A 71469-nucleotide genomic window follows, 5' to 3' on the forward strand; every position below is an offset into this window, starting at 1 on the left:
ACGTCAGCAATTTCTCGGTCACAAAACTCGGTCCTGACAGTATAACACCCGGCATAATTGTTCAGTTCTCTAACAAGATTTATATAGAAATTACACATATCAACTTGACATGGTTACACTATAGCTGCTGTAGTCCATAAAAGCATGCTTTCAACATCAACAAAAGACAAATATAGCTAGTTATAAAAACGAGTTGATATGGCTGTTCAGTTCACTGAGGATCACGTGTTGGCCTGCTTTTGAAACCAGCTTTGCACAGAAACACTTTCTTCTCTAAGCTCTTCCACTCTCTGTGCCCCTTCTTTATAGGTTTACTGTTTACTTACACTGTAAACAATGAACAAGACCCAATAAAAGCTTCATTTATAAAGTTACATTAACCTCACCTTACCACTGTCAATCAACCTGTTAGACTGCAGAGTTAAGTGGCTGCAAGGTTCAACCATTGACTGTATGAATTCAAAATAGCTAATTCAACTTTATGGAACCAGTGATGAAATCTTTGTGAATAGGCGACATTACAGAATCAGAATCAGAATCAGAAATACTTTATTGATCCCCGGGGGGAAATTGCACAGTACCGGTGCTCCCATTCAAGAGTAGAAAGCAGCATAATGTAGAACTAAAAGTATGTACAAAATATAAAAATAAGAAATAGAAAACAGTATTTAAGTGAACAATGGGGTAAAAAATATATACAATAACAATGTATATGTATGTATTGCACTGAAGTGTATGACTATATATGACTATTACATGTTTTGTTGGTTTAATTCATTTTCATCAACGCTCCGGTACACAAACAGCACTAGTATTTTGACTTTTACTTCATCGTCACACTTCAATACGTTAAAGACACTTCACAAACAAGCATAGTGATGCCTTCACTGTCCATTTATTAATGTCACTGCTTGCTCTCCTTTGAAATATAGCAGTAACTTTTATGGCCGCTAGATGTCGACAGTGATACAGAAATGAAGACGAGTGCAAAGTGTTGAGTGACGTGCAAAACGACTTTTTCTTAGAAAGGTACTCTATTCATGCTTTTTCTTATTTGATGTAAAATACTGGTGCTTCTTATTGATCAATATTAATATGTCTGGTCCTCATCAACTGCCACCATTCTCAATATTCCATTCCTGGTCTACCCACAGGCTGTCTCTGAACTTAAGGTTGGGACCACAAATGGGCCTTTTTGTGGTGCAGCATGGTGAGATATTGATACATTTTACTCAGCTCTATTCTCCAGTTTTAAAGCATGGTGGATTAATGCAGGGTGAAGCACCTCACTCTCCCTTAACCCTCAGCCCCTCTCCACCTATACTTCGGCCCCTCCACCACCCGTCTCCTTAATAAGGGAGTGTAGCTGAAACACATGCAAATGAGCAGTCAGCCAGCTGGTATCACAGCAGTCATGTGATCTATCAAGGTAGGGGGTTAAGGGGTGAAGGAGACATGGCGAAAGGATGGATGGGGGGAGCTGGCGGAGGGAGGGGGAGAGTGCAGGGATAGAAGAGGAGGGAGGATGAAGGAGGTATCTGGGGGAATGAGGGGGAGACAGACAGGTTCAAAGACATGCTGTGGAGACACACAGGCGTCCCTCTGCTAGCTCTTTGCTAAATATTAAAATAAACCCATCAGCCCTTTCTCTGTCTGTCCATCAGCTTTCTCCACACGGTTTCTGTCTCTGACTCCTTTATTCTTTATACCCTACATTTCTGTAACTCTATCCTTCAAGGAAATGTCACTCATGTGACACATGACACTTTACTGAGAACCACATCAGCACACCTCTCTCTTTCTGTAAACCTATGTACTTCACCCACCACTGGGTGACAAGCCCCTGCAGCAGTCTAGGCACACTTCTGCAGGGGCAGCAGTGTGCATGAATGTATGAGTGTTTGTGTGTGTGTGTGTGTGTGTGTGTGTGTGTGTGTGTGTGTGTGTGTGTGTGTGTGTGTGCCTCACTGTAGCACCCATTCCAGCAGATTCTTCTGCTGGCATAAGATGTGGTTAACCCTGCCAACAGCAACCACCCTCATCCATTGCTCCTTCCTTCCTTCTCCTTTCCCCCAGGCTGGTTGATGAGGGAGAGAGGGGGAACCCTGTAGCTCAACTCATTTTTTATGTGCATGTGTATTTGTTAGTTTGTGAGCAAATACGTCCACCCTGCAATGCCAAATATGAGCATGTGGCCTTCTGACTGCAAGTCGACCACAGAGACTGAGAGTTTGAGGTTGCTATGTTTAAAAATGCATTTATTGAAAGTGACTTACAACTTTTTCTACATGCAAAATTCATTTACATTATAAAAGTGCACAATCACATACACATGGCATTAAGTGGTCATCACGCATTTATAAATATTACATTTTGTGGAGGTGTAATTTATTATTTATTTTGTATATATTTATAAATTTTCTAATTGTTTGGCCTATAAACAGGCCTGGCGTGTCTTTTGTATTTCAGCGTTCGTCCATTTTGGCTCAATGTGCTGCGCTGTGCCATTGCAACACCCGTCACCTGTTACCTGTCAAGAAAGATTCACACAGAGAAAAGACAGTCAGAAATTGCGTGTGTGTGTGTGTGTGTGTTTGTGTTTTCATAGTGGGGAGGCAGTACCTCGTGGACCAAACATCTTCAGGTAGCAGTGTGAACAGTATGGCTTCTCATCATACTGAAACACAATCAGCAGGACATATTTACTGTACCATCCACATTCATTCAGTCACTTTTTTACTATTTTTCTCACAGATTTCTTCATCCATGGTCCTCACATACCTCTGCATGTTGTCCAGCTGTGAGCTGTCTGTTGCACCTTTGACACTTCAGACACAGAGGGTGGTAGTCCCTCCCTAAGGACCTCTTCTTCTCACCTGTACCAAAGAAAAACAAGGACTGTGTCAATGAGAGGCAAGGTGGGGTATTTTTGCAGCTACACACATCCACTCTACATTCTCTGAAATGTGGGACAATCACTTCAGTTACATAACAATATTTGTAATTTAATTTACAAGAAACTGTGTGATTCGAGTGTCTGGTTCCGAATATAGACTGTTACTCTCATCAGTACAAATAGACCAGAGAGTGTGGTGCTGAAGGAAAAGAGGTAAGTAGGCCAGGTCACATCAGAGAATTTGAACTTAGCTGGCACATGAATAGGAAAGTAAAACTAGCAGTAAAAAAAACAAAATAGACTTGAAACGGTTGGTTTAAGTGCTGCTGTGCATCTAATCGTGAGGTCTGAGTGTGGGTGAGGACTCAACTAAAAGAGACAGAAGGTGAGGAGGAAACCCAGAGAGCAGCGTGCAAGCTTGTTTGGCTAGACCCACATCCTGTTGTTATCATGGATACATGTGTGTGCATTTGTGTGTGTGTGTGTGTGTGTGTGTGTGTGTGTGTGTGTGCTTGAAAGAGAAGGAGAAAGCCAGAAAGAGTGCTCCTTTTTGTCCTCCAAACAGAGAATAGAGCTAGACGTATCAGCAAACAGACGTCCAAAACCTTTGTAGCGCACATCAAAATGAATATCAAAGCTGCTCTTTCAAAGCAGATATTTTGACTTGTCATGGCAGAAAAAGCAAAGGTGTAACTAATGTTAATGATGTGTCTGCGAGTCACTATGCCTTAATACTGGTACATCTAAATGGAATGCAGCCATCGTTAACGTTATTAGTTGTGCTGTTGAGCTGTGTTTGGCAGGTTATAATGTCCACTGTAAGAAAGGGCTATCATCAAATATTATTAATTCATTTGCACCTGCTCATTACTTTTCTTTTATCCCATAGGCAAAGTTCTGTGGTAATGGCAAAACTTTATCTTATTAATACTCTTTTCTTATAAGTGCTTTTTCATATTCAGGTGAAACAAATAAATGGCACTGAGGGAGAGAGAGAGAGCAAGAGATAGAGAGAGAGAGAGAGAGAGAGAGAGGAAAAAATCTGAAAGAAATAGAGAAGAGGACAGAGAGAAAATGCCAGACAGACAGAGGACGACAGACATATCGAGTAAAACAATCAAAGAGGTCAGACTCACCAAAGTAAACAGGCTTCCCACAGATTGGACAGTAGCCTACCATGATGGTATATAATTATTTATCGTAATGAGAAAATAGATCCTAGGTGAGCGAATGGGTGCATATATGTGTGTGAACTGAAAATTGACAGGAAAACCGTTGAAGTCAAACCAGGATGTGGTGAGTGAGACGTCACAGGAAGAGAGAATGATTGTGATTTTGAGAAGAAAATACTATCATCAGTGGGGAGAAAAAGAGGCAGGCAGCATCTCTAATCACATCTTCTATACATGATAACGAATATAAAGCCATGTATATAGACATCATTTTATAGTCAGTTGCATATGCAAAAACCCAGCCATGACCCTGTCGAGAGAGAAAGAAAGAGGGAGAGAGAAAGAAAGAAAGAAAGAAAGAAAGAGGGGTGAGGAGAAAAGGGACAAAAACAGCTGTTAGTAGCTCAAATTCCCAGCTCTCCTTTCCTGCTGTTTTCACCTCTTTTCTAGATTAAAAACAAGGAGTCGAGCCTCTGAATTGAAAAGGGAAACCTGACACTTGTGCCTTTCTTTCCTTCTTTCTGTCGATGCTCTCTCTCTCTTTCTCTCTCTCTTTCCCTGTCACATACTCACACACATTCATGCCCCCGCTCACAGACACACACCATACACCCATTCATACTCACACACACACACACACCAAAAAGGCTGTACTTCTCCTCAATGACATCACATAAAGAGGCTGCAGCCAAAGAGCAGAGGGAGAGGCGAGGGTGAGGTCGGGTTGGTTGAGGGAGAGACGGGGGAGGTGTGTGTGTGTGTGTGTGTGTGTGTGTGTGTGTGTGTTTGTGTGTGTGTGTGTGTGTGAGGCAGTTACCCCCTCGGGATAGGTGATGGAAGTAGACCTGGGGAGGGACAGGGGTGAGGAGAGATGAGCGAGACAAGGATGGAGACAGTAGCCAGCCTCAGCTCAGCAGGGACAAAGAAGATGAACTCTGATGAACTTCGCAGAGCAGAACGAGGCCACTGGAGTCAGCATGGAAGACAGGCAAACGTCTGTGTGGTGGTTCGATCCCTATCACTGTCAATGAAACACTGGGAATGACTGAGAGAGATCTACAACTACAACAGGCAGGAAAATACAGCAGTGGAAGAGGTATTCAGACTTTACTTTTACTTAAAGTAGCAGTACCTCAAGGTAAAACTCCAGCATACAAAATTTGACTAATTAAGCAGTAAAATGATTGCATTTAATTAAGTATTAGCAGAAAAATGTCCACACAGTATGAAGAATAAAAGTGCTCATTATAAAAAGTGACCCATGTCAGTGTTACATTGTATTATTGTATTATTATGGATGCATGACTGTGGGCCTTTATGCAGCATTTTCTGTTGCAGCTGGTTAGTTGTTTCCAAAACTCTTGTGGAGTACTAAGTTGTATAAAGCCTGACAAGGAGGGAAAATGCCTGGATAGAAATAAAGACAATGTTTCTGGTTCTGATGCATCAATTTCTGTCCTTTTTTTTTTTTTTTAATTGTCCACCGTGACTCTGACAACGTTATAGTGAGAGTGCAATGCAAAATCATTGGAGTATTCTTCTAAACTTTGCTTTATTTGCAGATTATATCATTTTATATTGTTGTAGTATTGTTGAATACTGTGGAAAAAGAATTGTAACTTCTTAAGAGTTGGTTTAATTTTACAAACTATCTCAGCATATAAACCCAAACTCATCATCTTTTACACAATTACGAAACAAACTTTTGAGAAGTTGAAATTGAAAGAGGGACTGAAATCATGTTCGGGAGTGATTATAGATATAAGATATAGATTATGCTGGAAACTAGATGTAAATTATGTCAAAGCAGAGATGTCAAATATACTGTATGAAATTAAATCAGGCCTCTTGCTCACTTATACTTCAATACATTATTTACTGTGTAAACGTATGGGGAAAGACACAAAACAAACATAAATACGATCTTCTGCTTAAAAAGAGAGGTATAAGAGTTGTAAATAAAAGTATGTATTAAGAAACCACTGTTTATTAAATGTAAGGCTCTCAATTGAGCCTACCTGATATAGTATAAAAAGGGTCAGGACTTATATACAAAGTATTAAGTATTGTATTTCTGGAACAGCTGTTGTGAGGAAGTGAAAATGACTAGATGTTTAATGTTTTAAATAATTTAATGGACAAATATGAACATGTATGATCAGAATGACATGTTGCCATTACTGTGGTAGGAACAGTGTAACATTGTGTGTGATGTTAAATAGGTAGTGTTCTGTTAAAATGGTTTTAATGACTTTATACACTGCTGGGCAGTTTAATCTATAGCAAGGCATCCCATTTGTAAAAACTGATCATATTTGTAAAACCTTGATCTTCAAATGAAATTGCAACTACAGCTGTCAGATAAATGTAGCATTAGTAGCATAGAAGTATATAAAGTAGCCTGTAATGGAAATACCCAAGCAAAGTACAAGTACATTAAAATTGTACTTGAGTAAATGTACCACTGAGAAAATACATATATATGTACATGTATCTTACAACATTTGTGATGTTCTAAAGTACATTTTCCCAGCCCTCACACATCACAAATACGTCTGAGTATGATTTCTGTAGCTGATGAACTTCACAAGGCTTTGAAATATATGAAGTATTTCATCATTTGCATATTTGCCAGCATCCCTCTCCTGTGTGTCATGCTTTGCAGAGGGATGGAATACCAAGTAGCTATTTCATCTGACCAGCCTTCCCTACAGGATAACCTATCATGTCTCTCCATCAGCATTCATTGTGTGTGGACAGCGCTGGGAGAGTTACATCCTGAATCTGAGGCCTATATGCACACGCAGCTTACAATGTTTTTTTATGCAAATGATGATGTCATGATTTTAATAGAGAACAGATAAAAAGAAAAGGCAGATGATTGGAGTCATTAGAGCGAGAAAGTATAGCTAGAAGGAGAAGCAGAGAGGATTTACACAGGTTGAATTAGAGGAAAACGTAAAGGAATTGAGAGAAAAAGGGAGAAATTAAAAAGAAAGAGGGAGCAGAGCATGGAGAAACAGAGGCGATGTAATTGTGAAATGGAGAGAGAAAGGAAACAAGAGGAGAGAAGAGAGGGGGCGTTAAAACCACATTTCCCAGAGGATCTTTTGGTAAGGCTGCGTTGAGAAAACTGCCAAAACTCTTTACACACACATTCCCGCACTGGCACGCACATATACACGGTTCACTTCTGCCAAGTCATATGAGATACACCAACACACGCTGGATGGAGGGATGTGGGAATATTTGTGTGCATGTGTTTGTGTGAACAGGATTTATAGTAACATTCAGTGAGTGGTGGAAACAGACAGAGCTCGGAGGAGAGAGAGAGAGAGAGAGAGAGGGAGAGAAACACTGGCTCCTCTCCTCCGTCTCCTCTGGTGGGTTGGATCTTGCCGAGGCCAAACCCTCCGACGCCGGCTTTTGAGAATTGGGGGGGGGGGGGGGGGGGGACACAGGAAGAGGCTCAGGAAAGAAAAACGGCTGGAAGGATTCCTTCTTCCCACACATAAATGCACTCTTGATCACATGTGCGTACACATGAAAGTACACACACACACACACACACACGGAGCAGAAAGGAGCCTTTGGAAGGCTTCCTGTTTCCCCACACATTCTCACACACACACCCACTCGTCATCACGTTTCAGTTCTTGGCATCCTCCTTTCTCCTCCAAGCCCAGAATATGACATGGCTTTTGGGGTTGCATCTCAGCTGCATACACACAATTAGCCTCGCAGTACAAGACATATGGCGAACAAAATCAAGCAGCATTTCAAACATTTGACAGACAAAGATAACCAAAGGACCACATGGCGATTTACTTTGTGGTACCTGTTTGAAGGTACAGAGAGGAAACTTTTTTTTCAATATCCTGATGTTTTCATTTGTGGATTTGAAAAGATCAGTTTTCGGAATTAGTTTTCCTTGCTTCTTTTTGAACCGTCAGATTGTCAAAGAAAGGGAAACAGCTTAGGCTTTTCTAACCAAGCCAAAAGGAAATCTCTCACCCTTTACTGTCTCAAAGCCATTCTGGTGCTCATTTGGCACAGTCAGTTGGATATTTTGGTGTGCTGTGCACCATGGTGTGGCGAGCCATTTCTGGGGTGTGTTTTCCACAAACATCCCCCTCTGTGATGGCCTTTCTGGAGTCAGACGATCTAAAAGCTATAATCCTCTACTTAGGGTATCAGCGGATGGAAAAGTCAGGAAAATAAGTCCTTGTTTTTCACTATTAATCTGGCAAAGCCTATAAGTCCCCTCATGCCTCTATGTAGTGATATGATTATGGCATGGTGACTATTACTGCATGATTAGTAGCTGTGAGTAGCTGGGTCAGTCAGATTGCATTATGGGATGTTCTGTTGTTTTGTATGGTCTGTGCAGAAACCAATGGAGGATTGTTTTTTCGTTCATGTGTGTCAGCGTGAGTGTGTGTGCGCCAGTAGGATGAATTACACAGGTATTGATGCCACCCTGGCTTGCAGTTCTCTACAGGTTTGATATGCAATGCCAATTCTCCAAATGGCTAACACGACACGTGAAATACCGTACACACACATGCAACATATACTGACTAACTGACTAGTGGTAAGTCGGTCGATCAATTGTTCAGTCCAGACTGAAATACGTCAACAACTATTTTGTACAGACATTCATGGTACCCAACTTTCGTGATTCCTTGATTATTCCTCTAGTGCTTCTAGTGAAATGTCCCGACATCTACCAGATGGATTGGCACAAATTTTGGTACAGACATTCATGTCCCCCTCAGGATGGATTATAATAGCTTAACTTTGGAGATTTCCTGAATTTTCCTCCAGCTTCATCACCAGGTCAAGTTTCGAATGTGTGCAGTACTTTGGTTTATGACCACATACCTGCAAAACCAATCTCATCAGCCTCAGCTGTACTCTCACAACCCACAGAACTTGATATTACATTCTAATAAAGACGTTAGAAGGCCCTGAATATATCAGACTGAATCTGGTGAAAATGTGTATAAAACTATGTACGAGACATTTAAAATATTTCATTTGATGAATGAGCCCTAAAAGATGTGTTTTTCTTGGGTTTACATATTTCACTAAATGTCATATAGCTTCAAGGCAGATTTGGAACAGGCTGATACAGAATGTGAAGTACATGAAACAGTCAGTCTGTGTGGAATAAGATGACTTTAATAACTTTAATGATGTTAAGAGGAAACAAAAAAGGAGTAGTGTGTATTACGCAAATGATAAGCTCATTATACACAGTTTCAGACTTCCAGAGTCGACCTTGGTCACTCAGCAGGGCTCTGAGGGTATAGTGCTCAGTTCTCGAGCCTGGTCCCACCAATTGTTTAGATCTGCTTGGGGGAAACAGAAAGACAGGCAGAAGGAAAGAACCTAATGTGTTGCTTCTTGCCTGTGCATTCTTGGCATAGCTCTTTGCCCTTTTCATTTTTTGACTGTGATTTTTTTTTTCTCCCTTGCTTTAATAGTGAAGCCAAGGGTCCACAGCCAGCCAAGTCCCACCGCTCCAGTCTGGCTAAGCCACAGAAAGCTTGGCTTCCTCCACTCTCTGCTCCCTCTCTCATTCTCCATGTATGACTACAGTATGCGTCCCTCTTGCTGTCTCTCCTATTTGTCTCCTTCCTTTCTGTTTTCTTTTTTTGTGTCTGTCTGCATTGGTCAATCTGCCTCTTTGTCTCAATTTCTCTTCTCTTGTTCTCTTCTAACAAACACATACACACCACCCTCTTTATTTCCCTGCCTGTCAGTCTGTCACAGCCAGCGGACTGGTTTAGCAGGCGGGGTTCAGCTGGGCTCCACAAACACATGGCTCTCAATCTGCCTTCTTGTGTGTGCTGGAATGGTATTTCTTTTTCTACGCTGTTCATGCTTTCTATTTAGTCTTCTTTTAATTTTACGGACATGTTTTAAAGAAAGTAAAATATTTTTACACTTATACATATGGACGAGGCAGCATGCTGTATGTGGCCATATGTGTTTCTTTTTTGTAGTGAACTTTGCATCTAGACTAACACATTTCAACCACTTGGATCATCTGAAATGTCTTTATTGTCACATTTGACCTTGCAGCGACATGTCATGTAAAATTCAGATGCTTCTCAGAAGACACTCTGTCTTTTTCTACACAATACGAATCAATGTGAGTTGAATGTATCCGTAAGAGACAGCGTTGGCAATTTGCTCCTCTCTGTCTCTCAAGTGAAATTGAATTATAGATCAAGAACCCCTTGTGAGCACTATAAACTGAAATCTCCAACTCAAACAAAGCCTGTTCCCTCTTCTACTACGCCCATTTCTATCTGATCAGCACCATTCATTCCGCCACTTAGACGAGAATCTAATTAGACCAGAATATCAATATTAAAACACATATCTGCCCCCCCTCCCTCCTCTCTCTCTCTTTGTTTCTCTGCTCTTCCCTACAGCTGGTGAGAGTATGGTTTGTGGCTGCCCCTCCCCCAAGCATTTGAACAAGCCAATAAGAGAGCACGTCAGCAAAATAACCCCCCCTCCACACACCATCCCTCCTTTTCCCTTACCACCCCATCCATTCCCAACCCCATCCCCCAGAGCCCTCTCTACACCCCATCCCCCTTTCCTACCACCCCTAACCCACTTACTCATCCTGCCTCCACCCTCCCACACACCCACGAGACTTCCCCACCCTCTCTACTTTCTCACCCGTGCTCACCCTCCCTAGTAACTGCTCCCTAGTCTTCTTCCCCTTCCTCTCACTCTACTTCCCACTCACCCTTTTTCCTGGACACCCTTTCTTCAAACTCCCTCCCCTTCATTACACCCACTCGCCATTTTCCTTATCCCCATCTCTGCCGCTCCCCTTCCTTCCCCAACCTTTCTCTCTCCTCCCTCCCTCCATCTCTCCTCTCTCTTCTGTGGCCTTATCTTATGAATATCGGTAGCACACTGGGTGAAAAATTGATCCTCCCCGCCTGTCTGTGGACGCTGCCACAGCGCATTAGCCTGTGTGTGTGTGTGTGTGTGTGTGTGTGTGTGTGTGTGTGTGTGTGTGTGGAGGCTTGCTGCTTGCGGGAGAGAGGGAGGGAGGAGAGGAGGAGTGAGGGAAGGAGGGTGGGAGGGATATTTGCATATCATCAAAGTATGGAAAGGGAGTGTAATGAGGAGAGAATGTGTGTGTGTTGGGAGTATGTGTGTATTAGGAGTGGTGTTGATGGGTTGGGGTTGAGTGTGTGTGAAATGAGAGAACAAGACCAAGGGAATAGGGTAAGGGAGGTGAGATGGACTGGGATGGGTTTAGGTGTGTTTGTGTGTGTGTGTGAAAGAGAGAGAGAGAGGACAGGCAGACAGACAGACAGAGATCATATGCATGTGTGTGTGTGTGAAAGAGAGAGAGAGAGAGAGAGAGAGAGAGAGAGAGAGAGAGGACAGGCAGACAGACAGAGATCATATGCATATATCTATCACACCCCTCACATATCCACAACGAGGATGCATAGAATATCAACACTACACGTTATTTACACTAGTTTATGTCAGAAATGTTTCATATATGGGTCATAACCTTTGACAAAACAGCCCTTAAATGTTTTCACAGAAAAGTGTTACGCTCTCTTTTCCTTCACCAAATGCTGGGAAAGAAATTGCCATATCCCAACACATTTCTCTCTTGTAAGAACCTAAGGAGCTCAGTCGGTTTGTGCAGGGATGAACAAACCGGTTCTATCCGTGATAAATTTTGCTCAGGTCACACAAGCCGAACCGCCTCCTTTAGCCTTGGTCGTAAAAATTTAATTAGGCTAATTTATTTCAGACGTGGGCTAAATAAACCTTTTTTTTTGTTTGTCACTCATTATTTTCTTCCCGTCTCCCTGTCTTGTTTTCTAACCACTGTAAAATGGTATGCAACTTTTGCAAACACAGCAAATACTTATTTTTAAAGCGAACTTTCGGCTCCAGAGGAAACAGCTGCAATGGGTAGGCTTGGTATTTGTAAATAAATAATTTAAAGCCCCCTTTAGCCTGCCTCTCTGCTATCCACGGCTTCTGATTTAACAGGAGACATAATCGATTGCCGATCCCCAATGCGTTCATATTACCAGAAAACTGGTTATAAAGTCAAGCGAATGAAAACAAATTATTTTGAACACTTTTAAATAATGTTTATAGTTTTGTTCTCGGTGAGTGTGTGGGAAAGGCGTATGCTCAAAACAACTACACACGCTATCTGTTTTCCGGTATCGATTGGGCAGGCCTGGTGAAATCCGACTTAAGCGTTGACGGTCTGTCACATTTCACGCTGACACCAAGCGAACACAGGGCTCATACACACACATTCACATACACTCACACGCAGAGCTCACCATATTATCGACAGATCCGAGTCAGGAGTACAGTCGAGGAGAGCACATTGAAGGTAAGTTGTTGTAAAAAAAACTACTCTGGGAAGGGGAATTAGACCGGGTTTCAGTGGTAGACTCAGAGGCGGGGTCATTCCTTAAGATCGTGTTAATTTTAGCCGTGGTTCTTTCTTTGTAATTTTAGGTTGACCACTTTTTATCTTTCTCTGTGCGCTTTGCTGTGTGCCCCTTTCCTGTTGGGAAAGCATTACCCGGTCACCCTAACTCAATGAAATCACCACGAATAAGTTTTTCTAAAGCCTTTTCGTTTTGTTTCTATTAACCAAGCAATTTAAAGGGATTCGAGGCGTGGGTGGCTAGCTACGGATTTTTTTCTGTGTTGGTCGGTGGAGGAGGAGGGGTTGGTACGGCTTGCCAAGCTAGCGAACGATGTTACGCAGACTGGCTAAACAAGTTTAAATGGTTGTTAAAGTGGACAAAGTTGCCTTAAACTCGGTTCGGGGATAAATACGAGTATGAGAGTGCGACCGGATATGCTAACACCGTTGTTGTACGATTAGAATAAGCGTAATAACGCGTTTATCACAGTATGCTATGCGCACTAACGTTAGCATGCCCCCCCACCAACCAACGTTAGCCTCCTGTGAGCTAACGAGCCGTGGTCGTACTCGCTGCTCGGTTGATATGAACTAAACGTCGCTGGTGAACCATGATATTTAACGTTACTGTCCCGTGGAAGTAGTCTTTTTAACCTATATTACCGATCCGTGGCCACAGTTCCGTTTAGTTAAAAACACGACATATCGTTGTTATCTCGAACAGACAACGTAGTTTAGTTGTGGAACAGGTTTTGGGGAATCACACAGTGTTCGGTAGCTAACGTTACTTTGACAAACTTGAGGGAAGTAGCTACCTCAAAGCTACAACTCAAACACATGCTTGTCAACATGAGCAGTGGTGGTTTACATTAGGTGTTTGTGAAAACCGTTTAACCGGGTGAATGTTTTGATTTGCAGTCTAACAAAGAGTGTCCCACAGCTCAGTTTTTCAGTTAGCCACTCTCCAACTTTATTATTTAAACAGGGACTCAAGGCTTCTTCTGTGAGAGGAAACGAGAGGAAAACGCAGAAAAAAAAGAAACGGAGGAAATCCCCCGAAAGGAAATGCCAGTCGCAGCCGCTGGACAGCCAACGACTCAGGAGCCTAGAGTTTGCCCCCGGCTGCCCTCCACCCCGGAGCCTGTCCCTAAAGGGGCTGATTTATTCGACGAGGCGGGGGCGGCGGAGTCGGCGGAGCGAACAGAGTACGGGGGCGCGGAGGGGGGCAGAGGACTCGGGGGCTATAGTTACAGCCAGAGCGGCGCTAGGGGCTTTGTACAGCCCGGATCCATCAACGGCTCTCCGCCGCAGTCCCCAGCCGCGTCCTCCTCGTTTCTCTTCCATCCCCTTCACACCCACCAAATGGCCATGGAGCCGCCAAGGACTCGATCGCGTTCCCGGTCTGGATATTACCAGCAGTACGGTGGTGGGAATGGCAACGGAATTACCGGCAGCGGAGTCATGGGATCTAACCATCATCATCACCTCCTCCACCACCACCACCATCAGCAGCAGCAGCAACAGCAGCAGCAGCAGCAACAGCAACTACATTCACAGCAGCAGCACGGTGCCGGTTGCGCACCACTTGGAGCTCACAGCAACCACTCGGAGAACCAGCCGCGAGCCCCAGGAAGTAACGTCTCTCCCGGCATTCAGAGGCTTTCTTCGGTTCCCGGAGCGCACCGCATCCCGGCGGCAGGTAAATGCCCCCACTTGTCATTGTCATTTACTGTGTATGTGATGGTGTAGCCGCGACCAAGAGAGGTAGAGGAATCACACCTTTTTACTAGACTTTTGTCTTTATAAGCACGAAGTTGAAGTGATAGAAGTCGAGGTGTTTTAATACCTCGGGGAGGTTTGTAGAGGCAAATTGAGAGGAGGAGGGGGCTGTCCTGGGGTTGGCATGACAAAAGTGTCTGTGCATGTGTGAACACATTTGTTGTATTCTAATTAGACGGTGTTTTGTGTTGTGCTTGCTACAGAGCTGCTGTGTGGATGTGGTGCACAGTTGGCGCATACAGAAGGTAAATGAACAGCAGTCTGTGGTGTGGACTGGGGTAGCCTCAAGCTTATTGAACTGCTGTGCGTAGTTAGTTACCCAGACTGTGTTTCTGAAGGCACTGTGGCACGTTTACTTTTATTCAACTGCACAAATATTGATGTAGCTAGTACGTGAGGTAACAAGCCTTACAGTGTGCACAGGCGAGTCTTTGTCTAAATTAGGCGTGATCTCACAGGTACACGAAGTAAAAATGATGGCTGGATAAGCCAGGGGTTTGGCTTCGTGGACTGCAAATGTGAAGATGTGAACAAGAAGCAAGAAAGAAAACAAGCACCCCTCATGTACTTCTTGTATACCTCAGTGGATAGATGGCACTAACCAGTAAACATGCAGGCTTGTTTTCACATTCACATAATAAAATCATTGTACAGTAAAGTAGTACTTTGGACAGGAAAATCAGCTAAACGACAAAATAGGTGTTGTGTTTATATGAAAGGGGATAGCCATGGCCTCTATAATAACAGACATACAGTCTCTAGTAACTATCTGGTTAAGCCATGCTTTGATATTTGTGCTTCACTGCAAAGCAAAACTTGGCGAGAGTGTATGTGGACTGGTGCTGGGTGTAGAATACATGTGAGGGCACTCTCTCACAGCGAATGCAGTGCAGTGAATCACACAACATAGAAACAGCACAGCTAGAGTTTCACATTCAGCGAGGCTATGGGAAAGCTTTTCTTTCAACACACCTAACAACAAACTTCTCAGGTTAAGAAAATGCGTGGTTGGTAGTTATCTCCTGTGGTGCTTTGGGTACTATTTTATAAGTGGTAGTTTCTCAATGAATCAAATTGAAAAGCTATATATATATATATACCCATATATATATATATATTTTTTTTTACATTTCGTTGTGTATAAATCATGACACCTTTTTTAAAGTATAAAAAATAGAGTATCACAATGTAAAGGCTAAATCAAAGGGGGGGTTTAAGAGGTATTTCTTTATAGTTGCTTATCCAAAGCCTTCCAGTGAATGGTTTGCTTTGCTTTGCCCTGAGCAGACTGAGTACTCATACTGATTCCACATGTTGGGATACCTTAACATTGGACTGACAGAATCAGTCCCAGGGTTGAATTGGAAATTAGTCTGTTTTGTATAATAAAAGTACAAAAGCATCAACTAAGTCACATACAGCACCAAAAGGCTGCGTCTTTCCTGACACCTTTTTTCTGTGTGTGAACATGAGAGACTGAGCAACTGTGTATGGGGACTGGAATTACCTGTCTGGGAGAGTGAGAGTAAGAAAAGAAAAAACAGCTGAACACACATAAACAAACAATGGCCCCTTCTGGACTCCCAGCCTGTAGGTTGTCTAGAAATGTATGTATGTGTGTGTCGTATGTCTAGCTTTGTATAGCCTTGCTAAGTTGGAGGGAAATCAAGCTCTGTGTTTGTATGTTTATGTTAGAAATGGAGACCAGGAAGAACTGAGGCGAAGGATAAAAGAATGAAAATAGAGATCTGTGTGACAAGTCACATTGCATCCCCACAGAAAGGGAACTAGTCATCGTCAGAGTTTATCGTCTACTGTGACCTACGACCCATACTCTGTCATAGTAGCTTGGCTATGACATATGTGATAGCAGAAATCAATGGATAGAATGACCGTATTGTATTTCCATCCAAATGGATTTCGATCTAGAGGGGGAGGCACTGGCTAGAAAGTCTATAGACACTCACTCATTATCTGGATTAATTTCAATTAGACCTGAAACACACAGCACACAAAAGAACAGTAATTCGGAAAGAATAACAGTTGTGTGTATGTGTCTACACATTTTGTATTTGTACTGAAATGATAAAGTCTGGCTGTAGCAAAAATGTCCAAAGTAAAGCAGTTGGGAAAGAAAACATACAGCATTTTGTTTTATTTTTGAGTGCTATTTATATTGTTAACTTACCCAGAGGAAGCCTTGGCCTAATTTATACTTGAATATTCTCTTTCACAAGTGAAGCAGCTGGTTAGCTGGACCTTTCCCAACACTGCACACCTTTTATTAGACCCTCTTTCCATTCCCAGAATGGGTCCTGCTTGTTGGGAGAGAAGGAGAGATACTTAGTCCATTCTTTCCGTTCTAGTCACCTGCGTTGGGCATGAAAGCTAATGATATCCTGCACTCTTCAGTCCCCCGTCTCTCTCTTCTCCTTGTAGTCCATATCTTTTGGCCCCCTTTTCCCCTTTGTGCCTTGTTCTTTCATGCTTGTTTTATACAATTTGTAGTGCTTACATTTTTTTCCTTTCCTTTTTTTGACTGTTCTATCTCATGTACATGATTTTGCTTACCATGTCAGGTAATTAACATGTGTTACGAGGTAAAAAGACTCCTGAGAGCCCATGTCCGCAAAATTGAGACTCAGGGTGCAAAAGAGAAGCACAGAAAATGTAGAAGTACTTAAGTAATAGTGCCCACCAAATGCTTAAAACTGCTGCCAAATTGGTCCAAGTGGATAAAAACATCCTCTGTAGCAGTTGATATCCTATCCTGATTCTGACCCACCTCTGTCACAGCCTTCCTCTCTTAGTCAGATTCATTTCTCCCTCCCCTTTGGATCAGTCAACCCTTTCTGTACCCCTCCGGTCCGTTTTCTCTGTCCTCCTCCCCCACATTTGTCTAATGGAGGGATCGTTTTAATGGACTGCCCAAAGCAGCAGAGGGGCAGACACTCCTGCCACTTTACCTTTACCCCTCCGCTCCACTCCTATCCTTTCCATCCTTCTGTCTGCAACAGAAGTGGAAACATGCACTCTGTTTTTTTTACTTTCCTTTGTCTTGTCGCCCGGGCAACCCCCTCCGGTTTGAAGAGAAACTCTTTCACTTGGATTGACCAAGTAGCAGGGAAACCCTGCTACTTGGTCAATCCAAATAAACAACAAAGTAGTCACTTTAGTCAGCAAGAGAAGATCCTGGGGGTAGAGGACAGTGACTTCAAATTAGCTTTAAATCCAAAGGATGCGAGGAGGGAGGCCAGGGAGAGTGCAAAAACGTAACTGGAAAGGAGAGGAGGGAGAAGAGTCAGTTTTTTTTAACAAGACGTCGTGGTTTGGCTTAGGCAGTTTTATAGGAGTTGATGTAGGGAGGAAGTGCAGTGCATGAGATTTAGTAAGGTCAGGTGCAGAGAGAGGATGAGGAAGGAAAGATGATTGGACTGAACAGGCGAAATGGCAAATGGGGGATGTGAACAAGTTTCATGGAATAGGGCTGACTGTGGAGGAGACACAGGGCATCTTGTGTATCAATGTAAGCAAAGCACAGAGGAAGCATGCTTCACAGACAGCAGTTGAGTGTGCAACCTGGGGGGAGGCGTGGATACTGTGACTGGAAAGGGAAATATGAAAATGATTGGCTGGGAGCAAGTTGAGGCACAGTAGAGGGCAGGAGAGATGGTTGAAGCTGAGAGCAGAGGCAGTAAGTTTGTGAGTGTAGGTAAAGGTATGTGTGAGAAAGGCATGAATGTTGAGTGAGAAGGGAGGGTGGGAGAGGCTGTTTGCTCCTGCTGTTTGCATGTTAGCCTCCTATCCCTGTTGATATAACTAGGAATGTCCAGTGGATGTGGCCTGGTTGTGTCATGGGTGCAAATCCGTGGTTCCAAAGTCCACCGGACTTGGTTCAGAACGAGTGTGTCTTTTTTTTTTTGTATCTCTCTCTCACCGACTGGACTGGAAACTTCATTTTACCTTTTCTATTATTATGTTAAAACCTAAGCTGTAGTGTTTCAAGTTTAAATCCAACTTAAAGATGAGTCGGTTCTCACCAGCCTCGGATATCAACAATGCTACCATTTCTTGGTCTCTCGCACTTGTATTTTAACATCCAGTTGCTTTTGTAGCAATTCTATGTCTCAACAGTTTGTTAGCATCTTCAGCTTTTGCTTGGCATTTCAACATAACCTCTGTGTCCTTCCCTATTTCCATCTCTTGTTGTCATCTTTCTGCCTCTGTTGTAACTGTTATGCAAATTGAGTTGGCACTGCTAATATACATGGCCTGAGTACCCCACTGCAAGTCTGTGGAGATGTTGAGGTATTATACGTTTATTTTGGTCCTTTTTGTAGTTGTAAGAAAACATCCTTTTTGTTTGTTGTATTTTGGCAAAACAAGGACTGTTTAGGACAAACTAACAATACAGACAGCAGCAGAGAGGTAGAGCATGCTTTGAGAAGTTTCAATAAGATATTTCCATGACTGGTAAGTTTCTTTGTTCGTTTTGATACCTTTCCGTAGTGCAACCATGCCAAATTTTAACAGCCACCTTTTTAGCCTACATGGGTTAGGTATTTCATACTCAAAGGTTATGTTTTGGGTGTAGTTATGTTCTTGTTTTTATTGGACAGTCACAGAATTACTGGCAGAGCCACCCCCCTTTTTTTGTGTGTGTCTCTCTAGTGGGGTTGTTGTGAAAGTGATTCTTAGTTGTTACTCAAAGGCCACAGAAAATAAATAAAGTCCCTGTTTATGTAATGTTAGTACAGTACAGCGTCTTCGTGTACTCTTCACAGCAGCGTTGGTCCAGACGGTGAAAAGTTGGCTAGTTAGCAGCTACGAGTCAGACTAAAGTCAATCTTATCGAGCCAAAACTGAAGGATACCTAAGGAAAGAAAGATGCCAAATTCAGAATACATTTTCTATAGATGTACAGACATTGGTCCTAGACCTATAAATTGTGTGTTGGTTGCCTGAAAGACACAGAACAAGTACATTTCATACAAGCTATTTCCATTTAGCTCCTGAGAATGTAGTTTCAATGAGTTGATAGCTCAGTTTGTGGTGATATTGTCTAGATTGATGATGGAAGAAGAGAATCAAGACTGTCATCCGTCTCTGCCTTTCTGTCCATTACTTTCTCTTCCCTGACGCTCCTTCTCTCAGCTGCTTTCTGTCCCTCATTGGGGGATAAGGAGGAGAGGGAGACTGTGAGGACAGATGGAGGAGTGAGAACGAGTAAGGAGTGTGAAGGAGTGGTTAGCTCTGTGTATGTTCACGTCCCTCTACTGACTGTGTGTGTGTGTGTGTGTGTGTGTGTGTGTGTGTGTGTGTGTGTGTGTGTGTGTGTGTGTGTGTGCGCACACGCCTTGTTTAGTTGCTGCCTGGGTGGGCTGTGAGCAGGAACAGGACTGTCAGAAACATATGCATGCACACAGAATGACGTCACTGTAGAAACGTTCTTTTACTGCACTAAGAAGTTGACAGAAGTGAAGGCAAGGTAGCAAAGGTAGATGGCAGATAAACTAATTTGTTTAGTAGTGAAATATCAACCAGTAAGAATACTCTACTTTGCTAACGCACACTGTAGAGCTGTTACTGGCAGGGAAACTGAATGGGAATCACAATGCAGTCAGACAGCTATTGTTGTTGAGCTGCTAGTATCGAGCCTGGATAGCTATAAGCCACTTCTTTTTTTGAAGGATTTTTTAAAAATGTGTAAGTGTTGTGTATGCCTACAATTTGAGCCAGCATGTTAGGATTAGCAACTTGTTCTTGCTGCACTGCCTCTGTTTTATGACCAAAAAATAACGACACGATCACACCTAGGGTCTTTAAATTGACTTGATCACGATTGGTTTCCAAACTAGTTGCGATGCCACAAACGCATCCTGGTACATACACCTCTTAAATTCAAATTTAAGGTGAGAGAGAAACTTTCCCCTTCAGCAGATGAATATGAAAATAGTCTTCTAGTGTCAAACTCTGCACGTACATCATTCTGCACAGTGAAGGTCAAACATCCAAGTGGAGTAACAATAAAGTAAGTAAAACACATTTTGAGTAGAGGGTACATTTAATATTTTGGAGTAGTGACTCTTACTTTGAAAGAATGGTTATGAAGCAAACCAATGTCATTTGCAGGGTCTCTGATCCTAATGACATTAACGTGATGAGCAGTATTGGCCCTTAAAAGGCTGTTATTAACCACATAATAAACCCCATGATAAAAGCTCAGGTAAATGTGTGTAGTGTGCAGAAGGTTTAAAATCAAAACATCAAACCATGCTTCAGCAAACATGATGAAGGATAAGATGAACAGGAGAATGAAGAGACGCACAGAAAGGGTTTCTGGGGATCTGCAGCTCACGCAGGCGCGTGAATTAAATACCATGCTCGCCTTCAAATTTCGACTGCACACCATGTGTATTTGCAGTGCTGTGTGAATCAAGCCAGCTGTGATTGGTCAAGGAAGGACATGGAATAGACTTATTTTATTTTATAAACTTGTATACTAGGGTTGAAAACCGGTTTTTATTTCGGTTTCTTTACGTTTCCAGTGCATACGCATTTTGACCAAAGCAATACTGCCGCCCATACATACAAATAACTTAATGATCAAGTATGTTGAGTGCGAACACCTGCGCAGGTTCTGTGGGATGCAGAAGCACTTTTCAGACATGAGAAGAAGTGCAGGATGGAGGAGCAACCTCAAGGACTGCAGCGGCAACAGAACAGAAAGGAAGATGATAAGAAAGATAATGAGGAAGGAGAGAACAATAAATAGATGGAGGAGGACAATGAAGTGGGCGAGAGGTAGACTTTTTCCCATTTCTATACATACACACGCACGCATACACACACACACACACACTTGCCATCAGGCCTGTATGAAATCAGTGTTAGGCAGGTAATGGCTGGGCAGGCGTTACATGCCCGCCTATTTTAAGCCTGTATGCCAGCTTGTTACTCGACTCTGCTTTGCGCGAGGGTGTGAAGTGTGCTGTGACATGTGTTCAGGAGGCGGGGTGATGTGAGAGTTGCGTATGTGTGTTTGTGTTACACATATGCTTAGATTAAATTGTCTCTTACTTTCTGTGTATGTTATGTAAATTGGCACAAGTTCTGCAGCGGTCAACAAGGTTTCTGTCCCATTTTCCCATTTCCGATTTGTTAAGTAAGCATGTCACTTATCTATCGTCTTGTCTGTCCAGCCACTCTTTCTAGTCACCCACTTTCTCCTGTGTTCTACTGTTTCGACACGAGAAAGGAAGAGGTAGTTTAACCGAGAAAGACTGCAGGAGAGAGGGTGGTGGAGATCATGGGCAGAGACGGTGCGATAGGACAAGCAAGGAAATGTGGATGCTGTGAGATAAAGCAGCAGGAATATATGGAAGAGAGACAGGCCGGCAGATAGGGAAATAGATCGGTGGCAGGGAGGGATGGTGATGAAGTGATGTGATGGAGAGTGTGAGGAGGAGGAGGATGTGTGAGGAGGGTGTCTGAGCTGAGTGCGGGGGGGGGGGGGGGGGGGGGGGGGGGGAGGGAGGGTGAGGTGGAGGAAATGGATAGAAATAGCTGATGCACTCTGAGGCTTACAGAAAATCAATAGCAGTCAAGAGGGGAAGCCACAACCCCCACACTGCTCCCTCTCTCTCTCCGACTGCTCCCTCACCTTCTACTGCTCTCTCCCCCTCCAGTCGTCTTCCTTATGTTTTTTTTCCACCTCTCTTTATCTTTTCCCATCTCCCTTTCCTCCTCAGTGCTCTCACTCTTTCATGTGCGTTTCCACCCTTGTCCTCTGCCTGTACCGCCACTTTGCCTTCTTCTTGCCCCCCCCCCCCCCCCCCCCCCCCCCCACCCCCACGTTCTCTTCCCCGGCCATTTCACTCCTTCACGCTCCCTCTTCATCCTCACCTCCTATGCTGTTGTGCTGGCCTTGTCTTCACCCTCTTTCCAAGACATCCTCTTATTTTTCTACAGGCCTGCATGTTTTAGATGGAACAACAGGGATCATGGACTTGTACGTCCCATAATTTTTTAACTCCAAAACAAACATCTGAAATCAATGACAATTTTCTGCAGCCATTCGGAAGGTGCGGTTGAAAGTTGTACTTAAGTAAAACCATTCCTATTTTCACACCCAAAGTCGAGATTGTGGATTGTGGTGTCCTATTTTTGAGCTGCTTGTAAAGTAGTACTCTTGTGTTTTTAGTACTTTTTAAGTCAAAATATTTCATATCTTCTCAATACGGCGGATAAAAAGACAGAAATTAATTTAATAATGATGATGCTGTCTGTTGACCTTCATTATATAGCCTAAGCACTGATTATAGTATGGTGCCATGTATTCAAACAAAAGCAACAGAATCTTCTTGTGTTATCTTTATCTTCCTGCCAGTAATACTAACAATTTTTGTTATTGTAATTGTCAAAAGAAACGTAATATTACTAGCACAGTCTTATCTGTTACCTATGGCTGCTTCCTGCCCACAATCACGACCCTCTCCATGACGGACACCATCTCTTCCCGACTTTGGGTTACGTAGGTAGCTCAGAAAACTACACAGACCATCTAAGCTTGTGTTGAAATCTGTCCATAAAGTATGCATTTGTAAGGTTTATGGTGGTTTATGGTAGTGCATGTCCATTTTGGATGTGCTTTTTCTTTACCTAAAAGTGCATGTTCTATTTTGTTAAATCCCATTGTTTCAAATAGATAATTAGTGTTTTATTGAATTTAATCCCTGAGTTCTCTCCTCCTCTCATCCTCTTTCTTTGATTCTTTTCACTATTTTCCACCAACATTTGCAACATGGACATCAGCTCTGCCTACAGTGTGCCTGTTATGTGTGTGCATAAGTCTCCAGTATCTTCCTTGATGAGAGAGAGTGTGTGTTTGTGTGTGTGAATGCGTGGTCTGTGCTGAGCTACTGATCGCAGTGTGTTTATGTAGACAGTCCTTCTCTGGTTCTTGTCTTCAAGTCTCACTGCTGTGACGCACGGTTTGTCTGTTCTGCTTCTTGAGCTGTGCTGCTGTCTCAAGGTCCAGCTTTGACTCTTTTTTTTCTTTCTGTTAACTCTAGAATTAGACTAAGATTACACAAACACTAGCAATAATAATGCATATAAATCAACCCTAATTGACCCTGCTTTAGCTGTGGAGTGGTGACTCATACTGTATATATCACAAACGAGAGGGCCTCATGCTGTGCAGAATCACTGTCTGCACAAATGAAGTCTTACATGAGAAAATCTTTCATATCAACGTATTTTAAAGTTTATAATATTCATTAAATCAGCCCATATTAGCATTTTCTAAAATTTCCTAGATGTACAAGAAGAAATTAGTGTCCACACACATTAAAATTCATACTGCAATCCTGCTATTCAACTTTCCTTGAGGCCCTAACTGTAGGAACTAAATTGTGTGTAGTCTGTTAGTCCAACAGTGGACATGATGTCATCGAAACATTTCAAACCGGTTCTGTAGCTACTGTGTTGTACTCTATAGAGTGACTCCAACTGAATGACTCGTCTCTGACTCAATTTACCGGACTCTGACAATGTGCAAGTGAGACCATATTCAGGGAGGGAGCTGGATTTTTGCCTATTGTGATCAGTGAATGTGTGTCATACAGAAGAGCGCCGTGCAGCCGGCGAGACCCATGAATGCTTCACCACTACTCCGTCCCAAATCCTAAAATAGCCTTTTAGCCGGTTTTCACTACACAAATGCAAGCTTTACTTACCTCAACCTTTTCAATCCATTTATTTTGCCTGCTCTAGGGATTGGAGTATGAGAGGAAATGCTTTTTTAAGGATTGAGGAATTCAGTTGTGAAAACCCCACTCTGTCTGCCTCTTCTTTCTCTTTCTCTCTCCCCCTTCTCTTCTTTGTTGTCAATCACAGCTTTTCTTCAAAGAGAGGGAGGCTGTGAGCAGGAAAAATCCCACAAACAGCAGATAGGTGAAAAAAGCTCTTTAAAAAAAAAAAGAAGGCTTTTTTGCATCTATAACCTTCTGCTTTAGCTTTCTTCATTTCTATCGTAAAGGTAGCCTTGTCTGGAGTGCCCTTGGGAGTGCTTATCCTTGGTGTGTATACCACTGTCACCATCTGTGGTGAGGACGTCCCCAGCTAAAGACCTGCCCATGAAAAAAGGGAAAAACAAAAGCCAGAATAAATAGAGAAGACAATAAAAAGATGAAAGGATTGTGGAAAAACAAAAGAGTAAAAGTCTTAGCTGTGATGCAAGCGGCGGTATCATCAGAAAGCTTCTCTAATCCAGGATTACTGTGTTTATTTTGTGTGTGTGTGTGTGTGTGTGTGTGTGTGTGTGTGTGTGTGTGTGTGTGTGTGTGTGTGTGTGTGTGTGTGTGTGTGTGTGTGTGTGTGTGTGTGTGTGTGTGTGTATCTACTGCCTCTGATCTGAGACAAGAGTATACCACATGGGTTCCAGTCACTTTTGTACTGTACACACGGTCAGCACCCCTTCTCACAAACATGTTGTCATTGTTTTTTTTGCTGTATTAAATCCAAGTTGCGTGAGAACAATAACAACAACAGGATTAATTGTTCTGTATGTAGATAAACGGGAGGCTCCCCACAATGCCTGGATATAATGGTGCTATCAATTTCAACAAAAGGTATTAGCAACACATTTTCTATATTGTATTGTAAAACAATACAGTAGTAATTAATACAGTAGCATATGCGAGCTAAGCGCGTTCAAGCTCACGCAGAGCAGGACAAGACTTTGTTGAATGTAAGGATCTGTGCGAGTGCCGACGCTCATCTGTAAATATGAGGTCAAGGTCTGTGTGTTTAGGCCAGAAACTTATTGGTTGGTGGTCCAAGTGGAATTACTTAAAAACACACATACATTTCATTACATTGTTGATTATTCATAGGCAATGTAGCATCAGTGGTGGTGAATTATGTATTTTCAGCAATTTCCGATTTCAGTATTGTTTGGGGAATATTATTGAACTTACAGTTCTGAATGCCTCAATGTATTTTGGAAATTTTGAAAATGAGTTTTTGCTCTGTTTGACTGATTTACAGGAACTAAACATTTTATATTCATATTTAGATGTATTTGAGAATGACATTCCAAACAATCTTATAATTAATTTATGAAAATCACAATCTGTAAAACATGTAGGATCTCTGAGCAAGTATACAATCTTGTATGAATGTGAAGTGTTTAAGCCCCAGGCTTGCAGACTAAGGCATAATGTTGTCTCACTGTGTGACCTTGTGTTATATTCTGCTCTTACCTTCTCTGTGTAGGAGCCTCTGGCGGGTCCTACCACTGCCACCCAGATCATGCATATGGAGAGGAGAGTGATAAGGTAAGCCAGACACATTTTTACGTACTAATGTGTTACACCATATAAGACACTGCTGGTCAATACTGCTTTCCAGTTAGTTATAAAGACGTGTGATCTGATCCAAAAATTCTGTTTTCAGACAATAAAGCAATAAAATGGACACAAAAGAGACTTGTCACAAAAGAAACATTTATTATTTTAATGAAATCTGTTCACATTCATATATTTTAAAATAAACCCAACAAATTAAAAGGGAATTTGGGCTGAAATAACTAATTTGAGTAATTTTCAGTGATGGAACTTACGCTATTATGGTTGAAATCTGTTCACATTCATATATTTTAAAATAAACCCAACAAATTAAAAGGGAATTTGGGCTGAAATAACTAATTTGAGTAATTTTCAGTGATGGAACTTACGCTATTATGGTTGAAGCTTTGGCTCCAAGAAACACTTAATCTGGTTCACTACGTCAAGCTCTCGGGCTGTTAATCATGTTTGTTGTGTGTATATACACTTTTAACAGTAGTACCTCCGCGAGAAACTCACAGCACAGGTTGCAAATTACAACTCTGCTTTACGTTTCACAAATGCTGAAGTATGTTTATACGGTATACATTATGAAAGTGTAGAGAGTCTGTGGCAAGTATGCCCCCCAAGGATGGAGAAATGTTAAGTGTGCTTGTTTTGTGGTTTAAGCACCTTCCTTATGGGCAGTTGTGCTCACAATGCTCCACGTGTTTTTGTTTTTCTCTCATTTCATTTGATTGAAAGGACTTTGTAGGAGCTGACCTTTTTAAGTAATCAGCTGATGGCCAGTTGTGGAAATGTCTTGTTTTATCAGCTGATTACTAGATGATACATCCATGCACCCCTCATATCTGCAATGTCTACACAAAGCATATAATTTCCCTTTCTATTGTTAGTGCTTATTATTTATTAGAAACTATAAACTTAAATTCATTTTTAAAAAAATGACATATTTTATATTTTCAACATATTACTGATAATTTCAGCCACACTGCCTTGTCAGTAATGGCAATATTGTATAAATATACTCAAATGTAGTTCATATAAGCATAATTTAAAACCCACCAGAGTATACAAGTGAACTTCAGGAAATGATAGTCATCGTCACAAGCGAAGGCCGATGTAAAAAGCAAGCGGATGAAGCAAAAAAACAGTGAAGAAGGAGAAGAGGGGAGGCAGGATGCTGAGGAAGGTGTTGCAGAAAGCTTGGAGGGAGAGTAGGAAGGGAGGGGTGGCCAAAAACAGGGAGGGGGTATTGCTAATGATTTCACCTCCAGCTGTGGGACTTGGTTGGAGTGAGAGCAGGGAAAGGAGGGGAAGGAGTGAAGGAGGGAGGGGGAGGAAGGGAGGAACAGTGGCAGAGGAAACAAAATGGGCTTTGAAATCTTGTTGATGGAAAGAAAATAAGTGGGGGAGGGAGAAGTGTTTGAGTGTTAGTGGAAGCATGTCTGCAAATATTAATGAATCTGTAAAAGCAAATGACCATATTTGCTCAGTGTGCACATTCATGTACAATTTCTAGGGCGTGAATGCTAGAAAAGAGAAACCGTGGCTCAGTTGTGTTTCTTAGGTGTGCCTGTTTGTATGCACTCTGTGGAACTGTCTTTATTTTGGTTCTCCACAATGACAGCGCAGCCACAACAGCTGCCGGCCACTGTGTGTGTGTCTGTGTGTGGACGGACATAGTGAAATAAAACGTGGTAGGGTGTGTCTGTACTCGTGCTCTAGGATATCTGCCCAGCCTGGTTGTGTGCACACACTGAATGCGGACACGAGTGAAAGGAATGAAGGGTGTGTATGTGTGTGTGGTCCCTACGCTGTGAGCACTGCAGAATGTGCTGTAATATCAGCCACAGAGCAGTTCACAATGTTTCTGGGCCGTGCTGGGAGTCACTGTGTGTCTGTTTGTCAGTCTGTGTGCGTGTTTTTGAGCCTCTGAAAATCAACATGTTTTTTATTTTTATTTTTACTCTATACTTTTTCTGTCTTTAGTGGAAAGCATACAAGCACTCCATTAGAACATAAGGCCATGTTAAGGCATATTGCTTGAGGACACACACTCCTTTGTCTGACACCACTCCCACTAACGCGGGTAGACAGGCCCATCAAACTTTCATACTAATGGGCAATAGTCTGCATGTGTTAAGACAGAGAGTGTGTGTGTGTGTGTTTGTGTGTGTGTCCTGTCTAAGAACTTCTTGTCATGTCCCCTCAGATTTCAGGCCAGGGTCTCGGACAGGACAGTCAGAGGAAAAGGGGGGGGGGGGGCTGTAGAGGGGTCGAGCTTATCTGATGGAAGGAGGGGGTGTGGGGATATGTCAGGCTTGGGATGGAGGAGGCTGGCTCAGATATGAAAATGGGCACAGGAGATGTCCCTAGGGTGTTGGTGCTGGAGCTAGGCTGGTAGAGAGGTTGTGGGGTGTCGGGTCGGAAGAGAGGGGGTTGTTGTTGAGAGGAACAGAGAGGTTTGGGGGTGGGGATGGGGGTGGGGGTGAATCGCTGGTGCCCTCCATCCTGTGCAGAAATGGGCATAAATAGTGTGCCTTCCATATAACATGTGATAAAATAACCCATAGAGAAAGTTTTGTTTTTTTAACAAAGTGACACCTTGTGTATCATAGCGTTACTTTATGACTTTTGGTAAATGAAACAAAAAAGTCATATGTAAAATCTTTTTAAATGTATCTCTGTGCAAAGGTCTTCAAAGGTATTATTATTATTATTATTATTATTACAGACTTGAATCAGACAAAGTACTTGTCTTTGACGTAACTTCACCTCTTGGTATAAATATTAACCCAAACATATTGCTTTTTTTAATTTTTATTCTAAGCTATGGAGAACTCATCCTACACTTTGTCTAATCTTCACGTCAAGGCTTTCTTTGTCACTATGAAAGAGAGGTTTTTTGTGTTTGCTAGCTAGGGTCAGTTTATTCAAATTCATTAGAATAGTATGTCTCCTTTTTATTTTCAAGTACCCTTGTTTGACAAGAGTAAGTTGTCATATTTTGAAGAAAGTTCACTTTCTAAAAGTAATTAAAAGTGAGTCAGTAACAACTGTAAATTTCAGAGTTGTTCAACCTTTATGATATAATTGAGTAAAGACTGCGACATTAAGTGGAAACAACTGTGTTTAAGCTCATACAGTATTAATATTATGTTATTTGAAAATGTTTTGGTCATTCCAGCCCCTTTGCCACTGACCAATTTGAAAGCTGGCTGTCAGACATTTTACCTTTTACTTCCAGGATGAGGGAACAAAAATTAATTTAGTTATGGAAAGAGCAGGGATGGGTTTAGACATAATAGAGCTTTGAAGGGGTTGGGACAGACGTGCTAATGCACCGGTCGTCTTGGACACAAATGCTCAGGCATGGTAATTTACATAGCTAATAAAAATACAGGCAGACACAGACTGACACACTCAAAATCGGGGTGTGTAATCCTCGCTACGACCTAAATTTGTTCTGTCATTTAGGGTCTGGTGCGCCCTGAGGCTCCACCAAGCTTCACCTCTCTTTCATCTCTGCCTGTCTCATGCATTCATTCTATCTCTACTTCTTTTTCTTCCATTGCCCTTCCTTCTTTCCAGCCCTTGCCTATCATGTAGTCCACTCTGGTCAAGCCTAATTGAAGTCATTGTTATTGTTTGTCTTTTCCATAAGCTGGTCAAGCTCAGGTCCCATCCAGTGATAGTGAGCGATAGAGCCATGAGTGTACAGTGTGTTTGGCCCTACAGTCAAAATACATTTTGTTCAGGTTTGTTAGAGCAGCACAGTCTGCTTAAAAAGCTTCAGAAGGTATTGTTCTTTATAGGCTGTAGAACTCAAACAGTGGCAGCTGCCCATGTGTGAATGTGAATTTGCGCATGTCTGCAGGCGTTTCCACAACTGTGTGTGTTTCTGCAGCCTGCTCTCCAGCTGTTTCCTGTTAGCTATCACGCTGCTCTCAAGGTTGCTGAGCTGTGTGTGTGTGTGTGTGTGTGTGTGTATATGTGTGTGTGTGTGTGTGTGTGTGTGTATATGTATATATATATATATATATATATATATATATATGTGTGTGTGTGTGTCACAGCCGCTGAGTCATTTTTATCACATTTTAACAACGTGTCTCTCCCACAAAGAGGGGAGGAGGAAGCAGGGATCGAGTAAGTAGAGGGGGGGACAAAAATTGTTGAGATGTAACTATGGGGAAAAGTGTGTGTGGTGTCTGTTTTTAAGGAACCTGGTTTGTTCTTCAGAGCACGGCTAAGGTGCGCGTAAGGGAGAATGACTAAGAACTGAGACATAAGCGTGTGTGTTCTTGCCTACCAAGTGCCAAGTGTGAGAGTCACTGCTTGACTGTAAGTGAAGTGACTCACAGATGAGTTGATAGGATTGAAACACTCCTTAGTCAGTCTGAACCTGGATGACTACATGTTCAGCTATGCCTCTGTTTTTGTGTATCACTGACTCCACAAGAAATTATTTGTCAAGCTATCCAGTTGAGGGTGTGTACGCATGACTCGCACATGGGCCTGTGAGTGCTTGTCTTGCGTTTGCATTTCTTCACTCCAAAGAGGAAGTGACTTTGAACCCTCAGGGCCCCAGAGCGCTGGTGGTGTAATATGCTCTCTTTCTCACTCACACTCACACTCACACTCACACTCACTCTCTCTCTCTCTCTCTCTCTCTCTCTCTCTGTCTCTGTCTCTCTCTCTCTGTCTCTGTCTCTGTCTCTCTCTGTCTCTGTCTCTCTCTCTCTCTGGATCATACAGGAAATGCCATGAGTCACAATGGAACTTAGTGTCTATGCAGTGGTATGGATTGTAGGCCAGAGGGACTGTAAAGCATAGTGAAATTGATTTGATATGAGTGCTATGGGTCACTAACCACAATACCCATCCTCTCTCCCACTCTGCTTTTCTTTCCTCTTTTTCCTCCTCTGTTTTCCACCCCTCCCTCTGCAGAGTGAGGAAAGCCCCAGTCCAAAGCGCCAGAGGCTGTCCAGTCAGTCTGTCTTGGAACAGCTAACCTCATCCGCCCCCCCACCATCCACCCCATCTCCCCCCATCCGCCCTTGGGAGTCAGGACCCCCAAGTCGGAGACAACCTCACCCCCACACCCACTACCACCAGGAGAGATGCCTCACTCCTGCTCGGCACAGACGCAGGTAATGTGGTTTCTTGATTTCTACAGCTTAGTTCCACTGTAAAAAAACAAAACAAAAAAAACAGAGGGTTCCAAGTCTAAGACTTTCCCTCTCTTCCCACCACCAGCCCGCCAGCAAGGCGTCAGCGTGGCCGTCTCTCCAGACCCACCCGTCACTTGCCTCCCCATCACCACCCCTCCACCCAAGCCCCCGCACCTCGCCTGTCGCCATCAGAGCTCCAGGATGAAAACTACCACCGCAACCTGCATCCCTCCACACACCAGACTTACCCTACACACACACCCAGCGCCTATGGTCAGCCCCCCACAGCTGGAGGCGGGGGGGCAGGTTTGGAGGAGCCCCGAGCTTTCCACCCCCCCACCTTGTCTCCTCGACTACTGCATCCGGCTGCTCACCACCACCATCATCAACAGCATCATGCAACGCAACAGCAGCAAGGAGCCATGGTCATGGACTTGCATGAACAGGTCAGTTTGCCAATACTTGAGTGTGTTTGTGTGTGTTGTGTGTGTGGCTGCATATTAACTGTGTGTTTCCTCCTCAGCTGCAGCAGGGCAGTGTACCAGTCTCCTACACAGTGACCCCAGTCCCTCCACACGGTCTCGCAGCGCCTTTGTGTAGCGGTCAGCACCTACCCCCTACCTGCTCCTCACAGCAAGTCCCTGCCTGCAGCGTGGTCTTCAGCACTGGACAACACTACCATCCGGTGAGAGGAAAACAGCAGTGTGCAGTTTGTAGGAGTGTGTAGGTTTGTTTGTTAATTAAAAAAAGCATGCTAAAAAAGCAAAGTGCTCAAAAAGAAAGTGGGGAAAAAGTAGCAAAGACCTACAGAACATTTTGATGTTTTAATGGGGCTTGTTAATCTTCCAGGTCTTGGCTGCCATCTTGTGGCAGCACGTGACACATTACAATCACCACGCAGAGAAAACATGCATTTAAAACTTGTCCTTGTTCCTTTCTCTCTCTTATTCATCCTTTTCCAGATGCTACAGGCATGTTCAATGCAACATTTGCCGGTGCCCTATGCCTTTCCCTCGCTGCTGTCCAGTGACCCTCAGTTCCTGCTTCCCCATCCACCCCACCTCTCTCACCACCCGCCCCACCTCCCCACACCCGGACAGTTCCTGCCTTTCCAGACGCAACAGCCACGATCGGTATGTGAATGATCTATGTTTTTATAGTTTATCTGGTATTTATCTATTAAGTTGTATCATTCTGTGCCAAAAATAAAGGCAGCACAAGGACTCTGGTATGCCTAAAGGAAGCCATTGATGTTTGTGAAGTTTTAGTTTCGTAGTAGTCATATTATATAGACAGAAAATAGAAAAACAGTAACATCTAAACTCCAAGCGGTAGTGAGGTACTGAGGTAGTTTTCTAGTCTATGCCCAAGGGGGAAACTTGGTCAAACAAACAGTTGACAAAAGCAAACACACAAATGAGATTTCTTGTACCAGTTTCAGTAGTTCAGTAGTTGTGTTTTTTTGTAGTTTGTATGTAGTTTTTTTTTCTTACATTTGAATGGTGTCATCATGCCATGCTAGTTTTTACCTGGTTGGTAAATCTACACTGCATCATGCACACTCAAATGAAAGAAGTCATGAAGATAATTGTTTATTCCCTCCAGGATTTTGTTATTATATATTACAAGAAATTAATTTTCCTAGTTTCAAAGGCACCACAGACCCATTTCTAATCTTATCTCAGCTGAGTGAAATTGACTGCACTTAACCTCTTCCTGTTAAGTCATCATATCTACATAACAATACTTTTTTCCTTGTGTTTAAATATTGTTTGATGGCGCTAATTGTCGTATTTGTCCACATCACAATGTAGACAAGTCTTTCATAACATTTGCAATTACTTTAACAAAAATCGGGACAGCAGATTTAATGGTGCAATTACTATGTTGGAGTCCTGCAAAGCTACTTGGAAACCTCTTTGACGCAGTTATTGTCCCACCATAACACCTGTTCTGCATTTGTCGTGATCGATAACCTAGTGTGTGTTTTTTTTTTTGTTTTTTTTCTTTTCTTTTCTCAGCCCTTACAGAGGATCGAAAATGAGGTTGAGCTTCTGGGGGAGCAGCTTTCGGTTGGTGGGGGCTTCAGCTATGCCCACCATCACCATCACCACCATCACCATCAGCCTCCCTCCACCCTACCGCCCTCAACACCACTCCAGTTCCTCTCGCACCATGACCCCCTGTCGCAGGAGCTCTTTACAGTGGTGAGTACATTCATTACATGACATCATCATCATTTGTTTGGATTATAATATCTGATTATGGTAAAATTACCCTTTTTACCTTTAGTGGAATAAATAGATTTTCTTCTCTTTGTTCCATCTCTCATAGCCCTATCCCCACTTTATGCCTCGCCGATTCACAAGCCGACGTTACCGCTCTCAGCAGGCTGTGCCCCCATCACCCTACCACCCCAGCTTCCTGCCTTACTTCCTGTAAGTGTTTTTAACTTCCTCAAGTTGGAACTTTACAGGTGACTGTGCAATAGAATTAAATCTGCCTCAGAGATGCAACAAATACACCCTACTAAACTTTGTTTACCTTGTCTTCAACCACCTACAGGTCCATGCTTCCTGTGCCCCCAAATGTGGCCCCCACTATCAGTCTAGAGCTGGATGTGGACGACGGAGAGGTGGAGAACTATGAGGTAGGACAAACTGCTGCCACATAGTTCAGCCAAGAATAATGTTATCGCACGATACACATCAACATAAAATGAATACGCACAAATTAATTATTTTGTCAGCACATCCACAGTGCTATGAAATCCAGTTGCTCCCTTAACAATTCATACATCCAGACAATTTTTCTCTTCCTCTGTTTCCGTTGTAAACTCTAAACTTCGCCTTCCTGTGTGAAACCTTTAGGCGCTGTTGAACCTTGCAGAACGTCTTGGAGAGGCCAAGCCCCGCGGTCTAACTAAGGCAGATATAGAACAGCTTCCATCATACAGGTTCAACCCCAACAACCATCAGTCTGAGCAAACACTGTGAGTGCCTTTTTTTTTATCTATATGCTGTGAGGATTTTTTTCTTGTGGGTGGCTTTAGGTTTGAGGTGCTGTGAATTTGTACATGATGCAGTTTTTAAATGGTACCAACCTTGCTTTATCTTACAGGTGTGTGGTATGTATGTGTGACTTCGAGTCTCGCCAGCTCCTACGGGTCTTGCCCTGTAATCACGAGTTCCACGCCAAGTGTGTAGACAAGTGGCTTAAGGTGAGTAAAGACATTCAGCTATTTGGATAACTGTAAATTAATTAACTGTTGTCCACTTAAAGTCTGGTCTCACCAGAAAGTTGTGATTGTTGCGACTCCAGTGCAATAAATGGATTTAGTTGTTTTTAAATGCTGGTGTGACCGGGCCTTTTAAATCTGCTGACTTCTATATGGTTTCAGCACGTATAAAGTTTGAAGACTTTTTCTGCTGTGGTGTGCATCTGTTATGTATTGATCTTTTAGGTATCTTTCTTAACCTGTTTAAACCTCATCTCCTTGTTTTCTTTTCCTTCCAGGCTAACCGAACCTGTCCTATCTGTCGAGCCGATGCCTCTGAGGTCCAGCGGGATTCTGAGTGACCTCGCATCAACACCCAACACACACAATCCCTGACTCCCCTTTTGGATGCACCAACCAATCAGTGAACTTCTCTCCTTCTATCATACTCCTCCACTCACACGTTCTGCCACTTAACTGGGACCAGTGCTCCTTACTATGTCGCTCGTTATTCCCCAGGACACTGAACAGTAATTCTCATCTAGGATCAGCAACTTTCTACTGACTCATGCTCACTTCATTGCTGGACTTCCTAGGCCTTCTTTTTTTGGACTATTACGCCCCTTCTACTCTGCCTTCTCCTCATGGTTACTCCTTACTATGAATGGCCTTTGAAACACATACACACAGTGTCATGTGCAGGTGGACATACAGTATATATATATATACACATACATACACATATACATATATATATATATATATGTATATGTGTATGTATGTGTTTGTTTTTTTTCAACTCCCTCCAAACTGATGTGACCTGTTCAGCCTTAGGTGATGGACATAGAAAAAGACTTCTTTGAAAACCTTCTATATAGTTTTACTAACGAACATGTAGGGAGAATTGGCAGTCCAAAGATTATGATAATCTCATTGTTATTATTCTGGTTATAATTAAGCATTCTCATCTTGGCTTGCAGAGGCTGTTCTTTTTACTAGACTCATTATAATTGCAGTTGGGCAGGATCAGTCCATCTTCATTTCTGTGTGTGTGTTCTTGCATTCCTCAGCATGAGAGCAGTCTGTGTGGGGTGAAAACAAAGTTACTGTATACTGTGGGTCAAAGAGTGAGCTACTTTGGAACAGTGAAAAATATACTTCTATTTTCTCTATGCGTGTCCTTGCGTGTGTGTGTGTGTGTGTGTGTGTGCGTGTGTGTCACTCTTCCTGTGGTATTTATACAGTTCATGTGGTACAGTGCATTGACTTCCTTAATCCTGTTTTTTTTTTTCTCTCACTCTATACCAGATAGATTTAGACTCACTGGAGGTTGAGGGTAATTTCAGACCTTTATGGCCAAGATTTGTTCAGAATGCAAAGTTTAAAAATCAGGTGTTGGACCAGGAACACCTCCAGGGAAGTTAACAGTGCTATTTGTGTCATGTTTCTTTTTTTTTCTTTTTTTTTTCTTTAAGCCACACATCATTACACGCTCTACAACTTTGACTCCATCACTCCATATCTGCCCATCTGCATTGTTCTTGTCTCAAACGAGTGAACACTGGAGGCTTTTTTTGTGATACAGTATGTGCTAACCTAAAGAAAATGCATCAGGACCATTTATCTCTTTCTCGACATATCCACTAAGCTCTCCCCCAAGGCACATTATGTGAATACAGTTGGATCTTACAGAGCTGTAAAGGTGGACGCAAAACATTCATACATGCTGAGCTTACTAGCCTTCTTATGGGAATGAGGCATTTGAAAATATACATCTATATCTGTCTTGGTACCCAAGCAGCTTTCTGTAAGTGTGTGTGCGTGTGTGCGTGTGTGTGGATCCAATTTTTCTCCATCATGGACAAGGGGGAAGTTTAAAGAGACTTTAAACGTCACAGCTAAATCTACTGTTTCACCAGACGGTGGATTTGACACTTGAGCACTTTAATATGTACTTTTAAGACCTGAACAAACCACTGATCAGTTTTTCACAGTCTGTGTGTGTGTGTGTGTGTGTGTGTGTGTTTGCAAACATTTGCATTAAAAACACATGTTGTCCACATCCACTTACAGTACCTACAGTATCCCATCATGTCAATTATTTTATATTCTTCTCACTGCACATCTGTTTATGTTCAGAGGTCTTGGGGCTCTGTTACTTAATAATCCTTCATCTCTGTAAGGCCTATGTCAGCATGTGATAAATGTAACTCAGAGATGTAAACCTCATGGACAGAGAGTAGATATTCTAATGTAATTTATCACTATTTATCACAGTTGGTGTTTTGTGTCAAGTTGGCGACCTGCCATAGGCCTTTTTATAGAGATTTCCTAGACAGACGTTGGGTTTGGGAAGTGCAGCCAGGCACCTGCAGTGTCTTACATCTGAGATGCCTTTTTCGAAAGCATTTTCTCCAGGTACAACTTGTATCGATCCAGTGTCACCACATCAGACCACATTCATTCAAACCAGAGTTTTGTTTCTCAGAAAATGCAAACCAACAGTGTCCTGGAAGAACATCATTTTACAACTCTTCTTCAGTGTCGTCAGTGTATACAGTCATGTAATATCCAAGAGAATGGAGGGAAATTATATTTTCTATCATATTGTTTTCTTTAAGGTCAAAGGTCAAATGTGTGACTGTACGCATCCATTTTGTCTTAGGATTGTTTTATGTTGGACAGTTTTTTTTTTTGTTTTTGTTGTTGTTGTTGTTGCTTGGTACACTAGCAATTACCTCAGTCCCACTATTTATGTCTTTCAGAAAATGGCGCAACCAGTACGATTTAGTGCTTATCAATTCATTTTGCTAATCTTTTCCATGCAAGTTGTTGGGTTGTTTGAATATTTTTCCCTTAAACTCTATGAAACTGTCATTAAAATGGTGTCATAGTAGTTTCATTATGTATTATATCTGTAACCAAAATCATTTGAAGGCCTGTTATGATGATAATGAAATTTTTAACAAACATTTGTACATTTTGTATGAGAGTTATTACTAGTAATACTTTATTAAGTAGTGCAATGATTTTTTTTAATCCCTTACCCTGTCTTTTGGATTTCAAAAGCTGGTTCAATAATAAATGTATAACATCCTCTTCTAAAACATTGTGTTTTCCAGTTATTCTTTCCTCAACACCTCTATTGCAGCTTTTAAAATTGCAATTCTCTCCACTGAGGCCCACAAGATGGATAAGTGATTTGTGTTTGGGATCATCCTCTTGGTGGCAGTGTAGTTCTGTTAACCAAGAGGCATACTCCTTGAGTTGCACCAGCTCACATGATTTCTGACCCCCGTGACATTTATTTACACTGCGCTAAAATCCTTCATTTGTTACTTTTCTTCTCGGCCTGTTAAAGTCAAGTGCTGACAACATTTGCCTCTATTTGGCAATGCAGCACGTTTTTATATAGTTTTGTTTGATTTGAATACAACATAAGTGATTTAAATACTTAATTCAGAGGGAGGCCGAGGGCCCTACTGCTATATCATGCTCCTCTGTTAAGTATACTACGCTTCAAGTGAAGGAAGGCTGGTGCAGCTGGAATAGTTGGTACATGGTGACACTGACTCTCTCCATGGCTGGATGATCTTATAATCAGAGGCAGGTACTCGCCAGGAGTGCTGTCCAGACTGCTGATCCTGGAGCTGTCCCACTTTAATGACATCAACAGTTTGCCCTCACTAAAAGTCTATCGTTTACTAACTACATCTGTTTACACACAGTAAACAATGTGTGTGTGTCCCAAACTGACTGTTTTCTTTATTTTTATGTATCTGGGATCTGATATCCTGTTTACCCTCGGTAGTCACGAGATTTATGGTTCTATCACCAACGATTGTTGGTGATTGATTTACTTTAAACCAAAACAGGAGATGAGAGACTGAGGCTGAGAGCTCAACTCACCAAAACAGAAGACCTTATTACTGACCTTTGTTGATCAATCTCTGTGAGTATTGACTCAAAATAATCTGTATAGTCTACTTATAAACGTCATAAAAGGTCATGTTTCATTGAATCTTTTTAATTAACCAAGTACTTTGGTCACGCTAGCTGTTAAACTAACATAACAAGTTAGCTAGCTTAAGTGTTTCTGTGGTTAATATTAGCTAATGTGAGTTTATTTTCTTTTAGACTGCATGAAAATGGAGAATAACACCAGGGGATGTTTCAGCAAATGCCGGCATTTCTTTATCCGGAATATGTTAACTGTTTCGAGCCTGATTGCTGTTGCCCTGGGTAAGTGATGATGGCTGGGAGAGTCATTGTAAACAATGTAAGTTTAGCTACTTGCTCCAACTGAAGAACTGTCTAATTTAGCTAAGTTAGCTAGCTAACTGTTAAAGCCAGCTAAGTTAACGTTATAACTAGTTACACTAGTTTGAATCTGCTTATTGGACAGCATTCACGTTAGATTTGTCTCTGTCTCTGACTGAAATATGAACTAGTATAACTTAACTGTTAAATCTTTAAACAGCATTAAAATACATTTTAAGGACAAAAGAAAACACTTAGCTAGCTAATGTTAAGTAAATATTTTTTGGGAAACAAATGTGAACGGTCTAACTTATAGGTTAAACACGGTGTATTTATCAAAACGCATATATATATAAATATAGCTAAAGTTAACAGGTTATAATAACCTTGCTAATAAATATCCCAGTCCCGACTAAAAATTGGCAAATCATGTTAAATCACAAAGAAATCTTGGCTGACACCAAAGACACTTTGCTAAATTAAGGTAACGTAGGCTAATATATAATATGGACACAGTATATAAAAATACACGCCTGAGGCAATGTTCTGTTCAGAAATTACATGAAAATACCACATCCTGTTACCAGGGCACCCACAGGTGCATCTTTTACATCCTGAAATGTGAATATGGCGGCACAATACGTAACGATAGATGCTGTACACATGTGTATCACACCAGGTTAAACAGCACCATCCAGTGGACAGGTTAAATCATTGCATTTACTCCAACAGAGGGGCCACATTAAACGAGCCAAAACAAAATGGTTTTGATTTTCCTTGATCTTTGTACTTATGATACAGGCATGTGAATTTAAATCGTAGAGAACTGACATGTGTCTAACTTTCTTTTTTGGACAAAACAAGGAAGCTAGCTAGTAGTCATTTTGTGCTCAGCCGAGGTCCCTCTGCTCTCAATTATAGTAAATTGTATTATATATATGTAAGCATGTTAGGATACAGTACACACATTTAATACAGAATAGGCCTATGATATACCAACTAAAATAACCAAATGATGAATTCTGATTTATTATTGTCATTTGTATTGCATTGTACTGTAGTTTGACATTGTTTAGTTTTGTTATGTTGTATCACGCTGTATTTGTGCAAACACAAGGGCACTTGGTTTGTTTTGCTTCTGTTACATCTCTATTCTCAGTGATTTTCAACCTTTTTTCTGTGTTGAAGTTCTGATATTTCTTTGTTACTGTCTCACAGGCGTTGCTTTGGGGATGACTATGAAGACATTTGTCCCTCTGTCGAACCCCAACAAAGTCTACATCGGCTTTCCAGGAGAAATATTCATGCGGATGCTTCAGTGTGTTACTGTTCCTTTCATTGTGACAAATGTGGCAACAGGTAAGCCACAGGTGTATCTCTCACTGTTACATTAGGTTATACATGTTACACTCATAGCGTTTATTTTATTTATGTTTAAATGATCCTCACAGAGGTTTGAAATAACACACCTCAGCTCACTTAAGATGTACAGTAACTGTGTTGCTCCAACTTTCCATCACATTACAATGCTGTAAAACTCATATATGATTTTACTGATGCTCTAACTTTCAGACTTAAGACCTTTTTTTTATTTTTAATAGGAGTTTGTAGTCTGAGTGACGGCATCTCCAGAAAAATCACTATACGTGCAGCAGTGTACTTTGTCTCAACCACTCTTCTGGCTGTTGCTCTGGGTAAGAGAAATACCTTCCATCAAATATACACTCCAGTTTAAACACCCAGCTAAACCTAATGCAGTCCAATACAACTTCAGCCTCCAAAGTGACCGTAAAGAGTTTCAACAAAAACCGAACATTATAAACTTCATGAAGGTAGTGTTTATTGCAGGCCTGTTGAACTCGACTGCATCAGTCTGAGCACGTTTCTTCATACAAACACACAATTAGTGAGCAGGTTTGACCAGAAGCATCTTTTAATGCTTTACATCAAAATCCTATTGTTTTAGTATTCTATATTAAAGCGGCACCCAAACACCCAAATTACCCCTAGTGATATCTATCCATACAGATTGTTTGGTTTGGAGTTTTTTCATTTTGGCTAAAAGGCAGTTTTTTATTCTTCATTCATGGTGTTGTGCTGCGGTAACAGGAGGGTGATGAAGTTGCCATGAAATCCATCTAAACGGACGTGATGCTGAAAGTCATGTGTTTCCTTGTAGAATATATTCAGGTATTTGCAGTTGTAGTTGTCGTAGTGTTATTTCCATTCAATCCTGTGTGATATTTGAATCTAGCTATTGTATAGTGCTGGACTCAGTCCACATGGAACAGCTAGAATACATGTTGTGCTTCCTGCATTATGTGTTGCAGGATTAATGTTGGTGCTGTTGATCAAGCCTGGGGTCAGCCATGATGCTGGTAAAGTTGCAGCTTGTGATGAAGAAGCCTTCTCCACGTTTGATGCCTTGTATGATCTAATAAGGTGAGAAGAAAGTGTGTGTATAAGTGTGAATTCATTTCCTTCAGAATTACATCCATCAGTGTTTTCTTAAGCAAAATGATTGTATGTGAGGTGTGCTACAAAGTTAGGTAAACACATTACGAATTCTTTTCAGACTCGTCAACATTTACAAGCTGATTCATGTTTTTAGCCGTCTGTTTCATGATGGTAGATGTGTCTTCTTTACTCTTTATAGGAACATGTTGCCAAAAGATCTGATTCTGGCTAGCTTTCAGCAGGTAGGTTTTATTACTCAGGCATGCGATATACGGCCCCTGAAGGAGACAATGTAACATCGTGAGATGTGATTTTTTTTCTTCTTCAGTACAAAACTCGGAGGTTGGAGTTTGAGATTGAAGCAGCCGATCAAAATTCGAGCCTGGAAATGGTGAATATTTTCACGGTGATAATTGTTGACACATGAAGTTGCTATCAGACGTCGTTCTCACTGAGTTTCTCCTCTGGTTTCAGAAAAGCACACAAGTGCGTCTGGAGGGGGAATATATTGATGGAATCAACACTTTGGGCCTGATCATCTGGTCTTTTATTTTCGGACTGGCCCTCAGGAAGATGGGAGAAAGAGGGAAAGTCTTTGTGGATATCCTAACCGCCGCCAACGAGGTCTGCAAACATTTGGTTCAGATCATAGTAAGGTAAGGTGAAACAGCAGGTTTGCTCTGGAGGAAAATCTCAACCGTTTCATCTGTGTGAAAATGAACAAGGTCAATGAAGTTTCATTCTGTTGTTTCCTCTCCAGCCTCTTGCCAGTCGGAGTCTTGTTCATGACGGCCAGCTATGTTTTTGAGGTTGGGGACAACTGGGAGATTGTCCTCAAGCTGGTAAAGTACGCGGCAGTGGTTGTTAGTGGGTGTGTTCTCTTTTGCACTTTTAGCACTATTGCAGATGCACCGTGGATGCAAACTCTATTTGCTGCTGTCAGTAACTCCGGTTGGTGTAGTCATTGTGTAGCGTTTGCTCTTTTTCAGGCTCTTCATCCACGGGGCCGTAGTTCTACCACTGATCTATCTCCTGTGTGTGAGACGGAACCCCTTTCCTGTCATTAAGGGGATTTCTCCCGCCTTGCTGAGGGCCCTGCTCATCTCGCGCATGTAAGAGAGTTTGAGTTTTTATCTCTGTATCGTCCTTCAACAGCACAGTGTCACAGAGAGGATTTATTGAGAATATGAAGATATTTAAGAACTAACAAGAGATGCACTGTGTCTCCAAGCGACGCCGTCTGGCTGACTTTCAGATGTTGTGAGCAAGTAATCCTGATCGACAGGAGGATCACTGGCTTCATGCTGCCGATTGGGATCAGCGTCAACATGGACGGAACGGCTCTTTATGAAGTGGTGGCGGCAGTTTTCATCGCACAACTCAACTGCATCAATCTGAACTGGAGCCAGTTAATTACCCTTGGGTAAGTCATATTTTCTCACTCACGCTGTTCGGTCTCTTGTTTTTAGGAGCTGGGGTTAAGTTGGATGCAAGTAGCACATTGATTCTAGTTAATATTCCAGTATACGGTTCTTCCCGTGTTGTTGAGTGTGATTGTGTCTTCAACAGTCCACTGTGGTGATCACTGACGTGGCTCTGTGTCTCCCCTGCAGAGCGACAGTAGCAGTGTCCAGTGTGGGAGAAGCAGGGATCCCGGCTATGGGAGGAATGACCACTCTCTTCATTTTGGCCGTCATTGGGATTCCTGCGAGGGACGCTTCCCTCCTGTTGGTCTTAGAATGGCTGCTGTAAGTTTAACCCGTGTTTACCACACCTGACATCAAACAACACAGTGTGGAGACACACATATCCTCAGCTCTGCGGCGTCTTCCTTCCAGAGACCGCTGCAACACTGCTGTCAACGTCCTGGGAGACTGCATCGGCGTGGCGCTTGTTGAGCATCTGTCAAGAAAAGAACTGGAAGAAATGGATGGACAGGGACAGGCCATGTGGGGACAGGCCATGCGGGGACAGGCCATGCTGGGACAGGCCATGCAGGGACAGGCCATGCGGGGACAGGCCATGCTGGGACAGGCCATGCGGGGACAGGCCATGCTGGGACAGGCCATGCTGGGACAGGCCATGCAGGGACAGGCCATGCTGGGACAGGCCTTGGCAAGGTGACATGTTAGTTGGTCAAAGTGTTTCTGTTTTCACAGCATTAAAGGCATCATCAGCAAATATTGGATCATTTGAACCCAGCACATGGACAAATGAACAAGGCACCTTGTTTCTAGTAGCAGATTATCAGAGTGTGTGAGTGGAATGAAGCTCACAGCTACTACAGTCATTCACACAGAGACTATAATACTCTGATTTGCGTCTGTATGTCACTCAGGGATTGGACGGAAGAGCTCAACACCGATAGTAAGGAGCTCCAGGTCCTGGTCCACGCCAGCAGCCGAGTCCCTCTTGACAACAAAACACCGCGGCCGAAGACGGAGCACATGTAGATCAGCAGAAACAGGGTCCGAGGAGCAGCAGCATGAACAGGGCTGCCATTGAAAAGAATTCCTAAAATTTTGAAATTTGCTATTACATCTGTAATATTTTTTTGCACTTTAAAATGAGCCTGTCAGCAAGGATTTGTACTTTTGATTTATTTATTTGTATTCTGTTTTGTAGTTGATGTCGATATCCAATAGGATACAATGATTAGTTGATTTGATTAGTTTGGCTCAGATCTCTTTGATCTACTTTTTGTGATTTGTTCATTTATTTATTTGCTGTCACATGTTTTGCATTTTGAGTTTTTTTATGTATGTTATGTTTGTGCTTCAGCAGCATGAAGAGGGTCGTCTGTCTTTGATTTGTTGTTTTGTTTGTTATTTCATTTGCTGTCACATATTTGCACTTTGATTTTGCAAATGTTCCTTTAAATACGGCTATTGGTAGCGCTTTTTTAAATTTGATTCATTTGGAATCAAATTGATCTCATTTAGTGTTTTTGAAATGACTCTTTGTTTCTCAATAAATATCAGAAAAGAAGCAAACTGCTTGACTGTCCTGCAGGTTTCCATTGGTTAGCAGTAACTGTGATGTGATGCCGTTCCTCAGGTAGAGGCTGAAATTATTATTCTGTTTCTATTTTTAATTTTAGGTGGTGGGAACACATCTACTTACACTGGGACAACAAATGTGGCCTTAAAAACATTTGTTTAGTGCACTTGAGCTGACCACAGCTTTACTTCACAAACCATAAAAGACAGTACAGAGACAGGTAAGATTACCTTTTTGAAGCTGTTATGTGTCAGACATCACGAGGTAAATCTCAGTGGAGGGAGAATAAAGAACTACCCAGAGGCTTACAACAAAAAATAAATCTTTTTTTTCTTTGCAGAAGATGAACTACATGCTCTGTGTATATTTGACTTCTCAGTCATTTCTGTTTTACTTTGTCTCCACACATCATGAAAACATTTCTGATGTCAGTCAACAGTTTTACTGACAAATGAAAAAGAACACAATAAATGAAAAATAATAAATGACAGATAATAGAGGATGGCTGATCATGTAGGCCGGAGGAAACAGGAGGAGAAAGCTTTTGTGATCCTCTTAAAGAACCTCTTGCTGCTGGTCTCCACAACGACCTCTGAAGAACCACAAAGAAGCAGGATGTTAGTTTGATCCAAACTATAAACACAAGGAGACTGGCAGGGCTTTAGACAAGTGACTAACCAGGCTGGGCGTGTGCTGCTTCATCCTCCTCATCCTCCAGCTTTGCACACACATTTTCTGGATGAGTAAAAACTGGTTCCTCATGAGGAGTCGTGGCCTCGGATGCAACACTGCAAAGTTCAAGACCGTGGACGCTCTTCTCCTGTGAGGAAGGCTGCTGAGTGACGTTTGGCTCGGCTTCCTTCATGTCAACCGGCAGGTTTTTGATGTTCATGCTCTGGCTGCTGTCTGTGTGCCGCTCCGCAGAGAAGAATGGATGCTCCAGCACTTTCAGGGGTATTATTCGCCCGTTGTTGTCCACCAGCAGCATCTTTTTTAAGAGGTCCACAAAGTCTCGCAGCTCGTTCTTCTCGGCCTCATTTCTAAAACTCATCCCCTGGAAAAACAAGAAATTTAAGTCAAAATTGGATTCAAGACATTCATTTTAATAAAAGTTATCCGTGTAATAACTTTACATTCATGAGTTAGGGATCAAAAGAGACCACCTACCTCCTCCAAGGCTTCCAGAGACCTGAGGTGACCATGTCTGGTGTCTCTGAAACGGTGCCCAGTCTGTCCTGCAAACTCCTCAGGAGACTACAAAGAGACAGTGTTCAAGTTACATCATTTATCCTGAGTGACAGACAGACAGACAGGCAGGCAGACAGACAGACAGGCAGGCAGGCAGACAGACAGATACCTTAAGTCTCCAGGTTTGCTGGTTATATCTGCCCTGAATGTTAAAGAACCGGGTGCTTTTTCGTCCACAGTTCAGTAGATAATCTGGTGGCTGACCCAGAGAGTCCACAATGAATTTCATCTGGAAATACCATCACACACACACACACACACACACACACGCGTCAAGTTTGAAGACGTTGTTGTTTGATTCAGGAGCAGATGTTTCGCTTGTGAAAATGCTCCATTGAGGATCAAATCCAGGATTTGCTGAAGGTGCTTACCATGTCATATTCGTGCTGCGCGGGGAAAAGTGGGAAGCCCAGAGCAAGTTCAGCAGCAACCAGACCAAGAGACCACATGTCTATTGGCTCCATGAAGACCAGACCCAGCATGACCTCCGGTGCCCTGACCAAAGAGGAAGCAAACTTAATATAACATATCAATATTAAAATCTCATCTCTGTCATGCTGTCAGTTCTAAAGCAGCTTCTTTCCAGGGAAACGTCACTGAAGACGTTGGCTCTAGCTCTTTTCTTGTGACTCTGTGTTTTCAGCACTTACCTGTACCACAGACTCTGCACACGTGACCCTGGAACAGTATCGGACACGTAGCGAGCCAGGCCAAAGTCAATGAGCTTGACTTGCAGCTGCTGCTGCCTACGGTCCACCACCATTATGTTTTCAGGCTTTAAATCCGCATGTATGATTCCCAGGGCCTCGAGGTGGAGCAGTGCTGTGGTCAGCTGAAACAACACAAGAATTGATATTTATTAGGTCACAACAATGTGCGTAGGTATTGATTTCCCATCGTATTTTGTATGCAGTAACTGATACTTCTACATGGGATACTTCTGAGAACATAAGGAAGAACATACCTGATGTAAAACCGGACGGATCTCCGCCATGGACAGAGACTTGTAAGGTCTCTGATGCCTGTACTCACGCAGATTCAGGTCAAGGAGCTCGAACTCCAGACAAAGGAACCTTTCATGGAAGAACGAGCCATTCCATCTCACAAGATTACATTTGTCTGGATCCAGAGTCTGCAGCTGTTTGAGAATTTTAATCTGTGGAAGATATGAAAGGATAGATTTTTACTGTTAATTGTCACCTTAAAGACAAACTGTAATCACATAGAACAGTTTCTGTTATGTGATAGATGTGCATATTCCAGCTTCAGGTTTGATAAATTAACTGTTTGTTTCTACCTCTTTCTGTGCTTGTTCAGTGAAAACGGGCTCGTCTTTGGTTATTTTGATGGCCACCTTTGCGTCGGTTACAATATCCACACACCTGGCCACCTTTCCAAAGCTCCCCTCCCCAATAAAGTCCTGGACCTCGTAGCAGGAAGCCAGCAGGGTCCCTTCATGTATCGGGAAGTCGTCTGCGGAGGACAAGGAGAGCTCGTCAGATAGTCAAAGAACTACATGCTCAATTTTACTGGTGCATTTATGTCAGATGTGGTTCAACACACACTCTACTGTGTAGACTAATTCATCTAATTCATCCAACAAGGAACATCACATCAAGAGAGATCAGTCCCATCCACACTACACATTATCATAGAGAGCAGAGATTTACTCTATTCCAAGATTTAAGATCCAAAAAACAATGTTTCTAACTATGATATATTTACTTTGTAGTGAAATGACTGGCTGACATTAATAAAAGAACACACAAGTGTATGTAAAACAATTCTCAGAAAGAAAAATGCAATGATTATTCATTAGTAAAATCTAATCCTTATTTACCTACCTAAATATGAGGTATGTTCACAGGCATACTAGATGAGTTTTCTGTGTTTCTCAGTAATTCACAGATATATACACAATATATCAGACTTTCTTTTACCACTCTTAGCTTACCTGACATGTTACTCAATGCCATGGATCTTTCTGAGGCAAACTCAATGCGAATGTTGAAATAGGAGCGAAAAGAAGGACAATAAAGTGTGTAGTTTCAGTTGATGTGAGTTGAAGGACTGATCTGTTTCTGGACTCTGTGTATGATTTAACGACATCGCTGTGTTCTAAATCACTGTGGTGTCACATTCTGTTTAGAACGGATCTCCTCAGTCACTCGTTTACATGTGTGATATAATGTGTGTATAATATAATGTGCAGAACAATACAGTCACATATGTGTGAATCCTTTTCATCATTCAGACCATCAGCATATATTTGGATGGCCTGTGGAGTGACACGAGTAAAAACACGGTAAGCTTTTGACTGTTTGACTCAGATACAGATGTGAATGCACAACAACATGAGATCAATATACTCACAAATCATATGAAGGTATGGACAGCTGAGTTCTTTGCAGCCCTCTGACCCAGACACAGCTGCAAACCTGGTTGCGGAGCTCCAGGTCCAGGTCCATACCAGCAGCACCACATTCTCATTGAGACTAAACTCAGGTCATACAGTTTCTGTTTACAGGTTTCTCACTGTCACTGTTCACCTTTCTGTATGTTCTCTATTCACAGTAAGTACCAGTGAAAACAAATGTCTCAATGAAACACATCCATGTAAATTATGAACTATTAAATTAAAAAACATGTAAATGTAACACTCCTATCCACCTGGTCTCTACATTTACAGTAAAGTCTTATAATACACAAAAGCATATTTTGACACTGTGTACCCTCCTCCTATGTCTCTGCTGTGAAGTCCTCATGAACACCATGTTGTCTCAGTCGTCCCTCCAGATCCACATATGTTTACTTTCATAGCTTCCTGTTGTCCCTCTCGGATGTCTGTCTGGTCCATATTCAGTAGCTGTGGTACCTACAGTACGTAAATCTCAGTTGCACCTGCAAACCACATTTGACAACACGTGATAACTTGACGTCACTACTGTAATTGAACTCACGTGTTATCAGTTCTTTTTTATGAGAATGCAAATCAGAATACAAGTCAGTTAGACATTTAAATAATTCTTAGATTAAGCCTAATGATACAACTATATATATGTATATATTTTTTGTAATTTTTGATTTTATTTTTGTCATAACTTGTTACAGTGGTCAATTGACTATTAAAATCCCAGTGATTCTGTTCACAAAATGCCTATTTGACATAATGTAACCACGTCCTGTGCAGGATGGACTGCAGACATTGTCGCTGCAGAGCCGTTCACATCATGTTCTCTGTCACATGGGGTGGGCTGTTGTCCTCTGCAGTCCCACTGTCATCTCATTTATGCTCCATTATGTCCCCATTCTCAAGGCTCAGGTGAAGGAAAACAACAGGCGAGTGTCACTTGGTTTTAAGTAGCACATTGGTTCACCCCACATTTTGGACTTGAACTGTACTTGCCCTCCGCTGCCGTGTAGACAGGCTTGTGGATGCGGCCAGCGAGCTTCAAATCATAGGGATACAGTGGCTGTGAGAGCCCCTTTATATTTTCATGTGTTTCTGCATCAATGTGTGGGTGATTTTGGTCACAGTTACAGTAAAATAAATATGTCATTGTTAATTATGTGGACTTCCAGACTTTGCTCAACTTCCACTTGACTGCATTACCAATGAAGCAAAATGGACAACTGCCCCAGGAACCGGCTGCACCAGAAACTTGAAACTGTATTTTTTTGGAAATGATGCTGCAGCTTATGATGCTACAGTGACTTCCTGTTTCCATTGTTGGTTGCTTTTGATTGGACAAATGTTTCCTGGCAACAGATTTACACTTTACTGAGTGTAAGTATGGGTCTAAGTCTTTACTAGCTAAGACTTCCTCAAGTTTTAATGGTGCAAAATGATTTAGTAGATCACCAGTTTAATTGACTAAATCTACACTAAGAACTTAAGAAGGACTTAACACACACACTTGGATTTATGAATAGCTGGTACAACCCAGTCCCTGGGGGTCCCAAAATGAACCTTGTTTGGGAATATGGGAATATGCACATTTAAGCACAATATCAACTGACATTATCAGGGACTTAAGGGGGGTTAAATTATTATTAATATTTCAGTTGATACTGTGCTTACATGGGGCATATGTTTATTTGTGTTCATGAACCATGAGGCCATGTAATATTCCAGCATAGAAACACGGTACGCAGCGCACAGAATGAAAGGAATGGTGGCCTTGCTGCTAATTTTTGCCCCGGGCCCACCGGCAGGTCGATCTGGCCATTAACATCCACACCTGTCACAAGGAGTGTTACAGAAAGCAATGGGATGCTGATGCACAAACACATATAGAAGATTTTTCATCGTTGTTCATTTGTTCGTCATTTCAAAACCTCAATCTGGCTTTAGACTGTAGGGATATGAAAGTAATAGAACCCACCTTTTGGTTACTATTGCCATCTAGTGGTGAACATGATGCAGTATATGCTTGACCACATAATATCCATTCTTTTTTTCAGGATTGAGCTTTAATTTCTAGGAAGTTATATTTCAAGCATACAACAGGTAATGAAAGAGGAAATATAAACTGTTATATAAATATGTTATCTGCATCTATGGGAAAATATCGGTAGAATTCCATCTGTAGTGTGCCATAGAAGGACAAGTTTGTGTTCTGTGTATGTGTACCAACCTTTACACGAGCCATCACATACAGAGCTCTTTTGAAATTAATGTTTGACAGATCCAGACTGTGGTAGGAGTTGTTTACATCAAGAGTCAGCTAATCCGCTTAAACTGAGTGAAACACTTCCAAAACGTACGTTCCAAAACATGTAAACACGAGTACATCGTGCCAGTAAAGAAAATAGAGTAATTTCAAAGAATAATGAATGACTGTAAATCTCATCAGATGCAAATTTAAATTTTGTTCCATCATTTAGTCAAATTAAAAGCAAGTGTACCACAGAAAGAGATTCTTTTTCACTTTGGAGAAAAAACACATTTGTGGCCCTTGTGAGATAGTTTAGCTCGAGCGTCGAGGAAGGTGGAAGGTAGACAGACTCAGCAGTCATGAGGATTTCCCGGAGGTGAAGTTTTTTATTTACAGTGTTTTCCATTTACATGCAACTCAAAAAAATAGGAAAGAAATACAAAGAAAACTAAGAAAGTGAGCTCATTGCAACTCAAACTAACAGCACATCTGAATGCTGCACAGCCTCCCCCCCTCTCTCTACCCAGCAAAAACCCAACTGACTATTTATAGGGTGTTCCATTAGCACAAAGCCTGCTTCAGCCAGAACTAAACCAAAAGTGGGTGAACTACACCGTAAACTTATAATCAGAAAATCAAACACCATTCACGAGCTTACGCCTCAGCTCATTAACCCTACTGAATGGCTCTTTAACCTCCTAAGACCTGGCATCCACATGCGTGGACATCACATTTTGGGTTATACCATAATACTTAATTCTGCCTATATGGAAATTCAAAATTGTCCCCGTATGACCTGTAACCTAATGCTAACACAAACAAACCCGGGATAGGAAGTGATGCAATGTTACAAAAGCAATGGTAAATTATAGCAAAATGAAGACATGTAGAAAACGACAATGTAATGTGTAAGACTAACCCAGAAGGGATAAGTGGTGAGAATTCTCACCCACTTTGTCACAGCCCTTATAGTTTCATATGAAGACCTGTTGACATGTCTGTCTCTCCCTCCTACCTGAGGTGAGGTCATTCCAGTTTTACCTCTTGGTGTGGCAACAGCTTTAAACATGACTATGCCAATCGGATGTGATAACTGCCTATATATCATAAAAAGGGGATCAATGATTGACTGGAAACCTGTGAAGAATAAAATCCAAAGGTTTAGTTATGTATAATATATACTGTAAATAAAATAAATGTAGGTTGATCAACATATTGCCTTGCTTATGTAGGATTTTCATCTTATATGTACTAGTGTTAAGATATTATAGGCAAATTGTTTTCCAGACATGAAACTATAGTAAGCACTGTTGCAAAAATAATTACAATCCCATAAAAAAGTCATAATAGGTTACTCGCATGCACATGTGTTGCATAAGACGCCACATTCGGTTGCACACGCGCTCACAAACAAACCAAGGTTAATGTGATGATGTAAGAGCACAGGAGGAGGACTAGCTGCAGGGTAAAAGCTCTGAGGCTTTGATGACTCTGATATTTTACACCTGTTATACCATGGTGTATATGTGTGCCTGCTTGTCTACGTCAGTGCTTTTTCTTTGGACCTGTGTTATTACAATATTGATAGTGTCCTGCATTACCTTTCATATGGTGGCAGCAGGCTAAACAAGGTAGTCCAGACGTCCCTCTCCCCAGCAACGTTTTCCAGCTCCTCCAAGGGGATCCCCAGCCGTTACCAGGCCAGCCCATGAGATATGTAATCTCTTCAGCGTGTTCTGGGTCTACCCCGGGGTCTTCTACCAGTTGGACGTGCCCGGTAAACCTCCACAGGAAGGCACCCAGGAGGCATCCTGATCCCGAACCACCTCAACTGGCTTCTTTCAACGCGAAGGAGCAGTGGCTCTACTCCGAGCTCCCTCCGGATGTCTAACCTCTTCATCCTTTCTCTAAGGCTGAGGCCTGGCAGAAACTGAACCACATCACCTGAAAAGACCAGAGACGCAATTCTGGGGTCCTCAAACCGGACACTCTCCTCCCCCCGACTGTGCCTTGAGATCCTGACCATAAATATCACAAACAGAATCTGTGACAAGGGACAACCCTGGCGGAGGCAACTCCCACCGAAAACATGTTTGACTTTGTGCCAAGAATACGGACACAGCAATCACTTTGGTTATATAAGGACCGGATGCCTCGTAGCAATGGCCCTGGCACCCCATACTCCCACAGTACCCCTCCACAAGTCCACAAAACACATGTAGATTGGAAGGGCAAACTCCCATGAACCCCCCCAGTAATCCTGCAAGGGTAAAGAGCTGGTCCACTGTTCCACGGAATCCGCATTGTTCCTCCTGCATCTGAGGTTCGACAATCGGTTGGAGTCTCCTTTCCAGCACCCTTCAAACTCTGTCTCCTCAACAGAGGACGTGTTGGTCAGGTACAGGAGTTTCTCAAAGTGCTCTTTCCACCGCTCGACAATATCCTCAGTCATGGTCAGCAGTTCTCCTCCCCTGCTGAGAACAGCCTGAGCCAAGCCCACATCCACGTCCCCAACCTCCCCTGGGATGCACAAGAGATTCTTCTCGGGGTGCGAGTTGAAGACTACACGTTTGTCAGTTGACCGCTCTGCTCCTCTCTTCACCCAAGTGTTCAAGAAATACTGCTGCAGATCTGGTGATACCAATACAAAGTCGATCATCGATCTTTGGCCTAGGAAGTGATTCCTGGAGGGGCCTTCAATGCCTGTTGCTACAAAATAAACTCTAATGGATTTATAATATTAACAATATTTGCACGATTTATTTTTTTCATCATTTCAAACACTAGGGATGTGAGGTTTGACCATAGAGGCAGGATACCACTGATTTCTTCCTCACATTTACTAATTGCGACTGAAACATGAAACTACACCGTAAAAATAATTCCCAGATTGGCAAGTTCAGTGTTGACAAACAACATAAGATGCAGGGTTTAGTAAACTGAGGTTTGCACTCAAATCATTCCCCCATGCACCTCTCATGACTCTATTTGGCTCATTTTTGCATGTCACGCTTTGATGCACACCCTTCGTGGTTCCCCGCCTCCTTGCTGTCTGCTCTATTTCTACCCTCATACATCAGATCATCTGCTCCTCCGATTGGGCTCTGTTGCCCATTCCCTGCCCTGCCACATCGTATATGAAGCTCATCTTTTCTGCAAGAAATTACCTCTTTTTCACCGAGTTTAAGAGGCACTCCGCTGGTTTTATAGATAAAGGTCAGTTTACTAGTCAAGAGGAATACAACTCTGCCTGTAAAGGAGGACCCTGAGAAAATAGCCCTATAATATAATATATCATATACCCCATTTACACCTGGCATTAAGATTCAGATCTGGATAAGGAAAAACGCATGTTGGTTCCAGTAAATGCATGCAGAATACATTGGGATCAGAATGCGATCGGATCAACCACATTTGGAGGAGGCTTGGAGACAAAACAATTTTAACTGAAAGCCTGCGTTACAAACTGTGGGTATGGAGTTTGAAAGACGTGGGTATTCATCAGGTAGTGTGGGTCTGATGAAAAGGTGCCATTGAGTTGCCTTATGGGAAATGTAGGATCCTACATTTTTGGAGCTTTACCCATACTATGGACTAGTATAGAAAAGTCAGGATATCTCAGCCTCTGCTGCTTCAATTCTGACCATTCTTTTTCAGTCTGTCTCTGGCCCATCCTCCAATTTTAAGGAAGTGCGATACTAAATTGCTAAAGTGCTCCATTGATTAAGTTGACTCATACTAGGTTAGAGATGAGTTTCCCTCCCTGCGTTTAGTCAGAGTGTAGGTTTTCTTTATTTTAGTCTGGAGTTCTGCGTTAGAAGGACTTTGTTGTTTTTTGTCATTTCTCTTTTTCCTTCTTGGTCATTTTTAAGTCTTGTATTTCTGTACATATAATGGGTTAGTACTGGTTGGAAGGGTTTATGTATTTGTATGTATCTGAGGTTATCGCTTCCAAATGAAGCCAAGTGAAACGATGCATTAGAAAAACCAAACAAATGTAAAGATTCAATCTGTGACAAGGCTGCTGCTGAGGGAATGACAATCCTCCACTGGAGCTGCTCATTGGCACATTCACACCCAGGTGTGTGTGTGTGTGTGTGTGTGTGTGTGTGTGTGTGTGTGTGTGTGTGTTTATGAATGGGAAGGGAGGCTGTTTGCTGCAGGCTCAGCAATCTTTCCAACATGCACACTCAGCAGACCTCATCTGGATAAATAAAGATTAAAAACCAACAAGTCTAGAGCTCTAACGGTGTAACTCCTCCTCTGTGTAATATGTTGATATATTGGTCCCACGCAACACAGTGTGTCCTGACTATAAATATATAAATATGACAGGTGTCATCTTGCCACTTTTTATTTAGTAGCCTTAGCCTGCCTGTATGAGAGAGAGAGGTAGTGATGGAGCACTTGAGTTAGAGAGGGAGGGTGCGGTGAATTGCTGTAAGCTGTGGCGCGCTCGTGCCATTTAACTTGACTGAAGCAGACACACACTTCCATTATGGCAGATTGAAATCTCCACTGGGCCGTGTGAGGGAGTAATGTGTTCGTTATATGGCCTGGACTGTGAGGGATTTATGCACATGCTAAACCCATCGAAAATGACACAGTAGTAAATCTCTCATCAGTTTTTTGTTTTGACATTATTATCTCTGTTTTAGGAGATTGATTGTGTGTGTGTGTGAGAGAGAGAGAGAGAGAGAGAGAGACAAACAAACATTCATTTCAAAACCATTTGGATCAAAAATTAAATAACAGAAGTGGAAAAAAAGGGTCTTCTGATTTAGATTCAATCATGTTTAAATTTCTTCTTTTGATTTTTGACATAAGAAGATGTTTCCGCTGTGGTTGCTGTTTTTTTTTATGTATCCTGCTTGTGCATTGTATGTTTCATTGTATCTCAGAAAAATCCATCCTTGTGACTGTTATCCTCTGAATCTGCAATGGTTTATTCACGAGTGACAAGCAGAAATGTCTAAAAGAGGTGCCGCCTGTTCATGTCTTCCACTCTTTATTGCTTTCACACTCAAACCTTTCTCTCTTTTCACTGTGACTTCTGCGACAGAGTGGCCTGCGACTAGCCTCTCCTCTTAGTGTGATGGCTTATCGTAGCCATGTGCACCTTAAATACTCCTAGCATAAGTGTCAAAGTAAGCCCTACTCTGTACAGTGACTCTGAGGTAGATGATTTAGGATAGTAAGACGGACTGAAGACATTACCTCCACTATAGAGAAGTGCCTTTTAACAGAACCCATACAATAAGTTTCAAAGTAGCCCCCCTCTGCTCAAAAAATGTGTTTCACTTATTGTTACTCCAGTTGGATGTTTGAGCTTCACTGTACAGAATGATGTACGTGCAGAGTTTGACACTAGAAGACAAACCAGCCTTAAACCTTTACATTTGAGCAGGATTTTGTGACATCTCAACCGGTTTGGAAGCCAATAGATGTCCAGTAAGCAACCTACACAAGTGTCGTGTGGAAACCTGGAACCTGCAATACACACACACACACACACCGAGAATGGACTTGTAAGTGAAGTAGGAGACATCCTGGATCGATTGTACTTTTTAAGTAAAAAAGAAAAAGAAAAAAATGTATATTCATATTCAATGAGATGAATGATGTAAAACATATCAGACACAAACTATTATTCAAAGCACAGCATTTTATATGTCATTGATGTCCGGAGGGGATCTTCAAAACTATTTTTTCCAGATGTAGTCCACGTGGAAGTCAAAGTGAGCGAGCGAGCAGTGCCAGTGGAGCTGACAGATTCTGATGTCTCGCCCAGTGACACTTGTGAACGATGCTGGTGTGGAGCATTCAGCCAGATCTCCCTCTTAGTGCAGACCGAACTGAAAAAAAAAAGGAGACTAGCTGGTGTTCTTTTCCACTTCTTTATCACTCCATGTTCAGTGCAATGGAAAGAAATCCTCTCCCCACCCCCCCACCCCCACTCTCTTATTATGACAACATCTGCTTATGCCTTTGCAAAACATATTCCAGTGATCATAAAGGAAAAGTAGGCTGTCAAAGCACCACTGGCGGAACGGAGGCCATCTAGAGCAGACTGGCAGCTGAACATCAGCTCAAGCCGTGACGTGAATCTTTTCCAAGCTCCGAAGCTTGAGGAGCACACACACACACACACACACACACACACACGTACGCACGCACACCTCCCCTCAACGATCCGACCCCCACTCCTTCTGGCATCTCTTCCGGGCGCCACGGACTTCCATGGAAAATAATTATCGGCCTCTTTATGGACTTTAACAGCAAGAAGTGTCCCCGAGGAACCGACGCACAACACGCGTCTTCTCTGCGCGCCCCGCACTTCCAGCGACTGCGCCAATTCCTTAACGCACAAGAACTTGTCTGCGCTTCATCTGAAGAGAGCGAACTTCATGCAGGTGAGGGCTGGTGGTTTCATTCATCCACGGGAGAGGGAGACAAACAGCGACCCTGCACACGTTTCGGTTGTTGGCTTTTGGATCGAGAGTGGTTTGAATGTCACCTCGGCTGGTTTGTGGCTGAGGCGGCGGCGCACAGCGGGGCAGCCCGGCTCCTCCAGAAGTAGGCTATAAAACAAATGACCAACATGTTGTCTTTGGCAAATAAACATTTTCTACAAATGACCTGCGTATTATATTAGCCAAAGTTTCCCCCCCCCCCGTATGTTCTTGCGCCGCTCAGTATTCCAGCGCCAGACGACCGACCGGAGCAGGTGCGAGGCATCCAGCGCGCAGCAGAGAGGGGAGATGTGAGAGAGAGAGAAGGCTCACTGTGTCGCCAAGGAATATCAGCTCACATTCAAGGCGTCTGGTCTTTGGGAGGACAATACAAGAAAGTAGCAAGTTTGTCCAGGGAAGCAGAAAGGAGATGACTACCAACACAGTCCTCCTGCTCTCCATTCTCTCTCTCACAAGTGAGTTCCTCTATGTTCTCTTCTTTTGGTTAAAGTGTTTGCTCAGGACAGTGATAGCGCTGTCTGTGAGCTTTACGCAGTCTCCGAGACATTAAGACGCAGTCCATAGTGCTGATGTGCAACTTTGCAATAAGATTTAAATGAACAGTCCAATTCAGTTGTCAGTTCAAATGGGCTTTGTTGGCACGGGAAACAGACAATTACATTGCCAAAGCAAGTGTGAAATAAAAACATAAGCAGAAGCATTTTTTAAATAACTTAAAATAAAATAGAAAACATCTCTCTCTCTCTCTCACACACACACACACACACACACACTGAGGAAGTTGAGTTGATTATGTCTCAGTGAACTTCAGAGGAGATGACTCATCTAAAGGTGAATGAACAGTGTCCTGTGGATGATCATGCACGGGTCACATTAAAGGTGGCACTGGAGAATGTGATATTGACTTTTAATCAAAGGCTGAGTCATATTCAAAAATGCTTCTGTGCTGTCGGTGGTTGATGAAATCTTACATTTCCAGGCAGACAGACTGAACAAACTGCTGCTCTTTTGGGCATGATACCTCCCTATACATGAATCATTTAGTCACTTTACTAAATAAACGGGTGGGGATTTGTAGCCAACTGGACTGTTTCAAAATGTTTCAGTAATATTCCTTTATGTTCTTTAATCTAAGCCAATTATAACACAATCCTGAAGAACTAAACCAATCCAGTGCTAACCTCATGTTCTCTATACTTTATCTCTACTCAAGAGCCATGTTGTCATTTCATTCATCAGTGGTCCGGACTATCAGATTACTAAAGTCCGGAGTCTCCCAGAGAAAACAGCCTCTCTCTCTTTGACTATAGTTCAAGCAGTGAAATGTACGTTCTTTTTTTTCTTTTTCTTTTTTAATTATTCATATGAACCATTTTTATCGGTCTATGATGGTTAAATGCTATTCAAACCATTCTCCACATACCAGTGTTGTGATAAGAAACCACTAAATCCCTTTCTTTTATTGAATCTACATTTTATTTACTTGATGCTTCAACAGAAACAGCCAAATTTGAAATATGTTAGTGCAAAAGGATATCACAATGAAAATTAAATAACCCATCATGTGTAGTTTGTTTGTATTTATAGAAAAACAACTCCTCAGGCCGCTAAAATCAACACTGATAACGAGGACGTGACCTCAGTGTCCTTAATAACAGCTATTGCACTGAGTGTGTTAGCTAGTACTTATTGCTTTTTTGCTTTTTTTTATCATGTGTGTGTGTTTAGTTCACGTCTTTATATTCTGTGACATCTGATTTACATACGTTGGTGTAGAGTTTGATGATAAATCTGAGCCCTTTTATGACTAAAGAAAGAGAGACTCCAACTCAGAGGAGCTGTGTGTGTCTCAAAAAGGGAGGGTTTGGTATATGGTCTTTGTTGTGTCTTTGAGTTTTTGAATCAAAAGCAGCCACAGCACACACCTTGTTGCGAGGCGTGTAATGAGACAGGGTTTTTAAAACCGTGTATGGTGTACTCTTAAAATACTTGTAGGTAAAAGCAGATGGGCTCTTTGAATAATTCACAGAGGACTATTTTATACCTACCGCCAAGAAAGCACCGTCTCCTGTCTTTTAGGCAGGACGCTTCACCACCACTCTCCTAAAAGAAGAGTTCCTTTTGTTAACCCTCTTCTATGGAGTGTTGAACTGCATCCTTTCCCCATGAAATTGCATTTCGCTTGCAGGCTAGGCTTTAGCTTTAGCTCGTATCTTTAAATAGGGCTTTAAAAAACAAAAATTAACAAGATTAAAACCTAAAATCAGAGGCATCAATGTTCATATCTGCTCTACTAAAACCAACTGGACTCTGACAAAGAGCAGATATGACAGGCAACATAGTCAAGCATTATTCTGCATTATCCGTCAAGGCAAAGATACCCGGACATCTAGGTTTAAATTATTCAAATGATGTAATACACTGAGAAGGCACCTAGCACTTCTCTGGGTCTTCCACCATGTTGTTGTGAGTGTTTGCATTTCCTTGAAGGCCTGAAGACTTGACCAGGCCTTGAATTATGCAATGATGTTTGGCACCATTCCTCAGTCACAGCATCTGTGTTTTAACTGAAGCTGTCAAAAAACATAGAGTTTGAAAAACACACCAGTTCCAATATAACAAACAATAATCTTAATGGGTCAGACAGATTCAGAATACAAACAGCAAATTACAGTGTAAAAATATTTTACATACCTGGTGGACAAGGGACCACCAGTCCACACGCTCCGGACTTATGCTGTAATAAGGGAGCTTTTTTCCACATTTTCTATGTCCTTTCCTAAAGGTAGTGTACCTTCAGAGGGAGCTACACAAAGTCTGATAAACTGCATTAAGTGATGTCATTTGAGTCAGTGTCAGTTGGGGCTGGAGAGTTTGAAAATGAAAAAAATTTGGGGGTGTGGAGTTATGAGACTTCTGTAGCCCGTTTTTCTACTCTGCTTCAGGCTCGAGGCTTGACGCTACATTAGCTGCTAATAGCATAACACATCTGAATCCCCCATTGAACTACAGATGCATTGTGGGTGATGTGGCTAGCAGGTTTTGAGAAGAACAATGCATGGGATTAAAATGTCTTTGGTTCTGCTGCATTGATTTTGATCCCTTTTTTTAAAAAACTGTCCACCGTGTGTGACAGCGTTACAGGAGTGCAATGCTAAATCACTGGAGTACTCTTTTAAAAGTAATGGCTATTACATCATCCTGGAATTACTCATGCACGCATAAAAAAATGTTGTCCAATAAATGTCTACAAAGTTTGTTTGCTGGGACCAGTTGCCAGGCAACCAGCAAAGACTCCAGGAAGTTAGTATAGTATAAGATAAATGACAAATAGTCATCTAATCCCCCATTAAACATTCATCTTTACACTTCAGCTTTTGTACGGATTAAACAAACAAGATATAACGCGTTAATTAGAGAAATTTAAAGGTGCTGGTAGGTGGATTTTTTTTACCTTCAGACAGAGCCAGGCTAACTGTTTTCCCCTGTTTCCAGTCTTTATGCTAAGCTAAACTAACTGGCTGCTGGCTCCTGCTACATATTTTCCCTATAGACAAGAGAGTGGATTTGATCTTCTCATCTAACTTTCAGTAGGAAGGCATATAAGCCTATTTCCCAAAATGCCAAACGCTTCCTTTTAACAATGTAATTTCCCAAAGTACATTTGTTGGTAAGCATATCATCATTTTAAAATAGATGATACCACAACTAATTTCATTGCAACATCAACACTTTCTCCAGTAACAATATTACTGTGCCCTGTAATGATCAAATAGGCACTTAGAAGTTTAACTAACATCTCTCTCTCTTACTTGATGGCAAGTAATGTATCCTCGGAAGTTAAAATAAACTGTAGGCTGAAGTTCTAATAGATTCCCCCGGCTGTCTTGCTTGCAAATAGCTGAAAACATTGGTGTTCACTGTGATGTGAAAACTTGCAACAGCAGGCTGTTGTGGAAAAAAAGAACATCCATGCTCAGCCTTCCCCGCATGTAATCTTAGAAAAACAGACAATTCATGTGGCACAGGGGGGGCGGGGGGCGGGGGTGAAGCAGATATTAAACGCTCACTGCGCTGTTGTCACTTTGTTTGACAATGTAGACATAATGGCTGCGGAAGAGTGGGTCAAAAGCATTTTGCCTCTGACTTATTCATACGATCTCTTTTACATAACCAATAATTTAGGGCTGAGGAAACACAAAGCTTCAGGGATCCTCTCACAGGGATGGATGCATGACTGGATTTTTGTTTGTTCTTTGGCTCTAAAACCCTGCAGTAAAGCGTGAGACTGCAAGACGCACACCCGTACACACACACACACACACACACACACATTTTAAAGAGAACTCGTGATTCAGCCTAAATGCCCTTTGGTAAATTTACTTCATTTACAGCCAACTTGTTTATTGTTCATCATTCATGATGACACTGAACTGAAAACATACTGTGATAGAGAGAATGTCACGCTTGTAATGCAACATACACACACACACACACATAATGTGGTGACATTTTGTATTCAATGTTACAATGAAAGGGAGACACCTACTAACAAAGTTGGAAGTTTGCTAATTAACAAATACTGTGTTCCTTTCAAGAAGAGCAGAAAAGGTTCATACAAATGTGTTTAAAGATTTTAAATGGAGATGCATCGTAGGGGTTTATACTAATTTCAAAATATAATGTGTTCCCACTCTCTGTGTTTTGAATCGCCTGCAGGCAGCAGGGCAGAGAATGCAGAGGAGCGGCTGGTGAACTACCTGTTGGGTCCAGAGCGCTACAACAAACTGATCAGACCGGCTGTCAATAAGAGCCAACAGGTCACCATCTCCATACAGGTGTCTCTGTCTCAGCTCATCAGTGTAGTAAGTGCATTTATATACAAATACACACATTTGTACACATATATTACGGATTACAGAATGCAGATTATCACTTATCAGAAAATCTTTGGGGCTCTGACACAAATGACATATTTGATAACAGTGACATCCTGGTCGTGACAGCTCCTTTGTTTGCCAAATAATTTCCTTGATCCGGTGTTAACATCTCTGCAGCTTGGTCACAATGTACCTCTACTTCTTTTTGCTTGTTTTGTTTTGTCACCTGGACCTGACAACTTGAATTCATATCATTTCAAGCTTCAAGCAATTCTTGTGTCTAAATGTCTTTATTTACATGCACGGTGCCTACTTTGCACTTTGTTGTCTATTTGTACCCGGGTACGAATAGTCACACTGCAACTATTCACCTATTTACACCCGGCGTGAGTGTCGTCGGCTGGTGATTACGCCGCGACTCTTGAGTGAGTTTTGGACCGCCGCGGCTGTTCATCATCGGCCGCGTTGTCTGTTTTCGGCCGCGGGGGTTTACTACCAGCTGCACATAGGTTTTAGTAAGTCAGGTGTCGTAGTATAAAGAGCAACAAAGTCTGCTTGGAATGCATGTTGAGGTGCATGGCGGAGGGGATCAAGTAAAGGAAAAAAATGTGGTATGGTCATCACTTAGCCTACACAGGTGATTTCACTCATGTAGCCTGATTAGGGCTCTTCTGCTGTGTGGACGTGTATCAACTGTGGTTGATGAACTCTCCATCAGGGGGGGACAATCTGACCATTATTTCTAATTTTTTTCTTTTTTTGCCAGGGAATTCAGTTATGAGATAAAAAAAATAAATAAAGAGATAGTGCAAGAGGCTTTTAACATTCAATGAAAAGAAAATAGTACATAGGAGGAGGAAATTGAGTAACAGTAGTCATTCATTTTATATGTTTAAAATATTGGTCTTTGTTGCTTTCCTATTTTTCAGCTTGACTAGAGAGTTGTAATAGAGGTTCATATCAATCAGAAATAAGGTAAAGTTTGGTTTTCTATTGGTCCATTTCATTTTAAGTATATAGAGTTTGGTGACATCTTGGGAATCAAAGCATTGCTTCACTCAATAGGCCCCTTCACTGCAGACATTTTGATTTGTCACGGCAGGAAAAGCACAGGTGTTACTAATAACATTAACAACCGTTCTGTTCGAGTGTCCCACTAAGTTCTATTTCAACCTGAGTAGAGGTCTATTCAGAGGAATTGAAAACACCTGTGTGGGTGTGCAGGTCCTTTAGTCTGTGCAGTCTTCTGTCTCCTAGCAAAGTCTTGTTTTAAAAAAGCTGTCACTAAGCTTTTATAATTACCGCGTGGAAACTATGTAACCGTGTAACGCAGCTACTTGAATGTTATAACAGCACTGCATGAATATGACATAATCATATGTGTCATAATAAAAACTTTATGATAATACTTAATGTGTATTACTGTTTGTGTGTCTCTTTAAGTTAGCCCTGTGATAGACAGGTGACCAGTCTAGGATGTACACCACCTCTCGCCCAATGCATGCTGGGATAGGCTGCAGCCCTCCCACAACCCTGAACAGGATAAGCAATTTAGATCATTTTGGATATTTGTTTTTTTAAAGTAATCCATCTATGGATTATCTACGTTTTTGGGATATTGAATGAAGACTGTTATCCACTGTGTTTGCCGTGAACACTCTGAACTAGCACTTTAATACACTACAGCTAAGGCTGTCAAAGGCTGTGCGGTGGCAAATGGGTGTGCCTACAAACAAGATGTAGGTGTTATTGGGGTTAGTAACTGTAATGTAATTACTGAATTTCAAATCATGATGCCTTCCTACTTATAATGACAATTTATAACTTATAATGCAGTCACATCAAAATCCAACAACTGTTATGTGTGGTCGAAAGTTGAAGAATATAACACATTATTTTCTCAGGGTGGACACTCTGTGCTCCTGCACAATTTAACGCAGTGCGGCTCAGCATTAAGTCTACCTTTATGACATATGTGAAGGTGTTGGAGGTATGTTATTTTGCCCCGAAAGTGTTTATGTTATTGAGTCCACTCCCCAAAGGTGTGCTTTGATATTTGGGTTTGACCTTCAGTGTGTCCATTCTATGAAGAGAAATGTTATAGAAATAAAGCCTGTCGACCATTGTTTTCTTGCAGAATGAGAGAGAACAGATAATGACAACCAACTTGTGGCTGTTCCAGGTACAGTATAATCTGCCCATTGCACATACAGTGTTCAATATACCGTATGTACAGTATGTGGGTGTGTTAGTCAGTGAGGGAGTTTGTAAACGCTCTCTCTGCAGGAGTGGAATGACTACAGGCTGAGATGGGACCCAGAGAAGTACGAAGGCATCAAGAAACTTCGAATACCATCCAAACACATCTGGCTTCCTGATATAGTGCTCTACAACAAGTAAGAAGACCAGTTTGTCAGTATTTGATTTAGGTGATCTTGTTCTATTATGCTGTTCTAAAGTCAGTGTAATAAAAAAAAACTACATTTACAGCCTGTGTGTATGTGTGTGTGTGGTGGCCTCATAATAATGAAGTTACAGTATATCATTCGACAGTGTTAAGCGGTTTTCCAACATTACCATCGAGGCATTACAGGCAGGAAATCTGCTGCTAAAATAAGCATGTTTTTCTATGGGGATTTTGTAATTAAAATGCTCTGCATTCTCTCTCTCCCAAGCCTGTTTTTTGCTGAGGTGAAGGGGATTAGTAAGCCCTTAATCAATGTCTGGTTTTAATATCACTTCAGCCAATCATGAGGGAGAGTTTGGGTTTGTCTTGTGTTATCATTGCAATGAAGAGGAAAAAAGGCCTTAAGTGCTGCCTCAAGAGTTAGCTGACTTCAAATGTTTTATTTAAGTGTTGGTTGTAAACGTAGACTCTGAATCCATACCCTCTCTAATCTCACATCTCACCAACAACCTCTCACAGTGCTGATGGCGTGTACGAGGTTTCCTTCTATTGCAATGCTGTGGTCTCCAACACAGGAGACATCTTCTGGCTCCCCCCGGCCATCTACAAGTCAGCCTGTGCCATCGAGGTGCAGAACTTCCCCTTCGACCAGCAGAACTGCACTCTCAAGTTCCGCTCCTGGACCTACGACCACACAGAAGTGGATCTAATCCTCACGAGCGACTTTGCCAGCCGCGACGACTTCACGCCAAGCGGAGAGTGGGACATCGTCTCACTACCGGCGCGCAAAAACGAGGACCCCAATGACATCACCTATCTGGATATCACCTATGATTTTGTGATCCAGAGGAAGCCGCTGTTTTACACCATTAATCTGATCATCCCGTGTGTGCTGATCACGTCGCTGGCCATCCTGGTGTTCTACCTGCCGTCAGACTGCGGGGAGAAGATGACGCTGTGTATCTCAGTGCTGCTGGCGCTCACTGTGTTCCTGCTGCTGATATCAAAGATAGTGCCACCCACCTCTCTCGCAGTGCCACTCATAGGTCAGTCATATTTATGTGTGTCTATGGGCAACTGTGTGTAGACTTGAGAAAATTAGGGATGTGTAACATTTAGGAATAAAATAAATTAGAAAAACCCCAAACGAAATCTAAAACCAATGTAAACCATGATAAATACCTCAAGGTAGGCTTTTAATGTGAAACGTGCAGGAAGTGCTGACTATTATTGACAGCAACTTCACAAGGTATTTCTTATAAAATTGGAACCTCCCAGTTAAAAGGTTACTCAGTAACAAAAGATTAAAGGCAGCAGCAATATTTATTTGTTGATGGTGGCATGTTTTCTCTCTCTAAGGTAAATACTTGATGTTCACCATGGTGCTGGTCACTTTCTCCATTGTGAGCACCGTCTGCGTCCTCAATGTGCACCACCGCTCCCCATCTACCCACCACATGCCCGACTGGGTCAAACACCTCTTCTTAGTCCGCCTGCCCACTTGTCTCCTCATGAGGCGTCCAGGCTCCTCCAATGTCCGCGATAAACTCCGCCGGAAGTACGCCAACCGGAGTACTGTCGGGAAATGCAATCCCCAGACCGGCACAGAGAAGAAGCAGTACTCCAACATCAGACTCGGTGGGATCCGAACAGACACCGACTCTATCTACGTGAATGAGGACTTGGCACACAAGTTTTGCTGGAAGGTGGGCGACATCCCAGATGGGGGTGGCGGGTTTTCAGACTTCCGGAGCCGTTTGGCGGTTCAGTGGGATGCAGATCTGGAGGAGGCAGTGGATGGAGTGAGATACATCTCTGAACACATGAAGACAGAAGACGATGACGAAGGGGTGAGGAGATAAAGCCATGGTTAAAAACATAGATAAGTGATGATGAGCAGGAAGAGATACGATTGAAGGATGAAAGAAAGGGACAGAATATATTATTGGAGAGAGAATGAGAGAAGAAAAGACGTATGGAAGCAGATTATGAAGACGGGTGACAAAGATGCAACAGGGATGAAGAGATTTGCACAAGAAATGAAGAGGTTATCAGGGCCAGATGAGAAATGGAACATGCCATGTCTTAAATCATTCAGTATTTGTTTTTGTCCTCCTGTGACATTATCCCCACCTGTCAATCATTTTTTCTAAAAATATCAGATATCCTCAGAAAACCCTGCACACAGTCTCATACAAGCACAAACCGGCTGAACTCAGCACTAACCCTAACCCCAGATTTGTGGCCCTGGGCTTCTAAACTCCCACAAAACTCCCACACTTAATAAATATTACAAACAAGTTTTGCAGCTGTAATTGCTCATGGCAAATCTTTCATCAAGCTGCCTCTCTTCCTCCCGGCACCCCGGCTGCAGTGCTGTTAAAATTATACCCTTCACAGCCACAGCAGCAGTTACTAAAACACTGCTTGTGATCATGAAAACTTTCTGAAAAGAGTGCACTTCAGTTTGCTAAGCCCCGCCCCTATTACTCTTGCCATACCTAACGTTAAGCTAACATTAGCTCCATGAGTTTGTTAAAAATGCCGTCACCGGCTGACTTGGTTGTCTCCAGCTGAACTGTATTTAAACAAGAACCCAATAAAAGGGATCTTTAATATGCACTTGATGGCTACATCATGCTAAAATACTGAGGTTGTCCCAGGCAACAAGTCTGCATCCTCACCAGTTGTTGGTCCAAGTAGAAGACATCGAAATAAAATAGCAATTCGATCGAAGCATTGTGCTTGCATTGCAGTGTAGTGCTAGTTAGTCCTACAATTATCAGTATGTTAAGGAAAAATGTAAGATTTATAATGTTGTTCGGCTGCTTCGCTTGTTTGCTCGTATTTTAAAATAGTATGTTGAAATAGTAAGTAAGCTAGTTGCGGACAATTACAGTTTACGTTAGAGCAGACAAACAGTTTAATCAATTCTCTTGTATTGGTTATGGACAGGTTTTAAGACCCTCCAAACTTTTTCAATGCCGAGGGTCGTTCTTACTACAGACCTACACAAACACTGTTTTGGCTTGTGGAGAAAGCCTAAGCTTGACCACATAGTTGATATCATTGGACAATCGCTGTCCGGAGGAGGGGTTTAACAAATGATTCATCGTAAAATAGTTGGATTGGGAACAAGAGACCCCTCACCAACCTCATGTTCTTCTGACCCAAAGAGTTAACCCTGAAGGTTTTCTCCTACACACACACACACACACACACATACTTTATAGTCATGATTTGATCTGTCTTAAGCCGTAATAGTCTAAACTTGTTGGTTTGGTTCCAGATCATAGAAGACTGGAAGTACGTAGCCATGGTGATAGACCGTCTGTTCCTGTGGATCTTCATCCTGGTGTGTGTGGTGGGAACTCTGGGGCTCTTCATGCAGCCGCTGTTCCAAAGCTATAACACACCCACTGCTGATGACGCAGAGTGAGTCACATACACACTCTGAAACACACGTTAAAATACATGGCAACACACCGTGGCCATTTATATGTCTAAAATGTAAAAGAAACACAATGTTTTCTGTATGCCCGATAAATGACTTGAACCCCATGCGTCTACACAAACAGGCTCAGCATTTATATTGTATTTGATTTGTTCAGCCATGGTGGCTATTGCTATGAGAAATGGCCTGGACCTGCTACACTGCTCTGCTTTTTGCAATGTTTAAAACTGATCTGCTGACCAAAAACACTGCAAAATGTCTATATGATGTCGACCCTTTTTTTATGCTCAGAAGAAGTAACAGTCGCTAACATCCTTGCCTCAGGCTACATGAAGCTGCGTCAAGATAAAAGCTTTGCTGGTCACTTTAATTGTGAAGCAGTAAGAGAACAAGTTGTCTTGCTAAACTGGATCCAAACTGCGTCAGAGTTCATTGAAGCTCCAAGCATAGTGGATGAGAAAATGGCATGTTATCAACCTGCATTATTGTTAGCTGATTGTTGATGGCGATTAATGGGCACTTGTTTGAAATACAGTGTGGTAAAATCACAAAATATCTTGTCGTTTATAATAAATGTCTAAATCGAATTCTTTTCTCGCTGAAACAATTTGCTAGTCAACCCTATAGTAGTTATTTCTGCTAATACTAACTTCAAAATGTCTCTTCGTTTCAAACAAACTGAGTGCTGCCAGGAACATAAAACATAGCGTTCATGCACCAGGTGATTTTTGCATTACAGTGTATGTCTTTCTTTACATTTCTGCTTACTATGTTGTGTTTTTCTTTTCACAGGTATGGAGATTTCTAGGATTTCTGTGACATGAGAAAGAAAACGTAGAATAAGCATCACTCATAGAAAGTACAACTGAGCAGCTGCACCAGGTCTGGCTCTGATCTGTCGTTGTTGGTTGGATCTGATACACAACCAGCCCAGTCGATGCAGCCGGCTACATTGGTTGGACCTCAAATGCAGACAGAATCATACTGGGACACCTTTGTTTTTTACTGCATGGTCTCTATTTTTGACAGACTATGCTTCCCTCCAAGCTCCGCCACCATCACAGGCATGGCAATCTTGACACTTCTAACAAAATTGCATTGTCGTGGAGCCAAGATAGTGCCAGTGCACTTAACTTTCCCAATGTAAACAACCACAAAGCTGGTGAAAAATACTGGTAATTTGTTGTCTTTGTTTCATTTTGGACTGGCTGTGCTGCTGGAGGAACGGTTTATGCTCTTTACGGACTCAAGTGCAATGGAAGCACAAAGGTTCATGACACATCACAGGTAAGACCATGAGGACTGCTCTCCTCTGCAGCATTGTTGATGTGAAAAATAGAACATTATACCAATTGTTCATGTTGGCACAGCCACAACGGACCACATTTTATCCTTTCTCTACACGCAAACCAAGCTTTGTTGTTCTCTTTATAAAACATTAATGCATCATCTCTCTCTCGCTCTGTCCTTTTCTTATTCTGCTTCTGAGCTTTGTCCCTCATCTCCACCATCCACCTCAGTGCGGTGTTGTAATCATTGTCTTACTTTGAAGAACGTGTATTCTCCTCTTACTTTCTCTCTCTGTCTTTCTCTCACTAACTTGGTTATTATCTTATTTTCTCTCCTTTGTGTGCCATATCACATCATAGCCTAATTGTAGCGGCACCAGGTTACATACAGTATTAACATTAAATATGACACTGACTGTATTCTAGTACATGTTGAATAAAAAGCTGTGAATTCAGTGTTGTTCCCTCAGCCACATGTTCCCCAGTTTTTCCAGGAGCGCATGGGTGTCAGTTAATTTTAGTCCACTATTAAAATCAACTTGCAGAGACATGAAACTTGCTCAACACAGCTAATGCATCGTAATGAAACACACGTCGGTACTTGTTTTCATTAAAGTTGCTTAATTTTAGAGTTTTGATAGTATTAAAATTGCAGATCCGTCCTGGTGGTGCATTCACATGCTGAGGTGAAGGTCTGACGAGAGAGCTTTGCCACAGCATTGCATTATGATGTTTGGAAACAGGAACAGGGAACACAAGTTATCAGACATGAATGTCATGAAAAACTTTGACAGTTACTTGTACTGAATGATCTATGGAAATTATTTTAATGACTAAGACTTTTAAGCTACACAACAGCACATAAACCCACCGTTTGTCTATGTGGAACTCAGATGTGCATTATCATTGGATGATCAGAGCTGGAAGATCTGCACACTAGTTAGTAAACAAAAAGTAGTTATCAAATACTTAACTTGCAAAGAAGTGACGCTTTCAAAAAAAATAGTATGATGAGAAGACAATTACACTTTCAACAGAACGACTGTTGTAACGTATCAGTTTGAGCCAGAGTATACTGAGGAGGAAATGGAGCTGAGGCGAGCAGAGTGAGACGTGGAAAGGGCAAGAAGACGGCAGCTGGGGTGGTAACTCATGCCAAACTATGCAAACCACCACAGTGTTTTTGCTCAATGGGACATTTTGGAAGCGCTGTTGGAGGAGTCAGAGCAAGGCAGCGATGCACTGGATGAACCTACGTGTGTGACAAGCCACCCGGATCAAAGTTCCACACATCACTATAAGTTCAAGAGGGGTTGCAAGTGACAACTCATAGACCTACACACGACTACACACATCAAGCTCATAAATGTAGGCTTTGTTTTATAGACATTTGAATTTTCATTAAAGGTTTTGTAATGTTTTTCTTATTGCCAACAAATCCCATAAAACAACTAAAACCAACGATGAATTGATCCTACTAACAAGTATTTCCTGTGTAGCTGTAGTGGGAAAATACAACGCATTCCTTTTAAGAGTTCATTTATGGTCACAGGATTGCATTTGCATTGCTTTCTTTACACAAGGTAATGATTGTCAAAGAGAGTGATATATGTCTTAGGAGTGTTCACAGTCCTTGCTGTACATGCTGTATAAAAGCAGAGCACTCTGAGATGCAGTACGGTCAGCCGGGCAGGAGCAATTGAGTTGCTCTTGGGGCCGTCCGTATGCAGACGTGAATAAAACCACAAGAACAACTCCCTTGTTGCCAGTCTTCTGTTTCCTGAAATTCCCATGACAGTAGCTAAAGCCTGATGTAGCTTATTCCTCCGTTCCATAGAGCTTCATTAAAAACACATTGGTGAGCAACACTGGTCCGCTGGGTGACATGTTCCTTTATTACCAGAAAACACGGCAACTGTTGTTTTTATTGAGTCAATCACACATACACCATCCTGCTGCCCTAAATATTCACCAATGCGCCAAATGTGTATCAATTCACGGCTGAAAATAGTCCCCAAAAAATCCACTATTAGTCCTTTTTGAGTAACGTGTGCTAAAACCTACAGCGCCCTGCTGTTTCAGATTATTATTTTAGAATTTGTTTAGAAAATTAAACTATATTATTTGTGATCTGTTTTTAGAGATTTACAACTTCAATACGAATAGATGTTTGGGCGGGTTCCACAGAAAGGGGAAGTCAGGAAATACTGAGAGATGAAATAATATAATACTAATAATAATACTTAAGAGTACATAGATGCATCACATTATTTGTGTCACAGCAGAAAAGAATAGACAAGAAAACACAAAAATTAAGAATGATTCCGAATAGATAAACTTTATGTATAATACCTCTACAACCACAAGGCTGTCAAATGTTATGTTTGCACAAACCTGTTTTTTCACATTCACAAACTTGAATCTCTCTTACGTTTTTTCCACGGGCTCACAAAAGGTGATGTACAACCACAGCCGTCATTTTACAAGCTCAGAATCTTTTAGACCCTCTCTTCATGTCGTACCCGAGGGCGAGTCTATGTACTGTGTAGAATACAATTCAGCTGTCTGACCAGACTTACTCTGAACACTGACAGCAGGAGTTGTGCACTTGAGGGTAAATATAGTTGAACCACTCGCTCGGTAAGAGAGAGGAAGGGAGAAACTATAAGTGGGAGAGAAATCACTGTATTGCTTTTGTGGATGGGATAACTGACATTCTGAAAAGACTCAGCTGAGTCCTGACGGTGCGGGATAAAGGCAGGGGTTCAGTGCTCAGAAGGGCGCAGACAGGGTCAGCAGAAAGTGGTATAAGTATTTTTATACTTTTCAAAAGTTGGTGTAATGGCACTAATGTGTCATTTGTGACATGTGTTTTATCTGGATGACCTCAAATGCATTTTGAACTTTTCCCAAACTTGTTTTCTTCATGTGTTGATCAAACAGCATCGGAGGACAGCACTCAGGCAGTTGTCTGTGTGTGTGTTTTGGGTGTTTGGGTGTCTTGTGAATGTATTTGTGTTGCTCTGCCTGAGAAGTACATATTCAGACAACATGCGTTTGTGCTGCTTCAAACTGTATTATTTCTCATCATTGTTATTGGTGAGATCAAATGAATCTCAGCGACAATTTATGGAGACTTTGTGTGCACACACACACACACACACATGCACTTGAGCTAAAACCCTTTTTAAGCATTTGCTCGGTCAGTGGATCTATCTGAAGTGGAAAAAGGTTGAAACCACATACATCCTGTTAATGGACATTCTGGGTCTTTGTGTGTGTATGAGAAAGCCTCC

At 42.0% G+C, this 71469-nt stretch overlaps 4 protein-coding genes across 4 annotated transcripts; 3 read left to right on the forward strand and 1 right to left on the reverse strand.

Annotated features, from left to right (window-relative positions):
- Positions 1–2296: 2296 nt before the first annotated feature.
- Positions 2297–4149, reverse strand: LOC139300917 (cysteine-rich protein 1). Its single transcript, XM_070924125.1, has 4 exons — positions 4033–4149; positions 2782–2876; positions 2623–2677; positions 2297–2530 (listed from the first exon to the last, which is right to left on the reverse strand). Exons 1-4 carry the CDS (start codon positions 4073–4075, stop codon positions 2520–2522), a joined length of 204 nt encoding a protein of 67 aa, XP_070780226.1. The 5' UTR covers positions 4076–4149; the 3' UTR covers positions 2297–2519.
- Positions 4150–13796: 9647 nt separating this feature from the next.
- On the forward strand, positions 13797–34745 carry rnf38 (ring finger protein 38). The gene is made up of 12 exons (XM_070915497.1): positions 13797–14222; positions 25583–25644; positions 30607–30809; positions 30916–31276; positions 31354–31551; positions 31793–31963; positions 32852–33037; positions 33165–33268; positions 33396–33480; positions 33701–33822; positions 33951–34050; positions 34347–34745. The coding sequence occupies exons 1-12, from the start codon at positions 13886–13888 to the stop codon at positions 34407–34409; spliced, it is 1992 nt and encodes a 663-aa protein (XP_070771598.1). The 5' UTR covers positions 13797–13885; the 3' UTR covers positions 34410–34745.
- Positions 34746–38189: 3444 nt separating this feature from the next.
- On the forward strand, positions 38190–43217 carry LOC139303011 (excitatory amino acid transporter 3-like). Its single transcript, XM_070926699.1, has 13 exons — positions 38190–38289; positions 39526–39666; positions 39909–40001; positions 40638–40749; positions 40964–41006; positions 41093–41155; positions 41239–41420; positions 41525–41635; positions 41754–41876; positions 41996–42187; positions 42378–42512; positions 42603–42713; positions 43103–43217. The coding sequence occupies exons 1-13, from the start codon at positions 38190–38192 to the stop codon at positions 43215–43217; spliced, it is 1521 nt and encodes a 506-aa protein (XP_070782800.1).
- Positions 43218–56552: 13335 nt separating this feature from the next.
- chrnb5a (cholinergic receptor, nicotinic, beta 5a) lies at positions 56553–66869 on the forward strand. Its single transcript, XM_070921403.1, has 7 exons — positions 56553–56598; positions 60863–61008; positions 63161–63205; positions 63310–63419; positions 63950–64476; positions 64790–65280; positions 66720–66869. The coding sequence occupies exons 1-7, from the start codon at positions 56553–56555 to the stop codon at positions 66867–66869; spliced, it is 1515 nt and encodes a 504-aa protein (XP_070777504.1).
- The last annotated feature ends 4600 nt before the right edge of the window (positions 66870–71469 follow it).

Source organism: Enoplosus armatus, chromosome 2 (genome assembly GCF_043641665.1).
Source record: "Enoplosus armatus isolate fEnoArm2 chromosome 2, fEnoArm2.hap1, whole genome shotgun sequence".
NCBI lineage: Eukaryota > Metazoa > Chordata > Actinopteri > Centrarchiformes > Enoplosidae > Enoplosus > Enoplosus armatus.

Excerpts from the sequence above, each read along its gene's own strand:
- LOC139300917 (XM_070924125.1), bottom strand. The coding sequence starts at position 4,075 with ATGGTAGGCTACTGTCCAATCTGTGGGAAGCCTGTTTACTTTG. Across the intron at positions 2,877-4,032 it reads TGGGAAGCCTGTTTACTTTG|GTGAGAAGAAGAGGTCCTTA; the intron begins GTGAGTCTGACC and ends TCTTTGGTACAG. Across the intron at positions 2,678-2,781 it reads CAGCTGGACAACATGCAGAG|TATGATGAGAAGCCATACTG; the intron begins GTATGTGAGGAC and ends ATTGTGTTTCAG.
- rnf38 (XM_070915497.1), top strand. The coding sequence starts at position 13,886 with ATGGCCATGGAGCCGCCAAGGACTCGATCGCGTTCCCGGTCTGGATAT. Across the intron at positions 14,223-25,582 it reads GCACCGCATCCCGGCGGCAG|GAGCCTCTGGCGGGTCCTAC; the intron begins GTAAATGCCCCC and ends TTCTCTGTGTAG. Across the intron at positions 33,269-33,395 it reads AGCTTCCTGCCTTACTTCCT|GTCCATGCTTCCTGTGCCCC; the intron begins GTAAGTGTTTTT and ends AACCACCTACAG.
- LOC139303011 (XM_070926699.1), top strand. The coding sequence starts at position 38,190 with ATGAAAATGGAGAATAACACCAGGGGATGTTTCAGCAAATGCCGGCAT. Across the intron at positions 40,750-40,963 it reads GCCTTGTATGATCTAATAAG|GAACATGTTGCCAAAAGATC; the intron begins GTGAGAAGAAAG and ends TACTCTTTATAG. Across the intron at positions 41,636-41,753 it reads GCGGCAGTGGTTGTTAGTGG|GCTCTTCATCCACGGGGCCG; the intron begins GTGTGTTCTCTT and ends GCTCTTTTTCAG.
- chrnb5a (XM_070921403.1), top strand. The coding sequence starts at position 56,553 with ATGACTACCAACACAGTCCTCCTGCTCTCCATTCTCTCTCTCACAA. Across the intron at positions 63,420-63,949 it reads GATATAGTGCTCTACAACAA|TGCTGATGGCGTGTACGAGG; the intron begins GTAAGAAGACCA and ends AACCTCTCACAG. Across the intron at positions 64,477-64,789 it reads TCTCGCAGTGCCACTCATAG|GTAAATACTTGATGTTCACC; the intron begins GTCAGTCATATT and ends TCTCTCTCTAAG.